Source organism: Oncorhynchus clarkii, chromosome 10, assembly GCF_045791955.1.
Source record: "Oncorhynchus clarkii lewisi isolate Uvic-CL-2024 chromosome 10, UVic_Ocla_1.0, whole genome shotgun sequence".
Classification (NCBI taxonomy): Eukaryota; Metazoa; Chordata; class Actinopteri; order Salmoniformes; family Salmonidae; genus Oncorhynchus; species Oncorhynchus clarkii.
The window spans coordinates 48,275,625-48,347,396 of record NC_092156.1 but is presented as its reverse complement, the minus strand read 5'-3'; the positions used below and the strand labels follow the sequence as shown (position 1 = coordinate 48,347,396).

Here is a 71,772-nt window from a genome sequence, read left to right as displayed (position 1 = left end):
TGTAGATGTGTCACAACTCTCAGATGGTTGAGCACATTACAATGCTTTAAACACAAGGGGCACATCAAGCATTTCATATAGCACCATCAAGCATTTCATATAGCACCATCAATCATTACATATAGCACCATCAAGCATTTCATAAAGCACCATCAAGCATTTCATATAGCACCATCAATCATTACATATAGCACCATCAATCATTACATATAGCACCATCAATCATTACATATAGCACCATCAAGCATTTCATATAGCACCATCAAGCATTTCATATAGCACCATCAAGCATTTCATATAGCACCATCAAGCATTTCATATATATGTAATGATTGATGGTGCCATCAATCATTACATATAGCACCATCAATCATTACATATAGCACCATCAAGTATTTCATATAGCACCATCAATCATTACATATAGCACCATCAAGCATTACATATAGCACCATCAATCATTTCATATAGCACCATCAATAATTTCATATAGAACCATCAAGTGTTTCATATAGCACCATCAAGCGTTTCATATAGCACCATCAAGCTTTCCATATAGCACCATCAATCAATACATATAGCACCATCAAGCATTTCATATAGCACCATAAAGCATTTCATATAGCACCATCAATCATTACACATAGCACCATCAAGCATTTCAAGTAGCACCATCAAGCATTACAATCCAGGACAATTTAAAATCTCAAACACAAACACCTATACCTAAGGACTATCTGAAATAGTGAACTACCCCCCGTTTATTATCTATGCATAGTCACTTTACCCTTACCTATATGTACAAATTATCTTGACTAACCTGTACCCACGCACATTGACTCGGTACCGGTACCCTCTATAAATAGCCTCATTATTGTTATTTTATTGTGTTACTTTTTTAAATAAAATTTTTTAAACTTTAGTTTTACTTAGTAAATATTTTCTTAGCTCTATTTTCTTAAAACTACATTGTTGGCTAAGGGCTTGTAAGTAAGCATTTCAGGGTAAGGTCTACACCTGTTGTATTAAACGCATGTGACAAATAACATTATATTTTATTAACACAATACACAGAGAATAAACAACTTCAATGTGTCCTCTTTTCTATCTCGATTGGTAGTGAACAATTCAAAGTTCTTTGACCTGGTGTGAATTCTTTGAGAACTTATCAGACGATCGACATTATTGCGCCGTCTCGTAGCAGCAGATAATGGGAAAGAAGGAGAATGTGTGTTTCGTGTGTTACCGGTAGAGGATGAAAGTGAACCACTGAGCACCGATATAAAATATTAAAGTCTCATCTTCTCGCCTCATTCCACTGAATTTCCAATAAGACACTCAGTGACATCATCCAGCTTCCTGTGATAACAGTTAGCTACCTACGTTTTTTGTCTTCTGATTGATGATGCTCCTCTCTCCAGACGCACTCCATTCAGCAAAATTGAATTTTGTCAAGAGTTCTGAAATAATTCTCAAGCGGGAAATGTCTCTCGTTTCACATTGCTCCATCAGAAGTGAGACCTTTCTTCCTGACTTGCCACTGCCACCTGTTCCCTCTTAAACTCTCAGCACCAAGCCACTCTCTCTCTCTCACTCCTCTATTTCATCTCTTCACCATTCTTTTTATTCTTTCTCTCCCCTTCTCTCATAAAAATTACATTTCATCAGCTAAAAAGACCTTTCCCCTCTCCTACCATAAAGGGATTCCTCAGAAGCCTAATGTCATTCATTTTTGCCACCAGATCTTTAATCAACACTGCCTCCCTCACTGTCCGTAAACATATGCCTCTGACTCAAACTGAACAGGGGTCATCTTTCATTGTCACACAGGCCAGAAATGCAATTCCAAACACCACTTTGGATTAGTAAAAAAAAAGGTCAAATCTCCAGTGGGAACTTACTTGCCCAGTTCCTCAAACATCTGGAATTCCTCAGTGAAGCGGGTGCAGGTAATGGTGGCCATGCTGGATCTGAGGTGGTGGGTTTCAGGTGGTCCTTGCCTTTAGTCAAATGTTTTGTGGAAGATGGTTGGAAGCCTTGATGAGAGCCAAGCGTCTCTATCACCTTCCTGATCTACCGAGTGGAAGTGAATGGGGGATGCTGGCTGACAGGTTTGCTCCAGCATTTCACCCGCCCGCTTCGCTTGGTTCCTCCAATCGCAGCTCTGCCTGCACTCCTGAATACACAGCCCCATTGTCATGGCAACTGCATCCCCATCCTCTCCAAGTGCACACTTCACAGACAGACAGGCAGGAGAGGAGGCAGCTACACATGCTGGTGTTCAAACAGCGCACACATATGTAAAAGGACATAAATGAGCACAAACGCATATAAACACATGTGCATACACACAAATACTTACCAAACTGTAATATTAACGCAGTCAACAATTCCATATACAGCCATTTCAATCCACCAACGTACCTAGTCAAGCCCCAAAGATATTAAGATATCAATAATTAACTTTATTATGGAATAATTTATCTTTCTATTGCTTCAGCTTTAATATATATCCCCCTGGTGTACAATCATGAAAACAATGGCAAAACTTGGAAGAAACACTATGACCCAACAATGAATGAGGATAAGACAGAATAGAGGAATGTTCGACAACACTTTAGTTATAGCCTACAGGTTAATGTATGACACACCATGGCCAAGTGACCAGACCATAGTCTAGTGCAAACCATGTCACATATAGAAGAAAGGGAATATAATTATCCATGAGGAAGATACCTTAAGTACTGCATTTGTCATTGATGATTCCTTCATAACCCCATTTGTCAATCACAACCCATTGAGCCACTAACGCATTAAGGCCACTGTGAACCTGCAGACCCCCATAGGGAACAGATTAAAAACAAAAAACTTGACTAGGTCATTCCTCGTTGGTGACATACACAGTCGGCCTCTGACACGGTTGGGAGATTCAATATGATTCCATCACTGCCCAGCCCCCCCCCCCCCCCCCCCCCCCCCCCCCTTCCGTCCAGTGGCTCAGATGGTAGAGCATGATGCTTGCAATGCCAGGGTTGTGGATTCAACTCCCATGGGGGACCAGTATGAAAAATGTATGCACTCTACTGTAAGGGGGGGAATACAACAACAAGGTTCCACCCTAGTCCCCTCCTCTAACTCCAGCAGATGACCCGGCCCAGGGCTTTGTGAGTGAATCACTTCTGTTACAGGTCACGCATAAACCACACAGCTTTGTTCCTGCTGCTGCCTTCTGTTGTTCTGCCTGGAGTGAAAGCATTTCTGTCAAGCATGGACAAGGTTGAGCATTCACAGTCTGCTGGGTGGGAGAACATCTCCTCAGAAAGCAGGGGATGAGAAGGAAGGAGGGGAGAGCATGATGAGAAAATGATTCCCATTATCTTCTCCCTGGATAAGAGGAGATTCAGTGAATGCAGGGATTGCAAGAATGAGTGTCACTTTGAGAGAGAGAGAGAGAGAGAGAGAGAGAGACAGAGAGAGAGAGAGAGAGAGAGAGAGAGAGAGAGAGAGAGAATAACTTGTAGGAGAAGAGAGATAGGCCTTCTTTCCAAATACATTTCCATTGGAGTAAATTAGCAGATGCTCTTATCTAGAGAGACGCCTATAAGTGCCTTCATGTGTGGGAGCTTAAACAACCGCATAATGTGAGCATCATTAGTAAAACGTTCTGTCTCAATAATTAACATGGTGGAATACAGTCTCATGCTGTACAATCTCAACTTTCAACTGTACAATCTCAACCATAATGGTTGGAGGTTGAGGTTGTACAGCTGAATTACACCATGTTAATTATTGAGACAGAACGTTTTATTGTGTATTCGTACCCCTTGACTTATTCCACATTTTGTTGTGTTACAGCCTGCATTCAAAAAGGATTATAGACATTTTTTCTCACCCAATCAACAAACACTATATCCAGTAATGACAAAGTGAAAACATGTTTTTAGAAATGTTTGCTAATTTATTGAAAATGAAGTACAGAAATATCTCATTTACATAAGTATTCACACCTCTTGAGTCAATGCATGTTAGAATCAGGTTTGGTAGCAATTACAGCTGTGAGACTTTCTGGGTAAGTCTTTAAGAGCTTTGCACAATATTTATTGTACAATTTTTGCACATTATTGAAAAATGATTTCCGCTCTGTCAAGTTGGTTGCTGAACATTGCTTAACAGCCACTTTTAAGTCTTGCCATGGATTTTCAAGCCAATTTAAGTCAAAACTGTAACTAAGCCACTCAGGAACATTCAATGTCGCTTTGTTAAGCAACTCCCGTGTAGATTTGGCCTTGTGTGTTAGGTTATTGTCCTGCTGAAAGGTGCATTTGTTTCCCAGTGTCTGGTGGATGTCACACCCTGATCTGTTTCCCCTGTCTTGTGCTTGTGTCCACCCCCCACCACGTGTCTCCTATTTTCCCTGTTATCCCCTGTGTATTTATCTGCGTATTCTGTCTGTCTGTTGCCAGTTCGTCTTGTCTCGTCAAGTCGTCCCAGCATGTTTTTCCTTGTGTTACCAGTTCTCAAGTTTTCTAGTCTTCTGGTTCCGACCTTTCTGCCTGTCTGTTCTCAGCCACACTCGCTTGTCCACGGTTTCTGCCTTGCCTCCGAAGAACCCCGGAAGTCCCCGATGTCTGCATTCCCGAGAGAATCCAAAATCACCCGAGTACCCTTAGGGATCATCTGGGACTGGTGACTCATCTCCTCCAGAGCCCATGCAACTGGGCGGGGCTAGATTGTCTCCTAGTGTACATTTACGCAGGCTGAGCTCCAACAGTTGCCTGTATTGTGGACATACAGGACATTACATAGCCACCTGTCCAGTAAAAGACCAGGCTTATCAGTAGGTACGGTTACACTGGTGGACCATACAGGGAGTCTCCAAACCCCCATTAGTCATACTCCTCTCCATGCTATCCTGCTGTGGGGTGAACGGTCAAAATCTCCCCGGGTGCTCATTGACTCTGGGGCTGATGAGAGCTTCATTGACGCTACCCTGGTATCTGATCTGGGTATCTCTACTCAACTCCTCTCCATTCCCATGGACGCAAGAGCTTTGGATGGATGCTCCATTGGCAGGGTCACTCACAGTACGGTTCCCATTAACCTGAAAGTGTCAGGTAATCACTGTGAGTCCTTACAGTTTCTACTAATTTCATCTCCTCGTACACCTTTGGTTTTGAGGTTTTCATGGCTCCAGAGGCACAACCCCCTGATCGACTGGGCTACAGATTCTGTCCTGGGTTGGAGCCCGTTCTGCCACGCACATTGCCTTAAGGGGGCGCAGCCTGCCCTGTAACGTCCTTCTGCAGGCTTGGGGAAAGCCTCTGATCTTTCCGCTGTTCCCACGGAGTACCAGGACCTCCTGGAGGTTTTCAACAAGGCTTGCGCCACATCCCTTCCTCCCCAGTGACTCTACGATCACGCTATTAACCTCTCCTCGGGCACCACACCACCTTGGGGGCAGCTTCATTCCTTGTCTATCATGGGGACCAGGACCATGGAGGTATGCATTGAGGACTCTCTAGCTGCGTCCTTCTGCCTCCTCTGCCGGCGCAGGGTTTTTCTTTGTGGAAACGAAGGACAAAACCCTGCTCCCGTGTATCGACTACCGGGGCCTCAATGACATCCCTGTAAAAATCGTTACCTGCTACCACTCATCTCCTCATCTTTCGAGCCTCTCCAGGGGACGACCATCTTTTCGAAGTTTAACCTTCGGAACGCCTACCACCTAGTTTCGATACAGGAAGGAGATGAGTGGAAGACAGCCTTCAACATGGCTAGTGGACACTACGAGGTTATACTGTTTGGTCTGACCAACACTCCCGCAGTGTTCCAGGCCCTGGTCAATGATGTGCTCCGTGACATGTTGAACCGGTTTGTGTTTGTCTATCTTGATGACATCCTTGTCTTTTCTCAGTCGGCTCAAGAGTATGTTCTCCATGTCCGACAAGTTCTCCAGCGCCTCCTGGAGAACCAGCTATTTGTTAAAGCGGAGAAACGTGAGTTCCATCGCTCTACTATCTCCTTTCTTGGATACGTTATCGCTGCAGGGAACATTCAGATGGATCCTGACAAGGTGAGAGCGGTGGACCCAACCCACATCCAGAGTGCAGCTGCAACTTTTCCTGGGATTTGCTCATTTCTACCAACGCTTTATTCGGGGCTACAGCACCCTGGCCTCCCCCTCTCTGCACCCTCCTCTCCCAAATTTCCGTTCACGTGGTCTCCAGCTGCTGAACGGGCGTTTCGGGATCTGAAGCACTGTTTCACCACAGCCCCCATCCTAATCCATCTGGACCCGTCCCGTCAGTTTGTGGTGGAGGTTGGCGCCTCGGACATTGGAGTGGGCGCCGTCCTGTCCTAGTGTTCTGTCCAGGACCAAAAGCTGCATCCCTGCGGTTTCCTCTCCCATCATCTCAAATCCGCTGAGAGGAACTATGACGTGGAAAATCGGGGAACGGTCAAGATGGCGCTTGCGGTCAAGATGGTGCTGGAGGAGTTGTTGCACTGGCTTGAAGGGGCAGAACATCCATTCTTAATGTGGACCGAACATACGAATTTAGAATATCTCCGCACCGCCGAGTGCCTCAACTCAAGGCACGCTCGTTGGGCTCTGTTATTCACTAGATTCAATTTTACCATCGCTTACCGCCCTGGGTCCAAGAATGTGAAGCCCGTATAGTTTCGCTAATACACCAGCTAACCCTGAGACCATCCTCCCTACCTCCTGTCTAGCAGCTACACTAGTCTGGGGTATTGAGAGCTGGGTTCGCGAAGGTGCAGCCGGATGTTTGTAACCGGATGTTCGTCCCAGATTCGGCCCGGTCCCCGGTCCTGGAATGGGCCCATTCCTCTGAACTCACCTATCATCCTGGCTTCCGTCGGACCCTGCGTTTCATCCGCCAATGTTTGTGGTGGCCAGCCATGGTTACGTAAGTCTCCGCATTCAACGCTGCCTGCACTGTGTGTGCACAGAACAAGACTTGGCGACAAGCTCCAGCTGGCCGCCTTCAACCACTCCCTGTTCCTCATCGCCCTTGGTCCCATATATCCCTGGACTTTGTCACTGGTCTCCCAACAACACCATCCTTACTGTAGTGGATAGGTTTTCCAAAGCTGCACATTTCATTCCCCTTCCCAAGTTACCCTCAGCCAAGGAGATGGCCCAGCTTATGGTGAGGCACATCTTCCGGATCCATGAACTTCTGGTCGACATGGTCTCTGATCGGGGTCCTCAGTTCTCATCCAGGTTTTGGAAGGCATTCTGCACCCTCATTGGGTCATCGGCCAGCCTGTCCTCTGAGGTTTCATCCCCAGTCTAACGGACAATCGGAGCGAGCCAATAAGGACCTGGATACTACTCTTCGCTGCCTCGTCTCTGCCAACCCCACCACCTGGAGCCAGCAACTTGTGTTGGGGGAGTACGCCCACAACTACCTTCCCTGCTTGACCACTGGACTCTCCCCCTTCGAGTGTTCATTGGGTTACCAGGCCCCGCTCTTCCCTGAGCAAGAGGAAGAGGTCAGCTTACTCTCTGCCCAGATGTTCATCCACCACTGTCGGTGTACCTGGAAGAGAGCCATGTCCTCTCTTCTTAAGACCACCTCCAGGTATCGGCAACAGACGGATCACCACTGTACCCCGGCTTCCAGCTATTGGCCCGGACAGAGGGTATGGCTGTCCACCCGTGAGCTGCCCCTCCAGGTGGAGTCTCGACAACTTTTCCCCCATTTTATTGGTCCATTCCCCATCTCTAAAGTCCTTGGCCCCTCTGCTGTTCATCTTCTGTTGCACCGTACCCTTATACATCCCACTTTCCATGTGTCTAGGATTAAACCTTTGTCTCACAGCCCTTTGTCTCCTTTTCCAGGATTTTGCCTGTGCTCAGCTCTATTCCGTTTGTTTTTTTATCCTGAAAAACTCCCCAGTCCTTAAGGATTACAAGCATACCCATAACATGATGCAGCCACCACTATGCTTGCAAATATGGAGAGTGCTACTCAATAATATGTTGTATTGTATTTGCCCCAAACATAACATTTTCAATATTACTTTAGTGCCTTGTTGCAAACATATTTTTATTCTGTACAGTCTTCCTTCTTTTCACTCTATCAATTAGGTTAGTATTGTGGAGTACATGCAATGTTGTTGATCCATTTTCAGTATTCTCCTATCACAGCCATTAAACTCTGTAACTGTTTTAAAGTCACCATTGGCCTCATGGGGAAATCCCTGAGCAATTTCCTTCCTCTCCGGCACCTAAGTTAGGAAGGACGCCTGTATCTTTGTAGTGACGGTGTATTGATACATCATCCAAAGTGTAATGAATAACTTCAACATGCTCAAAGGGATATTCTATGTCTGCTTTAAAAATGACCCATTTACCAGTAGGTGCCCTTCTTCGTGATGTAGGGGAAAACCTCCCTGGCATTTGTGGTTGTGGGGCTTTAGAGATGTGTATGGTAGTCATTAAAAAATCAAGGTAAACACTACTATTGTACTCAGAGTGAGTCCATGCAACTTATTATGTAACTTGTTAAGCACATTATTACTCCTGAACTTAGGCTATACAGTATATACAAAAGTCTGTGGACACCACTTCAAATTAGTGGATTTGTCTAGTTCAGCCACGCCGTTGCTGACAGGTGTATAAAATGAAGCACACAGCCATGCAATCTCCATAGACAAACATTTACAGTAGAATGGCCTTTCTGAAGAGCTTAGTGACTTTCAAAGTTGCACAGTCATAGGATGCCACCTTTCCAATAAGTCAGTTCATCAAATTTCTGACCTGCTAGAGCTTCCCCTGTCAACTGTAAGTGCTTCTATTGTGAAGTGGAAACTTCTAGGAGCAACAACGACTCAGCCGTGAAGTGGTAGGCCATGTGCTGTTGAACTACCAAATTCAAAACTGTCAGCAACGTCAGCACAAGAACTCTTCATCGGGACCTTCATGAAAAGACTTTCCATGGCTGGGCAGCTGCACACAAGCCTAAGATCAAAATGCATAATGCCAAGCGTCGGCTGGAGTGGTGTAAAGTTTGCCGCCATTGGACTCTGGAGCAATGTTCTCTGGAGTGATAAATCCTGCTTCACCATCTGGCAGTCCGATGGACGAATCTGGGTTTGGCAGATGACAGGAGAACACTACCTGCCCCAATGCATAGTGCCAACTGTAAAGTTTGGTGGGGGAGGAATAATGGTCTGAGGTTATTTTTTCCAGTGAAGGGAAATCTTAATGCTACAGCATATAATGACATTCTAGATGATCCTGTGCATCCAACTTTATGGCAGCAGTTTGGGGAAGGCCCTTTCTTTTTTCAGCATGACAATGCCCCGTGCACAAAGCGAGTCCATACAGAAATGTTTTTATGAGATTGGTGTGGAAGAACTTGACTGACCTGCACAGGGCCCTGACCTCAACCCCATCAAGCACCTTTGGGATGAATTGGAATGCTGACTGCGAGCCAGGCCTAATCGCACAATATCAGTGCCCGACCTCACTAATGCTGTTGTGGCTGAATGGGAAGCAAGTCCCTACAGCAATGTTCCAACATCTAGTAGAAAGCCTTTCCAGAAGAGTGGAGGCTGTTATAGCAGCAAATGGGGGACCAACTCCATATTAATGCCCATGATTTTGAAATGAGATGTTCGACGAGCAGGTGTTCTCATACTTTTGGTCATGTAGTGTATTTAGTTTTAAGGGGTTAAGGGGTTGAATACTTCTTCACTCCAGACATTTCAGATTGACATTTTCTATTCAATTGTAAACATTTCTAAAAATAGAATTCCACTTTTACATTATGGGGTATTGTGTGCAGGCCAGTGACAAAACATCTCTATTTAATCCATTTTTAAGCAAAATGTGGAAAAAGTCAAGGGGTGTGAATACTTCCTGAAGGCACTGTTAATGTATATGTGTTCTATAATTTCAGATGATTACTGATTTTGTATACTATTGTAGTTCAATTTAATGTCCAGAGTTCTCAACTGACATGGAAATGTATTGTACATTTTGTCTATTTATTGTCTTTAATATCAAGACTCTGGATGATTCATATTGAGTATACAGCTAGAAATATACTGTATCACCAACATTTTCCAAAACAGAGATATATTGTTCTTTGGTTGAAGGTTTAGTGTTAGGCATCAATCTCCTCTTTGATTGACACCTGCAAATGTCTTGGTTAACACAAGATGCTGTATAAACTGAGTAAGAAATTGGTAGGAAATTAGTCGCCAAGTGGCACAGTGGTCTAAGGCACTGCATCACAGTGCTAGCTGTGCCACTAGAGATTCTGTGTTTGAGTCCAGGCTCTGTTGCAGCCCACCGCAACCGGGAGACCCATGGGGCGGCGCCAATTGCCCCAGCGTCGTTAGGGGAGGGTTTGGCCGGCAGGGATATCCTTGCCCCATCGCGCACTAGCGACTCCTGTGGTGAGCACGGTCGCCAGGTGTACAGTGTTTCCTCTGACACATTAGTGCGGTTGGCTTCCGGGTGGGAAGTGAGCGTTGTGTCAAGAAGTAGTAGTGCTGCTTGGCTTGGTTGGATTGTGTTTCGGAGGACGCATGGCTCTCGACCTTTACCTCTCCCGGGTCTGTACGAGAATTTAACTACCAATTGGATACCACAAAATTGGGGAGAAAAATTTGTAAAAAAATAAATGGGTAAGAAATTAGATAGAAAACTCTAGAGCAGGGAACATCAACTAAATGTTTCTTGAGTGGATGTTTAGGGGACCCGGAACATAATTACAGAAGCCCAAACAGATATATATTATTTGACTTAAACATAATGATTTCAAACCTTGTTTACACTTGTATACGATTACATCGTATTATGCTTGGGAATACTTGGGAAGAGATTTCCAAAATTAAAATCACTTGGAGCTGATTTCCAGTTGTTTTCCAGTGTTTTTTGTCCAACAAAGAAAATGTTTTGTACAGAAAACTTGGGGCCAAAATAAAACAACCCATGGGCTAAATTCGACCAGCAGGTCACCAGTTGCAGAACTCTGCTCTTGAGAATGGAAAGGGTTTGGATCTAAAAATATGCAGGAAATTTCCTCTAAAACATTCTCTCTGCTGTCAAAGGGGTGGCACTACAATGTTTTGTTCGCAAGGTGGGGGAGCCCCCCAACAGGGCTAGGGCCAGCTCTGACCCTGAGTTGCCCATCGCTGATCTAGATTGATATAACCTATTTTAGCAGGGACATTGCCATTAGGTGCTTTCACCATTTAAAGTAGTCTACTGGGTGGGGATTCCAATGAGTTGGGAGCAATCAGCCAATGATCAGAGCATTATCTTCTTATTTAATTTGGGTTGCCTATGGTTTGTAAATTACTACTTTAAAATGGAGATAGCCTAATGGCACTGCCCATGCTGTAACAGATGCCATAATGGCAAAGATACAAAGATCTATCTATCTCTATGGATGAAGTCAGACCCAGCGTCTCATCTGTGCAGCTAGGGACAGAGCTAACCCACAGGTCAGGGTTGGTCAGGGTTGATCCTCATCTGCAAATCCCAATCTCTTGAAAGCCTTTGCCGGGGCATATGGGATTAATGTTAGGTTCAGTCCCTCGGATCAAGTCTCAAAGGCATTAGGCCTAGATTTGGAGTGTGCCAAAGACTCTTTTAAAGCTCCTCTCTTGGACAGGAGTTCTGGCATTGTGCATCTGGAAGGTTTTTATATTTCTTTCCATCCTTCACCAAATAGATTAGGTTTATATAAAGAGGCTATGGCGATTCACATGGGTTTGATAAAATAATTTCATGTTACTTGTAGTCTTCCTTAAGAAGAAATGTTTAGAGTATTTCCTCATGGCAAATGTACTCAATGAACTCAGATCCGCTGTTGGTTTCTGGCAGGCGGCCTATCGCCCCAATCAGAGCAACCTGCTCATGTTGATATTCGTTTATAACGTGCCTAGAACGCACGTCTATTCAGGCAACTCACAGAGCTGCTAATTTGCCTCATGTGGCGAGAAGAGGGGCTTTCAAGGACTCTCAAGGTGCTTTAAGTCAGGGCTTCCCAAACTCGGTCCTGGGTGCACATTTTGGTTTTACCTCCAGCACCACACAACTGATTCAAATAATCAAAGCTTGATGATGAGCTGGTTATTTGAATCAGCTGTGTAGTGCTAGGGGGGGGGGGGGGGGGGATTAGGACCGAGTTTGGAAAACCCTGCATTAAGTCACAAACATCATAATTGCCCCCCTTTCGAAGACTAATGAGGCACTAATGGAGCGGAGTATAACACAAGATCATTACTGTCCCCAAGTGTTTACAGGCGGTATGACACGCATCAATGTGTTGCATCTATAATGATTTTTTTTTTAAATGCAACATGCAACAATTTCAACTATTTTACTGAGTTACATATAAGGCAATCAGTCAATTTAAATTAATTCACTAGGCCCTGATCTATGGATTTCACATGACCAGGCACCGGCGCAGCCATTGGTGCGCCTGGGAGGGCATACACCCACCCACTGGGGAGCCAGACCCACCCACTGGGGAGCCCAGGCAATTGGAATGAGTTTTTCACCACAAAAGGGTTTTATTAAGACAGAAATACTCCTCAGTTTCACCAGCTGGACGATCCTGCAGGTATGTGAAGGTCTTGGGCTGGTGTGGATACATGTGGTCTGCGGTTGTGAGGCCGATTGGATGTACTTCCAAATTTTTCAAACGACATTGGAGGTGGCTTATGGTAGAGAAATGAAAATTAAATTATCATGCCAATTGCACGCTTCCTTAAAACTTGAGACATCTTTGGCAGTGTGACAAAACTGCACATTTTAGAGTGGCCTTTTATTGTCCCCAGCACAAGATGCACCTGTGTAATGATCATGCTGTTTAATCAGCTTCTCGATATGCCACACCTGTCAAGTGGATGGATTATCTTGGCAAAGGAGAAAGGCTCACTAACAGGGATGTAAACAAATGTGTACACAACAGTGGAGAGAAATAAGATTTTTGTGCGTACAAAACATTTCTGGGATATTTTATTTCAGCTCAAGAAACATGGGACCAACACTTTACATGTTGTGTTTATATTTTTGTTCAGTATACGTTGAATCATGGTTCACAAATACAGAGGAACTGAATCATGAATTATTGTCACATATCTGATTTGATCACAGGTTTTCCTAGGCCTTTGTCATTTAAACGGTTTCAGCTTTAGATCATAAGGTCTACACACCTAGAATTTGTTTTTACTGTCTAGAACCTAAAAGGGTTCTTAGGCTGTCACGATAGGAAAATCCTTTGTAGAAGCCTTTTTTTTGGTAGTAGGTAGAACCCTTTTGGTTCCAGGTAGAACCCTTTTGGCTTCCATGTAGAACCCTTCTACATGGAACCCAAACTACATGGAACCCAAAATTGTTCTACCTCGAACCAAAAAAGGTTCTACCTGGAACAAAAAAAGGTTTAACTATGGGGACAGCCGAAGAACCCTTTTGGAACCCTTTTTTCTAAGAGTGTATCTAGAAAACCAAATATGTGTCTTGTTGATAGTATGACATGATGATGGAAATGTATGAGCAAGGCAATCCCTGTACATTGAAATTGGCATGAACTGAAATGAGTCATGGTCCTGCACACCACTCACACAACTACAACTGTTAAATACACACAATATAATCTCGCTTGTCCTAGTTTTGCCTTGAATAATAGCAGAGGTAAGAAAAAAAGTGAGGACATAGACTGCTACGAGTGTGAGCTCACAGAGGGTGAATCATATAACCATCCTGGAAGGAACAAAGAAGGTGCATTTCTGTGCCCCATTTTTGGCCTGCCTAAAGGAGATGAGCGACTGCTCCTCTTGCCTACATAGGTGTGTGTGTTTCGGCTGCCTCCTAGCAGGTTGTGCTATTGTTGTATGCTCACAAGATTCACTCACTCAGTACCTCTACCAGAAAAATTCCAACATCACCATGGCAACGCAAAGATATGAGTCATCATCACTTGATCTCTGGAGCATAGCTGGCCCTTCTCTCTCTCTCTCTCTCTCTCTCCCCATGTCTTTCTTACTCTGTTTATGTATTCTGTCTGTCTGTCTGTCTGTCTGTCTGTCTGTCTGTCTGTCTGTCTGTGTGTGTGTGTGTGTGTGTGTGTGTCTGTTTGAAATTAAATCTAAAAGGGGATTCTATGAGATTTTTTTTCTATAGATCTACACAACCTACTCCACATTTTCAAAGGGAAAGAACATTTAAGAAATATAAATAAAAGACGTCAGGAGTGGGAAACCCGCCTCTACCCTCCGTTCTATTGGCCAATGTGCAATCCCTGAAGAATAAACTGGATGAGCTCCGTTCGAGACTATCCTACCAACGGGACATTGCCAAGTCGTGACTGAATGATGAAACGGATATTATACAGGTTTTTTTACACCTTTTTCTCCCCAGTTTTGTGATATCCAATTGGTAGTTACAGTCTTGTCCCATCGCTGAATCTCCCGTACGGACTCGAGAGAGGCGAAGGTCGAGAGCCAAAATTCCCCCAAAATATACAGTTGGCTGGGTTTTCGTGCATCGGCAGGACAGAACAGCTACTTCTGGTAAGACGAGGGGTGGTGGTGAGTATCTATCTGTCAATAACAGCTGCTGCACAAGGTCTAATATTAAGGAAGTCTTGAGGTATTGCTTGCCTTAGGTAGAGTACCTCATGATAAGCTGTAGACAACCCTATCTACCAAGAGAGTTGTCATCTATATTTTTCGTAGCCATCAATCCGATGCTGGCACTAAGAATGCACTCAATGAGCTGTATGAGGCCATAAGCAAACAAGAAAATGCTCCTCCAGAAGCGGCACTTCTAGTGGCCGGGGACTTTAATGCATACAAACTTAAATCCGTTTGACCTAATTCTACCAGCATGTCACACTCTAGACCACCTTTAACCCACACACAGAGACGCGTACAAAGCTCTCCTTCACCCTCCTTTTGGCAAATCCTGATTCCTGATTACAACCAAAAACTAAAGCAGGAAGTACAAGTGACTCGCTCAATATGGAGGTGGTCAGATGACGAGGATGCTACGCTACAGGATTGTTTTGCTAGCACAGACAGGAATATGTTCCGGGATTCATCCAATGGCATTGAGGATGATACCACCTCAGTCACTGGTTTCATCAGTAAGTGGATCGACGACGTCGTCCCCACAGTGACTGTACGTACATATCCCAACCAGAAGCCATAGATTACAGGCAACATCCGCACTAAAGGCTAGAGCTGCCGCTTTCAAGGAGCAGGACACTCATTCGGACGCTTATAAGAAATCTCGCTATGCCCTCAGACGAACGATCAAATAGGTAAAGTGTCAATACAAGACTAAGATTGAATCCTTCTACACTGGCTCTGGCTCTGGCTCTGGCTCTCGTCGGATGTGGCAGGGCTTGCGAACAATTACGGACTATAAAGGGAAACACAACCGCGAGCTGCCCAGAAACACAAGCCTTACGAACGGGCTAAATGCCTTTTATGTTAACTTTGAGGCATGCCACACTGAAGCATGCGTGACTGCACTAGCTGTTCCGCACAACTGTATGACCACTCTCTCTGTAGCCGATGTGAGCAAGACCTTTAAACAGGTCAACATACACAAGACCACAGGGCCAGACGGATTACCAGGATGTGTTCTCAGAGCATGCATAGACCAACTGGCAAGTGTCTTCACTAACATTTTCAACCTCTCCCTGACCGAGTCTGTAATACCTAATAAGTTTCAAGCAGACCACCATAGTCCCTGTGCCCAAGAAAGCAAAGGTAACCTGCCTAAATGACTACCACCCAGTAGCACTCACGTTGGTAGCAATGAAGTGGTTTGAAAGCCTGGTCATGGCTCACATCAACACCATCATCCCGGAAACCGTAGACCTACTCCAATTTGCATACCACCTCAACAGATCCACAGATGACACAATCTCAATTGCACTCCACACTGCCCTTTCCCACCTGGACAAAAGGAACACCTATGTAAGAATGCTGTTCCGGTACTACAGCTTAGCGTTCAACACCATAGTGCCCACAAAGCTCATCACTAAGCTAAGGACCCTGGGACTAAACACTTCCCTCTGCAACTCTATCCTAGACTTCCTGACCGGCCGCCCCCAGGTGGTAAGTGTAGACAACCACACATCTGCCATGGTGATCCTGGGGCCCCTCAGTGGTGTGTGCTTAGTCCCCTCCTGTACTCCCTGTTCACCCACGACTGCATGGCCAAGCACGACTCCAACACCATCATTAAGTTAGCGAACGATGGTAGGCCTGATCACCACAACGACAGCCTATAGGGAGGAGGTCAGAGACCTGGCAGTGTGGTGCCAAGTCAACAACCTCTCCCTCAATGTGATCAAGACAAAGGAGCTGATCATGGACTACAGGAAAAGGAGGTCCGAACATACCCCCATTCACATCGACGGGGCTGTCGTGGAGCAGGTCGAGAGTTTCAAGTTCCTTCAACATCAGCAACAAACTGTAATGGTCGAAAACACACCAAGACAGTCGTGAAGTGGGCACAACAATGCATTTTCCCCGTAAGGAGACTGAAAAGATTAGACATGGGTCCCACGATCCTCAAAAAGTTTTACAGCTACACCATCGAGAGCATTCTGACCAGTTGCATCACTGCCTGGTATAGCAACTGCTCGGCCTTCGACCGCAAGGCACTACAGAGGGTAGTGCGTACGGCCCAGTACATCACCGGGGCCAAGCATCCTGCCATCTAGGACCTATATACTAGGTGGTGTCAGAGGAAGGCCCAAAAAATTGTCAACGACTCCAGTCACCCAAATCATAGACTGTTGTCTCTGCTACCGCACGGCAAGCAGTGCCTGGCCACACAGTCATGACTGAACAGGCAGTACAGGAGGGGACTGATCTCGCACCCCTGAGGGGCCCCAGTGTTGAGGATCAGCGTGGCAGATGTGTTGTTACCTACCCTTACCCCCTGGGGGCGGCCCGACAGGAAGTCCAGGATCCAGTTGCAGAGGGAGGTGTTTAGTCCCAGGGTCCTTAGCTTAGTGATGAGCTTTGAGGGCACTATGCTGCTGAATGCTGAGCTGAATAGCATTCTCACATAGGTGTTCCCTTTTGTCCAGGTGGGAAAGGGCAGTGTGGAGTGCAATAGAGAATCTGTGGATCTGTTGGTGCGGTACGCACATTGGAGTGGGTCTAGGGTTTCTGGGATAATGGTGTTGATGTGAGCCATGACCAGACTTTCAAAACATTTCATGGCTACAGACGTGAGTGCTACAGGTCGGTAGTCTTTTAGGCAGGTTACCTTAGTTTTCCTGTGCACAGGGACTGTTTGATGGTTTCTTTGGAGGGCATAGCAGGATTTCTTATAAGCTTCCGGGTTAGAGTCCCGTTCCTTGAAAGCGGCAGCTCTACGCTTTAGCTCAATGCGAATGTTGCCTGTAATCCATGGCTTCTGGTTGGGGTATATACGTACAGTCACTGTGGGGACGACGTCCTCAATGCACTTATTGATAAAGCCAGTGACTTATGTGGTGTACTCCTCAATGCCATGAGAAGAATCGCGGAACATATTCCAGTCTGTGCTAGCAAAAAAAGTCCTGTAGTTTAGCATCTGCTTCACCTGACCACTTTTTAATAGACCGAGTCACTGGTGCTTCCTGCTTTAATTTTTTGCTTGTAAGCAGGAATCAGGAGGATAGAATTATGGTCAGATATGCCAAATGGAGGGCGAGGGAGAGCTTTGTACGTGGGGTAAAGGTGGTCTAGAATTTTTTTCCCTCTAGTTGCACATTTAACATGCTGTTCGAAATGAGGTAAAACTGATTTAAGTTTCCCTGCATTAAAGTCTAGGAGCGCCACCTCTGGATGAACGTTTTCCTGTTAGCTTATGGCGGTATACAGCTCATTGAGTGTGGTTTTAGTGCCAGTATCGGTCTGTGGTGGTATGTAGACAGCTACGAAAAATACAGATGAAAACAGCTGAGCTCTACAGCTCATCATGAGATACTCTACCTCAGGCGAGCAAAACCTCGAGACTTCCTTAGATATCATGCACCAGCTGTTGTTTACATAAATGCATAGGCCCCCGCCCCGTGTCTTACCAGAGGCTGCTGTTCTGTCCTGCCGATAGAGTGTATAACCCGCCAGCTGTACGTTCTTAATGTCGTTGTTCAGCCACAACTCGGTGAAACATAAAATATTACAGTTTTTAATGTCCCGTTGTTAGGATAAACGTGCTTTCAGTTCGTCCCATTTATTTTCCAGAGATTGAACGTTAGCTGTCAGGACGGAAGGCATGGGCAGAATAGCCACTAGTCTGATCCTCACTAGGCACTCTGATCTCTTTCCGCGAAATCTGCGTTTCCTTCCCCAGCGAATAATGGGGATCTGGACCTTGTCGAGTGTCTTTATTATATCCGGCGCCGACAGAGATGGCCGCCTCGCTTCGCGTTCCTAGGAAACTATGCAGTTTTTTGTTTTTTTACGTGTTATTTCTTACATTAGTACCCCAGGTCATCTTAGGTTTCATTACATACAGTCGAGAAGAACTACTGAATATAAGATCAGCGTCAACTCACCATCAGTACGACCAAGAATATGTTTTTCGCGACGCGGACCCTGTGTTCTGCCTTACAAACAGGACAACGGAGTGGATCCTATGCAGCGACCCAAAAAAACGACTCCGAAAGAGAGGGAAACGAGGCGGTCTTCTGGTCAGACTCCGGAGACGGGCACAGCGCGCACCACTCCCTAGCATTCTTCTTGCCAATGTCCAGTCTCTTGACAAAAAGGTTGATGAAATCCGAGCAAGGGTAGCATTCCAGAGGGACATCAGAGACTGTAACGTCCTTTGCTTCACTGAAACATGGCTCACTGGAGAGACTCTATCCGAAGCGGTGCAGCCAACGGGTTTCTCCATTCATCGCGCTGACAGAAACAAACATCTTTCTGGTAAGAAGAGGGGCGGGGGCGTATGCCTCATGGCCAACGTGACATGGTGTGATGAAAGAAACATACAGGAACTCAAATCCTTCTGTTCACCTGATTTAGAATTCCTCACAATCAAATGTAGACCGCATTATCTACCAAGAGAATTCTCTTCGATTATAATCACAGCCGTATATATCCCCCCCCCCAAGCAGACACATCGATGGCTCTGAACGAACTTTATTTAACTCTCTGCAAACTGGAAACGATTTATCCGGAGGCTGCATTCATTGTAGCTGGGGATTTTAACAAGGCTAATCTGAAAACAAGACTCCCCAAATATATCATATAATCATATTGATTGCGCAACCAGGGGAGGAAAGACCTTGGATCATTGTTACTCTAACTTCCGCGACGCATATAAGGCCCTGCCCCGCCCCCCTTTCGGAAAAGCTGACCACGACTCCATTTTGTTGATCCCTGCCTACAGACAGAAACTAAAACAAGAGGCTCCCACGCTGAGGTCTGTCCAACGCTGGTCCGACCAAGCTGACTCCACACTCCAAGACTGCTTCCATCACGTGGACTGGGAGATGTTTCGTATTGCGTCAGATAACAACATTGACGAATATGCTGATTCGGTGTGCGAGTTCATTAGAACGTGCGTTGAAGATGTCGTTCCCATAGCAACGATTAAAACATTCCCTAACCAGAAACCGTGGATTGATGGCAGCATTCGTGTGAAACTGAAAGCGCGAAACACTGCTTTTAATCAGGGCAAGGTGTCTGGTAACATGACCGAATACAAACAGTGCAGCTATTCCCTCCGCAAGGCTATCAAACAAGCTAAGCGCCAGTACAGAGACAAAGTAGAATCTCAATTCAATGGCTCAGACACAAGAGGCATGTGGCAGGGTCTACAGTCAATCACGGACTACAGGAAGAAATCCAGCCCAGTCACGGACCAGGATGTCTTGCTCCCAGGCAGACTAAATAACTTTTTTGCCCGCTTTGAGGACAATACAGTGCCACTGACACGGCCTGCAACGAAAACATGCGGTCTCTCCTTCACTGCAGCCGAGGTGAGTAAGACATTTAAACGTGTTAACCCTCGCAAGGCTGCAGGCCCAGACGGCATCCCCAGCCGCGCCCTCAGAGCATGCGCAGACCAGCTGGCCGGTGTGTTTACGGACATATTCAATCAATCCCTATACCAGTCTGCTGTTCCCACATGCTTCAAGAGGGCCACCATTGTTCCTGTTCCCAAGAAAGCTAAGGTAACTGAGCTAAACGACTACCGCCCCGTAGCACTCACATCCGTCATCATGAAGTGCTTTGAGAGACTAGTCAAGGACCATATCACCTCCACCCTACCTGACACCCTAGACCCACTCCAATTTGCTTACCGCCCAAATAGGTCCACAGACGATGCAATCTCAACCACACTGCACACTGCCCTAACCCATCTGGACAAGAGGAATACCTATGTGAGAATGCTGTTCATCGACTACAGCTCGGCATTCAACACCATAGTACCCTCCAAGCTCGTCATCAAGCTCGAGACCCTGGGTCTCGACCCCACCCTGTGCAACTGGGTACTGGACTTCCTGACGGGCCGCCCCCAGGTGGTGAGGGTAGGCTGATCCTCAACACTGGGGCCCCACAAGGGTGCGTTCTGAGCCCTCTCCTGTACTCCCTGTTCACCCACGACTGCGTGGCCACGCACGCCTCCAACTCAATCATCAAGTTTGCGGACGACACAACAGTGGTAGGCTTGATTACCAACAACGACGAGACGGCCTACAGGGAGGAGGTGAGGGCCCTCGGAGTGTGGTGTCAGGAAAATAACCTCACACTCAACGTCAACAAAACTAAGGAGATGATTGTGGACTTCAGGAAACAGCAGAGGGAACACCCCCCTATCCACATCGATGGAACAGTAGTGGAGAGGGTAGCAAGTTTTAAGTTCCTCGGCATACACATCACAGACAAACTGAATTGGTCCACTCACACAGACAGCATCGTGAAGAAGGCGCAGCAGCGCCTCTTCAACCTCAGGAGGCTGAAGAAATTCGGCTTGTCACCAAAAGCACTCACAAACTTCTACAGATGCACAATCGAGAGCATCCTGGCGGGCTGTATCACCTGGTTGCCTGGTATGGCAACTGCACCGCCCTCAACCGTAAGGCTCTCCAGAGGGTAGTGAGGTCTGCACAACGCATCACCGGGGGCAAACTACCTGCCCTCCAGGACACCTACACCACCCGATGTCACAGGAAGGCCATAAAGATCATCAAGGACATCAACCACCCGAGCCACTGCCTGTTCACCCCGCTATCATCCAGAAGGCGAGGTCAGTACAGGTGCATCAAAGCTGGGACCGAGAGACTGAAAAACAGCTTCTATCTCAAGGCCATCAGACTGTTAAACAGCCACCACTAACACTGAGTGGCTGCTGCCAACACACTGACACTGACTCAACTCCAGCCACTTTAATAATGGGAATTGATGGGAAATGATGTAAATATATCACTAGCCACTTTAAACAATGCTACCTTATATAATGTTACTTACCCTACATTATTCATCTCATATGCATACGTATATACTGTACTCTATATCATCGACTGTATCCTTATGTAATACATGTATCACTAGCCACTTTAAACTATGCCACTTTGTTTACATACTCATCTCATTTGTACATACTGTACTCGATACCATCTACTGTATCTTGCCTATGCTGCTCTGTACCATCACTCATTCATATATCCTTATGTACATATTCTTTATCCCCTTACACTGTGTACAAGACAGTAGTTTTGGAATTGTTAGTTAGATTACTTGTTATTACTGCATTGTCGGAACTAGAAGCACAAGCATTTCGCTACACTCGCATTAACATCTGCTAACCATGTGTATGTGACAAATAAAATTTGATTTGATTTGATTTGATTTGATTTATCCCTCCAGTCCGACTCATTCAAGAAGAACTCTTCATCCAGTTTGAGGTGAGCAATCGCAGTTCTGATGTTCAGAAGCTCTTTTCGATCATGAGATACTGTAGGAGAAACATTATGTACAAAACAAGTTACAAACAACGAGAAAAAAAAAATAGCATGGTTGGCTAAGAGCCGATAAGACGGCTGCCCTCCCCCTCCAAGCCATCACAACACTTCTTTCTGATGTATCTTTGGCATTAACATTTATGTAATTGTCCGGTTGAAAAATAAAACTCAGATGGGTTTTCCTCTAACTTTTACCTGGGATTTGCTCATTTAATATTTAATATAAGCATACTCATAACATGATGCTGCCACCAACATTCCTGAAAATCCAGAGGAATTCAGAGGATAAATCCAGAGGATGTACTCTATGTCCGGTCAGTTGTGTAGATCGGTAGGAAAGAAAACAATTTTAATACCTTTTAGAATGAGTTTTAAGACAGCAAAATTTGAAGACTGTGCAAGGGGTGTGTAGACATTCACTAGAGACTGTAACTTGACACAAGTGAATATACAGACAACTGCAGTCTCTGCTTTAACAGCCTTCCAGTTCCACCGCATCAAGAGCAAAACCCCACAACAAGTTCTTAATAACTTCCTCCGCCCTTTAATCTAATGACATTCAGTGGCTTATCTAATCACCCCGTTTTAGAACTGAATGCCATGCGTTCCCCAGGGAGTCCCGAGGCTCCTTCCTGCAGTTCTGCTCCTGTGGAGCTTGGCTACCTGACAGACAGAATCAGCATCAATGGTACCTCTGCCAGGGGTACGATGCTAGGCTCAAGGTCTCCAAGAGAGCTTCCCACTGACATTTATTCCTGATCGGGGCCTCCTGTGGAGACTTAGAATAAAAAGTATGAAGATTTAATTTCATATAGTAGAAATACACTGAGTATACAAAATGACAGAGACTGACCAGGTGAACCCAGGTGAAATCTATGATCCCTAATTGATGTCACTTAAATCAGTGTAGATGAAGGGAAGGAGACAGATTAAAGAAGGATTTTTAAGACTTGAAACAATTGAGACATGGATTGTGTATGTTTGCCATTCAGAGACTGGGCAAGACAAAATATTTAAGTGCATTTGAATGGGGTATGGTAGTTGGTGCCAGGCACACCGGTTTGTGTCAAGAACTGCACAGCTGCTGGGTTTTTCACACTCAATTGTTACCCGTGTGTCTCAAGAATGGTCCACAGGACATCCAGCCAACTTCACACTACTGTGGGAAGCATTGGAGTCAAAATGGGCCAGCATCCCTGTGGAACGCTTTCGACCACGTTGTAGAGTCCAAGCCCCGACGAATTGAAGCTGGTCTGAGGGAAAAAAGGGGGGGGGGGGTGCAACTCAATATATGGAAGGTGTTTTTCTACCTTAATTTAACTAGGCAAGTCAGTTTAGAACACATTCTTATTTACAATTACAGCCTAGGAACAGTGGGTTAACTGCCTTGTTCAAGAGCAGAACGACAGATTTTCACCTTGTTAGCGTGGGGATTCGACTTAGCATCTTTTCGGTTACTTGGCCAACACTAACCACTAGGCTACCTGCCGCCCCTAATGTTTGGTATACTAAGTGTATGTGGCTATTTACTAGATTTACTATACTATTATTGGTGAGGAACGCTCTGTAGACAGAAGTCAAACTCAGGTCTAACAAGTCTGAGCAGATCTTTCCACCCCAATCTGACTATGATTGAAAGGCTGTGCATTGTGTAGAGGAGAACGCAGAGGTGCGTGAGAGCGAGTCGAGGCAAAGGTCAAGTCTGACTATCCCCCAGGCTCCAGGATGCTAATGATGCTGGAGAGTGTAAATCACATGAACATCAACAATGTTGACAGCCTCAGTTACTGTATGTACTGTATGTTTCTACAGTACAGTGGACCATAACCTTGTTCCCCCACTACTGCATGTTGCCACTCGCATGAGAGACTGCTGGTGTGCAGGATGCGCACTCCAATCCAGAAGCTAGGTGCCTGTAGGATCTGCTCGTCGACATTATTAGATTACCTCTGGGTGAGATCATTAGCTATGACCACTGACAGGGAGCCTACTGACAACTGAACCGATGACGTAGCCAGCAGGCCAATATAATGTTAACGTGTAGGCAGTCTGTGTGTGTGTGTGTGTGTGTGTGTGCGTGCGTGCGTGCGAACGAGCGAGGGAGCGAGAGGGAGAGGGATGTCAGAAGCCAGTGGTGCACAGGTAGCAAGACGGGTTGATGTGACTGTGTAACTAACTTTAATAGTCCAAACCAGGTCTCCAAGACCACCAGTGAGCAGAGAACATTCTTTGGCAGTCGTAGTCAATAACGCATGGTAATCTGAGATGAGACTGAGGCATGACAGTACAGCAGAGTGCTGGATCAGATTAGGAGACTTTGAGGTTGATTTTGTCTGCAGGGCCTGCGAGTGCAGCCAGGGATACAGCATACCATAGAATCAAGCTCTGAAAGAGAACTGGCAGGCAATGAGCTAGCAGTGTAAAACCTGTTCTTGACTGCAATGTCCTGATAGAAATCTGACCCAGTCATAAGGAGCGAACCACAATGATGAGAACCTGGAAGTGATTGTCCTAAACAAAGAACATGGAGAGTGAAAGAGGCATGAGTCAGTCGGCACAGTCCTCTCCACTGGGCACACACTGGTTGAATCAACATTGTTTCCACGTCATTTCAATGGAATTACGTTGAACCAACATGGAATAGACCTTGAATTGACTGACGCCTCTGCTGAGAACTGCACTGAGCTAAGAACTTCGACAAGCTTATTTTCTGAGTGCTCACTGATAGAAATGTTCCACCATTCTGGAAAAAAAATCATAAATCATCCTCTACCACATCCATCCCTTTCCCTTTAGACGTGTCTAATATTCCTAGCAGGGAATTGACAATAACAATGAACCATTTTCCTTGAAGATATTCTAGAGGGCTGTACGGATTATTTATCATCAGGGCTGGTGTTTAAAGAACCACTGAACACGTCAATTGGCACCTGTGTTTATGTGTTGCTAATTTGAAGAAAAAAAAATACTTCAGTCTTGGAGGTGTGTTTCCTGAGCGATTCTGCGTTTGGTTAACGATGTTTGTCCCTTATGAGACAATGTAGACGCAGAAGCCTATTTCACTTCCTCAAAACCCCCGGAAGGAATCGAAATAACTGTAAATAAAGAAATATGTCATTCGTTTTGATGTTTTTCCCGAGGATGTTTAAGTTTTGCAATTTTACATCTAACCAAGGTGTTTGGTGCAGTATTTCTCAAGTTAAAAAAAATGTGTAAACGAAGTTGGAGCTGCTGGGCAGGTCTGTCTCACTGTCTATGCTATTGTATAGAGAGCAATCACCGCATGTTAGTGGGCAAATGGACATCGTCAAATCGAAACCCAACCTTCATTTACCCGTTGTGACGCATGGGGGTTCCAAACTCTGTTTTAGACGAGACTGACTTCGTGACCAAAATGATCCTATTTACACTTTGTAGTACATTTTGACACGAGAATAACTGTTTTTGACCTATATCGGCACCACATACTGTAGGCCGTTTTCAAAGGGATTTGTTGCTTTTTTAAAGTCAGCCGCTCTTTAATGCCACTGGATGGGGGGCAGCCATTACTGTCTCATTATGGCGATGACTTCTCTGAGGGGGTTATAATAGCAGGTGGTGAGATGTACAAATATACCCGTCTAACACATCCCTAATCGGAAGTGGAACAGAAGAGATAGTGTCTGAAATACATGTGAATCATGCCAATTTGAAATATTATGTGAATCATGCCAATTTGAAATATTATGTGAATCATGCCAATTTGAAATATTATGTGGATCATGCCTATTTGAAATATTATGTGAATCATGCCAATTTTAAATATGATGTGGATCATGCCAATTTGAAATATGATGTGGATCATGCCAATTTTACACCGTCCATGCTCCTTTTCCTTTTGTGCTGCTGCAGAATGAATTGTGAGCAAGGCCTCAAAAAAGCTTTATATACCAAAGCTGAGGAAAAGTTATATATACTATTGAAACAATGTTGCAATTGTTTGTGAGAAGGCCAACAGGTGTGGTTCCCGTGAGGGAATTTTTTTATTGGGGAAAGGTTCCCGTAGGGGTTGCCATGGAAGCCAAGAAGGGGAGTGAGGTGTGTGTGTGTGTGTGTGTGTATGCTCAAACACACATGCATGTGGGGGTCTGGGAGAGGAAGTGTGTCCATCTGATGAATGGGCATGTGCCTGAACTAAATTTTATACACTAATTGTAGTCTCACCCATTCATTGCAAATGACGGGTCATTTTTGACCGGGAACACCACAGGTGTACAAAAGTTAAATAAAACACCCAAAATGTAATGAAAATCATCCAAATGTATTTTGTGTGTTCAGATGCCCTGAGTGGACAAAGTCATGGAACCTTATGACATTCAGATTAAATTAACTACATTTTTCAGAGATAACTTGTAAATGGGTCCAATTCGACCGGAACACAGCAGGAGGGTTAAGATGGATTTTGAATTTCAGGACCCCTTTATGTATAAACAAATAGCATACATGAATGGCAACAAAAAAAGACAGTAAAGATTTTAATCATAAGAAACTAGGTTTTGAAGTGTTTGTCCTATATCTAGGAGATATAAGAAAGCTCAGGAAATATTTTTTTTTTACACATATTTAACCCCTTTTTTTGGAGTTTCTGTTTGTTTGTTTGTGTGTGTTTGTGTGTGTTAGATAGATCCCTGGGAAGGAAGTGATGAGGGGGATGTCATTAAAAATCCTTAACCAGATGCCTGCTTGGCCCCCTGCCAGGAAACTGAAACCATAACAGTATTTATTGTAAATGAATGCCCTAGCGGTTCTACCCTCCCTAGGCTACTTGTACTCTAGAAGAGCTGAATAAATTAAAACGGTAATTCTCCTTTTCACACCTTGTTGTAGACTACTGTCCACGTTCTGACCATAGTTCTGTTATTTTATCTTTGTTTTAGTATGGTCAGGGCGTGAGTTGGGTGGGCAGTCTATGTTTGTTTTTCTATGTTGGTTTTTGAGTTCGGCCTAGTATGGTTCTCAATCAGAGGCAGCTGTCAATTGTTGTCCCTGATTGAGAATGATACTTAGGTCGCCTGGGTTTCAGTTTTGGGTTGTGGGTGTTCGTCTTCCGTGTCAGTGTTTGTCGCCACATGGGACTGTTTCGTTCATTTCACGTTTATTGTTTTGTATTTTCGTAGTGTTCAGTTTATGTTTGAAAATAAACATTATGAACACTTACCACGCTGCGTTTTGGTCCTCCGATCCTTCTCGCTTCTCCTCCTCAGAAGAGGAGGACGAGATCTGTTACAACTACAATCGTCTGTTCCATTACATCTTGTCTAGTTGGCCAGTAAAAAAGGAATTAACCCAATGTTGTAGATGTTGTACACGTGAAATTGTGTACAATGGACGTGGTGGATTGAGATGCATCCATTGCAACAAAAAACAACATTGCTCCATGCCACCTTCTCCAAAGCGCAAACAAACACTTCTTCAACTCACTGTCAACTGGAGAGGTCTCCAATGGCAGATTTCTCTATTTTCAGTCACAAAAAAACGTTGATATATTAACTGTCCTTTCTGTTACAAGTTACGTCTTTGTGACGTGCTCTAAATTAGCATGCATTTTCCCAAATGTTTTGATTTGTGAGAGAAATAATAACCCTTTTAGCCAAAGTGAGGGAGAGGGGAAGACTTTTAAGAAACAACAATCTAGAGAAACATTTTAATGTGATTAATCTGTTCCAAAACATAATGTATATATTTTCTGGGCATGAGCCCAATGATATTCAATGGATAAATCAATTTCTGATAGAAAATATATATATATATATATATATATATATATATATATATTTCTTAAGTTGCCAGATTCAACCAAGCATGTTGTCAGCTATCTCATTCCATTAAACTATCAATTTACATCTAGTTTACTGAACAGTTGCAGATAAGAGATAATTGCCCGAGTATCTTTCCTGGACATTTTGTTTTTCTTGGACGCCTCCGATTAGGTCAGGAGATACCGGTAATTACGTTTGGATGAGTCTTTCTGTTTTCACTCCTCTAACGATCTTCAGTCTTTTTGAAAGCCACAGTAAATACTTTGACTTTCTACTACAGTTAAGTTGTTTTCTTGGTTAGCTTCCTGAAAGCTTGTGTCATGCTGTTCTCGGGGAAATGGGAAGACGGGAGAGCAGAGTCAGTCTAAAACTGTAGTGTTTTGGTGAAAACATTATTTATAGTGTGTAGAAGAAGTATTCCCCAAGTGTGTTTAACTATTTACTGCAGTGGGCAAAATCAGGGTCTTAAACAAATCTACTTTGAAACAAAAGTATACACCTCACACACATGGTTATGGGCTTAGAAAAAAGAAGACACCTGTACCATGTAAGATATAGAGTTGAAATATATTCAATTTTGAGTTTGCTTCCCAATACTACACTTTATATACATTACAGAAGACTGAAATATAACAAAACTGTTTGACATAGAAACACCAGATTTTCTGTGTTTATTTAAAAAAAAATTGATTAATTATGAAATTATGAAAAAATATGAATAACATTCCACCCATGAGGCCACTAGGTAATTTGACTGCAGGAAAAGGCTACAAGGGCCAGACAGACCTTTGTGTTTAAATTCACTGCTAAGAGCTCCGCTTACAGTACTTTCTTGGTAGACTTCTGAATAAATCATTAAAGACGCACTATGCAGAAATCACTCTGCCATTTCCTGGTTGCTAAAATTATAATATGTGACAAAACAAGCAAGTGTAGTGTAGAGAATCTTTGTACCATCTAAACCGCTGTGAAATATATTTTACATAAACAAATATATAGTATTTTCAGCTGTTTGAAGCTGGTGTACAAAACCAAAGTAAAAGAGGCAAAAACAAAACTTAAGAACGGGAAGCATAGAAATAGCGCACATAGAACATATCTACCGCTTCTTAGACTTGCTTTCAATTAGACAACATTTCTATTTTAATTTGGTTTTGTCTCCCAAAAAGTTACATATTGCAGCTTTGAAGTGGTAGATCTGTTCAACCAGGAAATGGCTGAGATATTTCTGCATGGTGCATCTTTAACTACAGAGTTTAATGGTTTCCGTTGGAGACAAGACACTATCAACACATCCCCTTAACAACTTTTTCCAGACGGTTGTGACATTAAGAGAGCAATCAGACAATAATAACTACGGACTAAGCATTTCACCAACACTTTTCTTATCAGTTTTCCTTTGACTTAAGTATCCATCTGTCTTATTTAACCACGCCAAACGTAACATATCATACTAATTTCAGTGTCCCGGATTGACATTTAATATGTTACGTCTAGTCTATGAGACCAGTTTGGCCTATCAGCTGGTGTAGGATGACATACCGTACATTCAAGGAAGTGCGTTGTATAAGAAGCGACCAATGGTCTGTGTCTGTTGTCACGGTGAGGAGGTCTGTGGGTTTCACAAAGAAGTGAAGAGGAATATGACATTAGTGTGAAAACTAGAACAACACAAGATCATGATTTTGTGGATATTCACAAAAGGTTATCCAGAGAAGAGTCCTTTGGAGGAAGGATTGTTGACATCTATTTGACATTTGTATCTTAAAGCATAATTGGGAAATAATTCATTCAAGTTGGAATGTTTGTGATATTTTGGCCTGACCTAAATGTCTGTTAAGTCCGTTAAGACTCCACAACGTTTCCTCTGTGGGTGCTACAAAGCAGACAATGGTCTCATATGAAGCTTCACCACTTGCTATGTAATATGAGTAGTATTTTCTTACAAACATTTAAACATATTGAAAAAATAATTGTAAAATGTATCTGGCTAATACTTCAATATATTGTTGACCATAATACACTCTACATGCATATCAACGTTCAGGAGTGGATCTCTGCTACTTATAGACAAATGATACAATTTGCGACAGCCTGTATGCCTTCCCACCTATTTGTTTCATGTCTCCGGTAGCACACACAAGTCAGCATGGACAGAATGCAAGAGTAGACTAATATGGGCCGTATTCTAATACTTCTCATGTGTCAAATCAAATGAGCCTATTGCCATGGTCCTTGCCAAGGTGAGACTTGCACTCCTGTATATCTGAAATAATTGGATGTTGTAACTTGCATCCAGCCAACCAGGAAAGCAAGGCGAAGAATTGTGGCATTCTTGAAAGTCAAGACGATCCTTGTCCTGCAAAGAATTTTTTTTTTTTTTATATAGTTGAAAAATAGATTTAGCAAGCAGTAGGCATTTACATATGTGGAGTTGAGCTTTATGCAGTGCCTTCAGAAAGTATTCCTACCCCTTGACTTATTCCACATTTTGTTGTATTATACACCCTGAAATCAACATGGATTAAATCACACATCTACACACAATACCACTTAAAGAAAAAGTTTCAACGTGTTTTTTGAAATATTTGCACATTTCTTGAAAATGAAATACAGAAATATCTCATTTACATAAGTATTCACACCCCTGACTCAATTCGTATTAGAATCACCTTTGGCAGCGATTACAGCGGGGAGTCTTTCTGGGTTAGTGTCTAAGAGCTTTGCACACTTGGAAAGTTCAATATTTGCCAATTATCCTTTTCAAAATTCTTTAAGCTCTGTCAAATTGGTTGTTGATCATTGCTAAACAGCCATTTTCAAGTCTTGCCATAGATTTTCAAACCAATTTAAGGCAAAACTGCAACCAGACCACTCAGGAACATTCACTGTCTTCTTGTTAAGCAACTCCAGTGTAGATTTGGCCTTGAGTTTTAGGTTATTGTCCTGCTGAAAGGTGAATTCATCTCCCAGTGTCGAGTGGAAGCAGACCAAGCCAGGTTTTACTCTAGGATTTTGCCTGTGCTTAGCTCTATTACATTTATTCTGTATCCTGAAAAAACTCCCCACTTAACAATTACAAGCATACCCATAACATGATGCAACCACCACTATGCTTGAAAATATGGAGAGTGGTACTCAGTAAGTGTTGCATTGGATTTGCCCCAAACATAACACCTGTATTCAAGACCATTTTTTTTTGCAGTATTACTTTAGTGCCTTGTTGCAAACAGAATGCATGTTTTGGAATATTTTAATTCTGTGCAGGTTTCTTTCTTTTCACTCTTTCAATTAGGTTAGTATTGTGGAGTAACTACAATGTTGTTGAAGCATCTAACTTCTCTCCTATAACAGTTAAACTCTGTAACTGTTTTAAAGTCACCATTGGCCTCATGGTGAAATCCCTGAGCGGTTTCCTTCCTCTCTGGCAATTGAGTTAGGAAGGATGCCTGTGTCTTTGTATTGACTGGGTGTATTGATACAGCAATATGAAGTGTGATTAATAACATTACCATGGTCAAACAGATATATATATTTATTTTTACCCATGTAACAAAACAGTAGGTGCCCTTTTTTGCTAGACGCTGGAAAACCTCAGTGGTCGTTGTGGTTGAATCTATGTTTGAAATTCACTGCTCGACTGAGGGACCTTACCTTGTTTGTGTGGGTTACAGAGATGAGCTAGTCATAAAAAAAACCTGTTAAACACTATTATTGCACACAGAGGGAGTACATGCAACTTATGTGAATTTTTACTCCTGAACATATTTAGGTTTGCCATAACAAAGGGGTAGGATTACGTATTGACTCAAGACATTTCGGGATTTTATTTTTCCTTTATTTGTAAACATCTAGAAAAACACAATTCCACTTTGACATTATGGGGTATTGTGTGCCAGTGACAAAACAAATCTACATTTGATCCATTTTAAATTCAGGCTGTAACAATTTGTATTTATTTTTTAAAGTCAAGGGATGTGATGAATCATTCCTGAAGGCACTGTAGTTATTGTGATGACATCACCATGCCGTACCATGCCGTACCTTCGAAATTATTCGGCCATCATCATGTATTCGAAAAAACACGGGTTACATCATTTGTCGCAATAAACAAAGAAAAACAAAATAAAAAAAACCCACCCCTGTCAAATGGATAAACATTTTGTTGATCTTTAGAACATTTATTCTATTGCTGCAGTTTCCATTACACATGTTGCAGTGTTATTTGCGACATAGCTTTTGCTTTGTAGTATAAACTTCAATGGAAACCTGCCTAACATGCACATATTTCTCTTTAAAATGGACCATTACTTTAAAACTAGCAAAGATCCTACTCTGGAACTTAGATATGCCCATTGAATATATTATGTTGAACAATAGAAACATTTCCCAAATCAAAAATGTTACATTTTACATGTCTATATTTTAAAAATGCATTAATTAATGTAAGACAATTATTATTTAACTCCAAATACTACTCATATTACAGAGAAAGCTGTAAAACACTATCGCGTCTTAAAGCTGCAATCGGTAACGGTGAAACTGCAATGTCCATTTGCAATATTACAATAGCAAAGAAGTTTTTAAACAGGGAACACTGTTTTTTCCCTCAGACATCAGCACATCATTGCACACGCGATAGAAAAGTATAGAATGTACTACTTATATCCTTCCTGTTTGGCCCTGTCTGGGGGTATCATCGGATGGGGCCACAGTATCTCCTGACCCCTCCTGTCTCAGCCTCCAGTATTTATGCTGCAGTAGTTTATGTGTCGGGGGGCTAGGGTCAGTTTCTTATATCTGGAGTACTTCTCCTGTCTTATCCGGTGTCCTGTGTGAATTTAAGTATGCTTCCTCTAATTCTCTCTTTCTTTCTCTCTCTCTCGGAGGACCTGAGCCGTAGGACCATGCCTCAGGACTACCTGGCATGATGACTCCTTGCTGTCCCCAGTCCACCTGGCCGTGCTGCTGCTCCAGTTTCAACTGTTCTGCCTGCGGCTGACATGTTCACCGGACGTGCTACCTTTTCCTGACCTATTATTTGACCATGCTGGTCATTTATGAACATTTGAACATCTTGGCCATGTTCTGTTATAATCTCCACCCGGCACAGCCAGAAGAGGACTGGCAACCCCTCATAGCCTGGTTCCTCTCTAGGTTTCTTCTGAGGTTTTGGCCTTTCTAGGGAGTTTTTCCTAGCCAACGTGCTTCAACACCTGCATCCTGGGTTTCTGTACAGCACTTTGAGATATCAGCTGATGGACAAAGGGCTATATAAATACATTTGATTTGATTTACAAATGTTTTTTTACAAAACAAATGCGCTTGGTGCGGCCAATGGCTCTGTTTTGCCTATCAGCTTTAAAAGGAGGCCCAGGTAAGGCCAAAAAAGATACAAATGTCAAATACATGTCAACAATCCTTCCTCCAAAGGACTCTCCTATCGATTAAATGATATGAAAGTCCCCAAAATCATGGGCTTGTTTTGTTCACGAGGAATCACCCATTAGCTTCTGTTGAATTAACTTAGATATTTTCAAAAATATAGAAAAGAAAAACAGGTCAGTTCATGTCACTACTGCTGAAATAACCCCAAGTGAGTAGGTCAACATAAACATGTTGAATTCACTTAGCTACGCACTACAAGTGGATCAAATAGAACATTTTATAAACACAATAGAACCCAATAGTCCTACATCCAAAAAACATATGACAGCACACTCAAAGAGATGCAGTATAGTAAACATCATTTTCCATTGTCACACACACACAACGTGTTTGCTGGCTCAGATTACTCTTGCAGTGTAAAATGTATAGGCTACTTGTGACTGAGTGTCATTGACTTTCCGACCTCATATTCTATTGGACATTATCCTTGTATTCAGTTTCTTGAAAAAGGATCTCAGTTTGCACAGCTTGCATTTCTTCTTCTTTTTATTCCTCCCTTTCTTATAAACCCCGTTCCATTTCGGCTCGTCCTCGTCCCCCCCGACCCAGGGTACCCAGGCCCCCCCGTTGCGGTCTGGATTGGCCCGGGGATCGTCGGTGGGGAACCTAACAGGGACGGCAGTGCAGTTGTAGTAGGCCAGACGTTCTAGCAGCTTCTTGACCACATCAGGCCTCTGCACAGCCATGTCACTGCGTTCATAGGGGTCTCCTGTGATGTTGAAGAGCCACACAGACTTCCCTGTTCCTTCAGTGTTCCGCTCCAGGTTCCACCAGCTGCCTGGGAAGTTGGCCAGTACCTGTGGTGGGACCCAGTCTCCATGGCCCGGGTCCCCTGTTAGCAGCTTCCAGTCCCCCACCCGGATGGCAGCTTGGACCGAGGTGTCCCACACATGCTGGGCCTCCTGTCCAGACCCAGACGCCAGGCCAGAGCGCCGGTGGAGTGGGTCAATGTTATGGAGGATCTCCAGGCGTGGGGACTCCCTGCCCTCACTGATAGTTGGCCATACATTGTAGCCGTCAAGACCCTCAGTCTGTGACACGTTACCCCCAGCCAGACCAACCAGGGTTGGGTACCAGTCAGTGATGTGCAAGAGGGCCTTGGAAACCCTCCGCTTGTGACGCAGCAGGGGGCTGTGTACGAAGCCCACCCCACGGATGCCTCCCTCCCAGTAGGTCCCCTTACGCCCTCGCAGGGGCCAGTTACTCCCCCCAGTGAACGGCTGGGCACCGTTGTCAGTGGAGAAGATGAGCACACTGTTGCGGTAGTAGCCGTACTTGCGCAGAGCGTAGGTGACATTGCGTACAGCCTCATCGACGATGGACACCATGGCTGCGTACTTCCTTCTGGCTACGTTCCCCATCCCGCGGTAGGGGTAGATGTAGGCCTTGGGTGACTGAAGGGGCGTGTGGACAGCCTGGAGGGAGAGGAACATGAACAGGGGCTGGCGGGACGGATCGTGAGTGGATAGGATCTTGCGTACCCTCTGCGTGTAGAGGTGGGTGGAGAACTTGCCTCCACGGCCCCAGGCCACGGTTTCCCCCTCGTGGAGGTCGTAGCCACACAGGCCTGGTCCGTCACAGGAGCCATACGTGTAGTAGTCCACGCTGCCCGTCAGAGAGCCAAAGTAGCTGTGGAAGCCTCGGCGCGTGGGCAGACACTCCTTCCTGTAGAAGCCAAGGTGCCATTTGCCCACCATGTGAGTAGCGTACCCCGCTTCCTGCAGCCGCTGTGGGAGCGTGGTCATGTCCAGGGGGAGGCAGTTGGGCTGGCGAGGCCGGATGATAGAGTGCTGGAGGCCTGTGTGGATCTGGTATCTGTGTAGGGAGAAATAATGTCCAACAGCTAATCTTATTCATCTTCATTCATTGTGTAAAATAAACCCATTCAACGCTGGAGCTGATAAATAGAGTCATGATGCTGAGAACACTCTTATTGAAGATACACTTTCCACACAGATAAGTAGGCTGTGATCTACCAACCATTAAATTACTAGGTGGTTGGCAAAGCTTGTTTTACAGCCTGACTGCAGCTTGCAAGACATAAAAGGCAATTCATTAAGTCAATTAGTCTTGAAGGAAACTCTTCTAAACATTAGCATCTGTTTTCAGCCAGAAGTGTACAACAGCTTGTCACCCACCAGGGAAGGAGAAGGGTACTGTTGGGATACTTTGCAAGGATATGGGTGAGAGAGCAAAGGAATGTTGCAGGAATCAAAAGAACAAGTATATCCCCCTATTGAACTATAGTAAACACCACAATGGCTGATGTTGAAAAGGTACTGCGGCCACTAACAGAAATACCAAAACATTCCAGTTAATAGAAGAGATTTTGAAGTTTTCATCCGTCCTGAACATGTACCTATTTTTATTACTGTGTAGTACTACAGTTACACTGTACCACTTGAAAACACTTGCACCTTTCCATATATAACGTTTGTCTGGCCACCCACCCAGGTTCTTAGCGTGGTCTGATATTTGGGTGGTCTACACTGCAGTAAGCAGACGCACTCCACTTCCTTCAGACCAAGTCCCTTCCTCCCACGACCCACACCAAAGTCCAAATGAGCATGTGGTGAGAGAGAGTCCACTGAGAGTTCATGTAATGGGTGACGCAGTGCAGATATGCACACACCTATACAGAAACAGTCCATGGCTCTATTCTCCCTCTCTCTCCCTTCCTCACAGCTTTAATAACAGCCAATAGGATGGTGTCTATTAGGCCTTGGCCTTCCGTCCACATCTCTTTCAGGCACATAGGGAGTGTGTCATGTCCTCACTCCTCAGCCCAAAAAAACAACTGTCTTGCTCCTGTTCCCCCCCCCCCCCCCTGTGGGTTGTTCATTAGCTGAGAGTTGCTGGAGAGAAAACAGCTCATTCAAATCTTCTTAGAAACACTGGGGTGAACTGTGTCTTTCTGCGAGAGATCCTCTAGTGACAGGCTACCAACCAACCCCATTACATGCACGCACGCACGCACGCACGCACACACACACACACACACACACACACACACACACACACACACACACACACACACACACACACACACACACACACACACACACACACACACACACACACACACACACACACACACACACACACAAATCAAATCAAATCAATATCAAATGTATTTATATAGCCCTTCGTATATCGGCTGATATCTCAAAGTGCTGTACAGAAACCCAGCCTAAAACCCCAAACAGCAAGCAATGCAGGTGTAGAAGCACGTTGGCTAGGAAAAACTCCCTAAAAAGGCCAAAACCTAGGAAGAAACCTAGAGAGGAACCACACACCCACACACACACACATACACACACACACACACACACACACACTGACGGCCCCACAGTTATTGTTCAGGAAGCAGAGCAGCAGCTGTGTGGTATGTCGGTCAAGCAAACCCTGCAATGAAAAAAATTACACAGAGCTCCTAGCAATCCACTTTCACAAAATGTTTCCACAAACGTACATTGTCCTGATAAGACCTCCCCCAAGCTGTGAACTTTAAGAGATGTTAGGACATATCAACAAGTGCAACCTACTCTGAGTACTAATGATAGAGGGAATATAGCCCGTGTGTGTTTCAGACAAATTAACTTTGAGGAGGCAAGGACTCCATCTAAGCATTCCCTTTCAATTATTTTCCTACCCGGGCGCTCATATGGTTGTGTTTATCCAGTCTTTAGCAGCCCTCATCCATTGTTTCACAATACTGGCCTCATCCTGCAGCTCTCCACGTTGCTCTCAACAGCAGATGTTTCTGCTCATGTACCCTGGGTAGAAACAGAGGTATCTACTACAGCATTGATCTTCCCCAACAGTTTACAGCTCTTTCCTGGTAAGTTATAGTAGAATAAGTGACTATTTGGCAAATGACAGTATCCCTGACCTCTATTGTAGATGTATTCAATCTCTGTTCAATGTCTGTGGGAAAACAAACCAATGTTGTTTAGCTTTCCCAACTCGCCTTCATTCGCTGAGAATTCCTAACCTTATGAATGATCATCTAACTCATCTGTTATGACATACTGTCGATGCCAGCAGTAGTATTTCCAGTAAATGTTGAGGTTGCTCTGGATGAGTCAGCTCAAGGGATAGAGCATCAGTGCAAACATTTAACAGTTGTTTTCAGTGCTGGATGAGACATTTCAAAGTACTGTACATATGTTAGGGCACTGCACTGTTCAGTCTTTTTTTTAATACCTTTATTTAACTAGGCAAGTCAGTTAAGAACAAATTCTTATTTACAGTGACAGCCTAGGAACAGTGGGTTAACTGCCTTGTTCAGGGGCAGAACGACAGATTTTTTAGGGACTCTGAGTCGTAGGGACTCTAAGGCCCTAAGGGGAACACAAGTTGGCTAACAAAGGAATGCCTTGTACCATGCATGCACATATTTATCACCAAACATAACCAGCATCTTGATCAGGAGATGATGCATTATAACGTTTTGTGGTTTCTCTATACTTGTAATTACTCACCTGGCTGTACACTGTCATTGCCGATAATGTTGCCTACATAAAACAATACGTGTTATGTTTAATCTGTGATCAAGAGAACCAATTACAAGCATATGTTCAAGGATTTCCGTGTCAAAACGCTTGATGCTGATGGTGAGGCTTTTATGCTTACCTGCCCGTGATCAACTGACTGCGTGACGGAGTGCAGATAGGTTGAACATAGTAATTCTCCAGCTTCACCCCCTCCGCGGCCAGTTTGTCAAGAGTTGGAGTCCGAATGTCCGGGTTGTGATAACCTATGTCATTGAAGCCTTGGTCATCCGTCAGTATGAATATAATGTGTGGTGGTTGCTTTGGCGCAAACGTAATAGAGGCATCGTTTTGAGTGTGCTCCTCCACCTGATTCGGCTTGATCCAGTCCATGGATAGGTAGCCAAAACTTAGCAAACTGACCATTGAGAGGCTGGTAACTGCGTGCATTTTTACTAATTTTAGAGTGCACTTGGACAGAGTCGTTAGGGTACTCGCACTCTAGTCTCTGGTTTATCTTTTTGCATTACACACATTCTTGAAATAATACGTATACACACGCGCGTAATTGATGATCCTAGGATGCAGAGTGGAAACATTGTTTCTGCCGCAGATTCTCATTCGTCATCATGACGGTCTTCTGCGTTTACAACGTCCAAGCTTCTCTTCTGTAAACTTGATCTCTAAACTTTGAAAGCTACTACTGCACATTATAAAGTTGCATCGTTTCCAGGCGCGCTGATAACCATTCCCTAGTCCCCACTAAACACTGGCCGGCCAAGTATGGTTTGATATTCACAGTAGCCTACATTAGCCTATCTTTTCCACTATTTCTCCTCTCAGTGGTTGTTGTTAACTCCGCCCGCGTCTCATCACCAAACATGAAACAAGACCCCTTCATGGACCCACCCTCTGGCCCTGGTACAAGAAAAGCCCGGTGCGGCTCATCTCAAGGAAAGTTGTCTAGACCCTGCATTGGAAAAAAAATCATTTTTCTTATGCTACAAGTTTTTTTTTAAACGAACATAAATCAAAAATCTCGGATTACGGGTAGAATCGCTCTATTATTACAGTTAGAATGGGAGTAGGCTACAGTGAACATACCACAATTAGGCCTTTCTTGTGCTCAAGCATGCCCGTGTTATTTAAGGAGCTGCATTTCAAAAGTTCTACCACATACTTTATATTTTCATGACATGATAGTAACTCTATTATTTAATGTCAGAATGGGAGTAGGTAGGCTTCAGTCCACCTACATGTAGGTTTATGCTGTGGCTACTGCTGTATTCCAGAGGTTGTGTGAGGGACCATGCCCTTTAGAGGAGAGAATCATGAAACAGGACACCTACCTCCTAATCAGTCTATGTGTGCAGTAATCTAGCACTGCATTACATATCCCTTTATAGACTCCATGCCCTCGGCTAGGATGTGGATACAAAGAGAAGGTACAGTTGAAGTCGGAAGTTTACATGCACTTAGGTTGGAGTCATTAAAACTTGTTTTTCAACCACTCCACAAATTTCTTGTTAACAAACTATAGTTTTGGCAAGTCGGTTAGGACATCTACTTTGTGCATGACACAAGTCATTTTTCCAATAATTATTTACAGTGGGTCAGAAGTTGACATACACTAAGCTGACTGTGGCTTTAAACAGCTTGGAAAATTCCAGAAAATTATGTCATGGCTTTAGAAGCTTCTGATGGGCTAGGTGACATCATTTGAGTCAATTGGAGGTGTACCTGTGGATGTATTTCAAGGCCTACCTTCACACTTTGCTTGACATCATGGGAAATCCAAATAAATCAGCCAAGACCTCCACAAGTCTCTACAAAAAATGGTAGACCTCCAAAAGTCTGGTTCATCCTTGGGAGCAATTTCCAAATGCCTGAAGGTACCACGTTCATCTGTACAAATAATAGTACGCAAGTATAAACACCATGGGACCACGCAGACGTCATACTGCTCAGGAAGGAGACGTTTTCTGTCTCCTACAGATGAACGTACTTTGGTGCAAAAGGTGCAAATCAATCTCAAAACAACAGCAAAGGACCCTGTGAAGATGCTGGAGGAAACAGGTACAAAAGTATCTATTTCCACAGTCAAACGAGTCCTATATCGACATAACCTGAAAGGCCGCTCAGCAAGGAAGAAGCCACTGCTCCAAAACCACCACAAAAAAGCCAAACTACGGTTTGCAACTGCACATGGGGACAAAATCATACTTTTTGGAGAAATGTCCTCTGGTCTGATGAAACAAAATAGAACTGTTTGGCCATAATGACCATCACTATGTTTGGAGGAATAAAGGGGAGGCTTACAAGCCGAAGAACACCATCCCAACCGTGAAGCACGGGGGTGGCAGCATCATGTTCTGTGGGTGCGTTGCTTCAGTTCTGGGGGTTCGTTGCGGACTGGTGCACTTCACAAAATAGATGGCATCATGAGGAAGGGAAATTATATGGATATATTGAAGCAACATCTCAAGACATCAGTCAGGAAGATAAAGCTTGGTCGCAAATGGGTCTACCAAATGGACAATGACCCCAAGCATACTTCCAAAGTTGTGTCAAAATGGCTTAAGGACAACAAAGTCAAGGTATTGGAGTGGCCATCACAAAGCCCGGACCTCAATCCTATAGACAATTTGTGGGCAGAACTGAAACAGCGTGTAGGCAAGGCGTATAGGCAAGGAGGCCTATAAACCTGACTCAGTTACACCAGATCTGTCAGGAGGAATGGGCCAAAATTCACCCAACTTATTGTGGGAAGCTTGTGGAAGGCTACCCGAAACGTTTGACCCAAGTTAAACAATTTAAAGGCAATGCTACCAATACTAATTGAGTGTATGTAAACTTCTGACCCACATATGATGAATGAAATAAAAGATGAAATAAATTATTCTCTCTACTATTATTCTGACATGTCACATTCTTAAAATAAAGTGGTGATCCTAACTGACCTAAGACAGGGACTTTTTACTAGGGTTAAATGTCAGGAATTGTGAAAAACAAGAGTTTAAATGTATTTGGCTAAGGTATATGTAAACCTCCAACTTCAACTGTATATGTAAGGTTGATGGAGAATCAGATTTACCTGTCACCATTAGAGGCCCCTGCAATATACTTCACATGGTACGCTTCATGCTGTCAAATAAATCACCCACACTAACAACAGGGATGTAAAGTACTTAAGTAAAATACTTTAAAGTTCTACTTAAGTCGTTTTTGGGGGTATCTGTACTTTACTTGACTATTTATATTTTTGACAACTTTTACTTTTACCCCACTACATTCCTATCGAAGATAATGTACTTTTTACCCCATATATTTTCCTTGACACCCAAAAGTTAAATTTTTTGAATGCTTAACGGGACAGGAAAATGGTCCAATTCACACCCTTATAAAGAGAACATCCCTGGTCATCACTACTGTCTCTGATCTGGCGGAAAATGGAGGTGTTAGGCAACAGGGAAATGTGTCATGTTCCAAATACTTCATTTGTAAATTATGTCTGAGTGTTGGAGTGTGCATCTGGCTATCAATAAATGTAAAAAAAAATTAAAAAAATGGTGCTATCTGGATTTATTAATATAGGGAATTTGGAATGATTTATACTTTTACTTTTGATACTTATGTATTAGTTTAGCAATTACATTTACTTTTGATACTTAAGTATATTTAAAACCAAATACTTTTAGACTTACTCAAGTTGCATTTTACTGGGTGACTTTCACTTGAGTCATTTTCTATTAAGGTATATCTACTTTTACTCAAATATGACAATTGGGTACTTTTTTCACCACTGCCTAACAAGTACATCCCTCTTCCCTCTATACCCCTAGGCACAATATTACCTTTACAGTGCAACGAAAATGTGCCAGAAGTTCATCCGATTTCACACAAAGCAAGGATGTTGCTGCTTCCCTGCGACGCCACCACCAAAAAGTTATCATAGCACAATGTCAAGTGTCAAGAATCCACCAACGTTGCCTGACTAACATCTATGCCTGCAAATGTTTTCTTCATCAACTGTTTTCTTTTTTTGAATAGGAAGTATGCCTGTGTACCTAGAATAACCTTGTTGACCAGCCCCAGGGCAGAGGAGGGTCTCTGCTGCCATGGGGGTTAGCTTTAGCTCCAGTGTTAGTGTTTAACTTGGCTGCAACTGGATATTTATGGTCCACCTGGGCATTAGGAAACAGACAGTGGGTTTTTTACCGCTCTGTGGCATTCCACCATTGAAACGTTGATTTTCTCTCTCCGTTTTCCACTGGAGAGGGAAGTGCCTCCGATTATTAACCTTAGTTCACAAGAGCTTTCTTCCATAGTTTCGTTACTGAGGTTTTTGAAACGTTCTGTTTGCCTTTTGTCCTTGAAAGTCCTTTCCTCCCACACTGAAAAAGGAAATATGTATTTGTAAGGAGACACAGCATTAACAACTTTGAAACTGTACAGCTTTGTGAAAGGGAATGTTCCAACAAATCAGAGAGCATGAAAGTGAACTCTATTGATTTTCTAGCGAATTGATGGATTAATCGTCCTCGGTGGTTGAAGTGTGTGTGGAGTCGCAGGATACAGTGCAAACACCCTAAATGCAAAGACCTGCTTTGAGAGGGGGTGTAGTTGTAACACTCACAGCAAGCAGGGCGTTAGACTTTATTAGACCGCAATAATACCAAAACATTCACCGGATTTGTTCTGGCATTAGTCAGGATTACATGAAACTTTACTTGGCTGTATGTTTATTGACAGAGATTTAATGCCATTAGCAATTCTTCTGTCAACCCATGTAAGATTTTATTTGTGAGGGAAAAATATTTTCTTTCCTTCCCTTCCCTCCCATCCCTTGGCACAAAGTAACAGCCAATAGGGGAGTTGTCAATGGGCATTCATTCATTGAACAGGTTACTGATTATGCATGGTTATGCATTTACTAGAGTAAGCCTACTTCTCTTTCACACGTGTATTTCAGTGGTATAGTTGCTGTAGTTGTCTGTACTGTAGTAATGTGATTGAAATAACGATAAGAATACAAAAATAAATCACAGTACAGATTGGTATTTGAGATCCAATATAATTTTTTACTGAATGGCAGACAATGATCTGCCAATGATCATTCATGTTAGAAGATGTTCCTATATTTAAAGTGGTTGGACCAGAGGAATGAGCAGTTGGCATTGGTGGAAGGAAAAATAAGAGGAGGAAACAGGCAAACGTGTCATGTTCCAACATGGAAAGCACAAGACTATGCCCATGCGGTTAGCATTCATATTTACTCTACTCACTGAAACTCACACATCGGCTCCAGCATTTATCTGACGGTTTCGTCATGATATACACACAGAGAGTAAATGAGACAATGTGTTATTAATGGTTCATTGACCATCATAGCGATATGGTTTAGCATGAGAAGAGATTTCTAGTCACATGAACCAAAGTTTGAACAGGAAGAGTCTGTTTTTTAGTTGGGCTGATTTAGGCCATATCTATTATTTAACAGAGCCAGAAGCCAGGTATGACATCAGATTAGAAAATGTGTTCTGTGATTAGTTGTTCTTTGTTTAGTTTTATTTTGTAATACATGGCAGCTAAAATCTGAATTGCGTATCCCAAAGCACATAACAAAACAATAACATTGTAACACAGTAGGGAAGCTAGGGACTGGAAGAATGAATGACGAATTGAAGCAGTTACGATGGCATTATAGGTGGAGGAATTTCAGGCATGGATAGTCACGGAGGAGGGAGCCGGTCAGAGTCAGTGACACAGTCAGGTCCGCAGCCTCAGCAGCTCACCTCACTATCCTGTCTCCAATGTCCTTGCTCCAGGCTAAGTAGCTTGATGGTTAGCTAACTAGCTATCTACTCCTCTCCGATAACTCTGTGTATAACCCACTTGGGTGATGCTAACATTACTGCTGCCACAGGGTGCTGAAAGCTCCACCACACATAATTCAAATCCAGTGCAGGCAAAAAGTCCAAGCAAAATTCTTGCTTGAGAAATTACTCTTTGCTAAGAAGCTACTTGTCTCTTTTTAACCATTTTATTTTAAAACAATCACAGTAAGGTACTTAATTTAAACCAGAAATGATTTGATAAGAGAAAAACAAAACAGCTGCATTAGAACTTTAAAGGTAAAAAGAGTATATTCACTAGTACAAGCCATCTTCGTATACAGTTCTCTACTTTTCATGAGCGTGGCTATCTAGAGAACATTATCAGTGTAGTACTGATATTATCTAGCATGTTGCGAGTTTTATTTTCTGTTCTTTAAGCTATGAACACTGCCACAGAACTTTCTGTGGAAGGAAAGGGATTAAAATATTTCAGTCACATTCTTGTGAAAACAATGAACTCCTCTCCCATTTGTCATTTCTGATCGTTTATTGATAATGATGAACATGGTTCTTTTAATCTGGTTTCTTTACTTAAAAGATAATTACTGAAGTGTTTATCTATAGCATGAATATAAAACTACATTGTTGCCAGACACTTGTGTATGAACCTTGCACTGCAATGCGGATAGCCTTGTCGCATTGTCTCGGACAGACCATTGGGTATAGAACAAGCTTCTTTAACCTTCTGAGTTTGACAGTATTGGGTGCACATCAACTCATTTACTTATCAACAGCAGCACTCCTACAAGCTTCACATTCCTATGAATGGAATGAAATTCACATGAACACACAAACAATGAACACATCAACGCAGCAGCTTGTCACAAGTTAGTACTCAGATTTATTAAAACAGCAATAGAGATGTGATACACATGTAATTTACAAATCACTGTCTTCGGGGCAGCTGGATTGGTCATGCTTTTGATTTCACAACTGTCTCCAGCGCTTTAGCCACTTGGTCAGCATTCATATTGTCAAGGGCCACACTGCTCTCTTTCCCAAAAGCTGCAAAACAGGTACATTTGAAAGAACCAAATGAATACATGGCCATAAACATTGCAGTTGAATTGGCATACAGTGAAACATGTTAATCACCTAGCTACTGAAACAATGCTCTCACCATATCTTGCCCAAAGCTTAGGCTGAACACCTGAGCACTCCCTGATGAGGATGGGGAATGTGGGGTTTGCCTTCTTCAGTTCCACATAGTGCTGCTCCACAAAATCCCTGAAGAACATGGAGAACAGTGAAATAGTTATTTCACCATTTCATAATACTAGTTACTATTCCATAGTAGTGAAATAACCATATATTAAACAAGGGAGACAATTGTCTCACTGGTAACGGGAAAGCGCAATGCAGCTGACTGATAAAGCGGCCTCATAAATAAATCTTATAAAGGATGTTGTAGAGCTGTAACTAGCTAGATAGGTGAGTGGTCTGAAAATGATTTCAGTTGAGCTGATTGCAATTGTTTGCTAACCTACTATGTTCACATGTAACGTTAACACCTGTCTGGCAGTGCAGTAGCTTGTGCTAGTTATGAGTAACGCGGTGACCGCTAGCGAAGTACCTAACATAGCTATGGTGATTATTCTAATATTGGATTCGATTCCGTGAACATATAACTGCCGTCACGTTTGAGAAATTACCTTGCTCCTTGACTCGCAGGCGATGTCTGGCACAAATGTAGACGAATCTCTCGAAGGTTTTTAGCAAGGTTAGAGCCAATGCCTCGTACTACGGCAGCGGCCATGATGTTTTTTTCTGCTTTGGGTAAATAATCCTGAACACGCCCATCTCTCAACAACAAATCATTTAAAAGAAGTGTTGTAATTTGAACCAATCACTTTCCACGTTCAAGATGAACGTAAAATTCGGGCCGAGAAGAACACCAATCGATGAAGAGTGCCACAAATCGAGCAGTCATTTATATCAAAAATTAATCTAGCCGCCATTATACATTTAACTTCACGCTAACTCTTATGTAACTGTTGATCACAAACTCGATATGTTACTTGAGATTGTGATTAATTTATTTCAAAATGCCCAAACGAGAACGAGAGAGAAGCTAAATTACATTTATTTTGGATTTGTTTGAGCTAACGTTATACCAAATATGTTCCCATTGTTCTATCTGGGGTTATACATTAGCTAGTTTTGGCGTTTGCTTATAGCTAGTTAATTAACTAACGTTACAGTGGTGGAAAAAGTACAGACACAGTAATAGAAAATGATTCAAGTAAAGGAGTAGGTCACCCACATATTTAATTTAAAATATACTTAAGTATCAAAAGTACATGTAATTTCTCAAATATACTTATGTATTAAAAGTATAAATAATTTCAAATGACTTATATTAAGCAAACCATTGAAAAACGATATTTGCTAGGCATTCAAAATTGAATGAGTACTTTTGGGTGTCAAGGAAAATGTATGGAGTAAAAAGTACATACTTTTCTTTAGGAATGTAGTAAAGTAAAAGTTTTCAAAAATACAAATAGTAAAGTACAGATATCCCCCAAAATTACTTAAGTAATATATATTTTTTTTGTTGTTGAATTTTACCCCTTTTTCTCCCCAATTTCGTAGTATCCAATTGTTGTAGTAGCTACTATCTTGTCTCATCGCTACAACTCCCGTACGGGCTCGGGAGAGACGAAGGTTGAAAGTCATGCGTCCTCCGATACACAACCAACCAAGCCGCTGCTTCTTTAACACAGCGCACATCCAACCCGGAAGCCAGCCGCACCAATGCGCCGGAGGAAACACCGTGCATCTGGCCACCTTGGCTAGCGTACACTGCGCCCAGCCCGCAACAGGAGTCGCTGGTGCGCGATGAGACAAGGACAACCCTACCGACCAAGCCCTCCCTAACCCGGGCGACGCTAGGCCAATTGTGCGTCGCCCCACGGACCTCCCGGTCGCGGCCGGTTACGACAGAGCCTGGGCGCGAACCCAGGACTCTGATGGCACAGCTGGCGCTGCAGTACAGCGCCCTTAACCACTGCGAGGCCCCACTTAAGTAATATTTTTACCAAATTTTACACTGGTTAGCTAACTATCTGACCTACTACTAGCATTATTAGCTAATGTTCCTGAATCACGTTGTGTATAAGCGTTGAATTACTCATTCAATGTTCACTGCCTATATTTGGATTCACATTTCCTGGCTCAAAACAGTTGCTTTGAATGCTGAAAATCATAGTTTAAGAACACTTTTAAAGCCTCAAAGGATAAGATGATCCAACTTTCAAACAAGTTATTTTTGGCCAGCCACTGCAGTCAACATGTGTAAACAATTAACAAGCTAATTAACTACAACATGCTCTTGTCACATGGAAATATGGCCATGTGGGAATCCCCTAACCTTATAAACATTCTAGTAATTTATCCTTCTGATTTTAGAAAATAATTTATTGCTAATGTGAAAGATAAGGTACTTGTGTTTACAAAACTACCGCAAGCGTTGCGTGTTAATGTTCAGACCGAGCCTCTGGGCTCTTAACAAAACTCCCCCAGACAGAAGATAGTTATCTAGGGTCTATGAATAGGCTACAGCATGGTATGATCTGGCCCCCAGAGCAGCCTCACTACCTCAGCAGCCCTGCCAATGTGTAATTATTGTTACAGACTCACAGGGGTAATTTTGGCTCCAGCGGATAGTATTTGAGGCAAAGCCAAACCTGAAACTGCATTCGCCTCTCTGTGAGAATGTCTTTATATAACAATCTATCCACAATAGTTTTATTACTGGTACTATGGTAAAACACTTTCTCTAACCTGTAGTGGACTTTGTGATATGTTTGTGTTTCTTCTGACCAGAGGGAGCAGGCAACCTGTATTTCTTGCTTTGGTCATAGGAAAAGGTTACCATTGAAAGCAGGGATTTCTGGGGTAGCGTTAAGTACGGAGGTGGAGCAATGGAAGTTGAAAATTCCTGGGGTTTTTGACGCCCACCATTTGATGCGAAGCAGACCAGGTGGGGAGTGTGGTGAAACAGAGGAGTCATTGTCAGTCCTTTTGAGTCAGCGTCTGTACCAGACAAAAGCATGTTAGGATAGATCAGTTATTTTGATAGAGCAACGTTTATGGTCATGTTGCAGCAGGAGGCAGACTCTAAGATGTGGGAAGTGTGCATGGGACAGAGAATTGTGTGTGTGTCAACTGTAGGGGTGCTCATGTTGCTGGGGATCGGAAGTGTCCAGTGCGAGAGTGGCCAGTTGAAGTGGCCAGAGTCAGACCACTGTAGAAAGAGGGTGTCCTATACTGAGTCAGTGAAGAATGTGGAGGAGGATGGGTCAAGGGTGAGTGATCCTGTGAGGATCCCAGTGAGTAGTAGATTTGTGCCAGCACAGAGGGATAGGGCAACGAATTATTTATGCTTCTGTAAGGTTGGCTTCTTAGCGTTCATAGCAATGGTTATCAACTGTACTGCAGAAATGGAAGGCAAATCACAGAGAGTGGTGGCAGCTGCAGAGACATATTTGTGTATACAAGATTTGACTTCAGAAGAGTTATAGTGTGTATTGAGGCGTTGTGTCCCGTCTTCCAAGGCCGTTGGCATGGTGCAGGAACAGATAGGGTCAAAGTAGTGGAATGGGGTAGTGTGTTTTAATGAGTGTAGGTGGCAGCTGCAGAGAAGTACCTGGGTGTATGAGATTTTGCTGAAGAAGAGTTAATAGGGTGGTGATTTTTATTTTTATGAAATAGTGGTATATAAACTCAGCAAAAAATAAATGTCCTCTCACTGTCAACTGCATTTATTTTCAGAAAACTTAACATGTGTAAATATTTGTATGAATGTGACTAACAGAAATGGAATAATGTGTCCATGAACAAAGGGGTGGGTCAAAATTAACAGTCAGTATCTGGTGTGGTCACCAGCTGCATTAAGTACTGCAGTGCATCTCCTCCTCATGGACTGCACCAGATTTGCCAGTTCTTGCTGTGAGATGTTACCCCACTCTTCCAGCAAGGCATCTGCAAGTTCCCAGACATTTCTGGAGGGAATGGCCCTAGCCCTCACCCTCCGATCCAACAGGTCCCAGAACAAGCAGTATGGCTGGTGGCATTGACATGCTGGAGGGTCATGTCAGGATGAGCCTGCAGGAAGGGTACCACATGAGGGAGGAGGATGTCTTCCCTGTTACACACAGCGTTGAGATTGCCTGCAATGTCAACAAGCTCAGTCCGTTGACGCTGTGACACACTGCCCCAGACCATGACGGACCTCCCACCTCCAAATCGATCCCGCTCCAGAGTACATGCCTCGGTGTAACGCTCATTCCTTCGACGATAAACGCAAATCCGACCATCACCCCTGGTGAGACAAAACCACAACTTATCAGTGAAGAGTACTTTTTGGCAGTCCTGTCTGGTCCAGCGACGGTGGGTTTGTGCCCATAGGCGACGTTGTTGCCTGTGATGTCTGGTGAGGACCTGCCTTACAACAGGCCTACAAGCCCTCGGTCCAGCCTCTCTCAGCCTATTGCGGACAGTCTGAGCACTGATGGAGGGGTTGTGCGTTCCTGGTGTAACTCAGGCAGTTGTTGTTGCCATCCTGTACCTGTCCCGCAGGTGTGATGTTCGGATGTACCGATCCTGTGCAGGTGTTGTTACACGTGGTCTGCCACTGCAAGGACCATCAGCTGTCCGTCCTGTCTCCCTGTAGCGCAGTCTTAGGCATCTCACAGTACGGACATTGCAATGTATTGCCCTGGCCACATCTGCAGTCCTCATGCTTCCTTGCAGCATGCCTAAGGCACGTTCACGCAGATGAGCAGGGACCCTGGGCATCTTTCTTTTTGTGTTTTTCAGAGTCAGTAAGAAAGGATTCTTTAGTGTCCTAAGTTTTCATAACTGTGACCTTAATTGCCTACCATCTGTAAGCTGTTAGTGTCTTAACATCCATTCCACAGGTGCATGTTTATTAATTATGTATGGTTCATTGAACAAGCATGAGAAACAGTGTTTAAACCCTTTACAATGAAGATCTGTGAAGTTATTTGGATTTTTTTAAAGACATGGTCCTGAAAAAGGGACATTCTTTTTTTTCTGAGTTTAGGTGTAGGGTTGGTTAGTGGTGCAAGTTTTTCCTTTTAGGAACAGGACTAATGAAGATAATTTAATGTAGGTAGGCCGTGACTGGCCTCACACCTTAGTACAGTGGGTGGCGGTGTATGCACCTTTAAGTTGGATGCGATCTGCCAACCCAATCCCAAAGATGAAGAAGGTGACAATGCCTGCCAGTTCTTTGGCAAGTCCAACAGCTATGCTGAGTGCTACCCAGCCACCTGAGACCTCTAATTAATCCTTGTCACCCACAGTACATGTCATATTCTACAGTAGTCATTTTGACGTAGTTGGTGTACCTGTTTGATTAGAGTGTTCTCTCTCTTGCTCTCTGTGCTGCATCCCTGATTAAAGGAAGTGGGTTCTTTCTAGTTGTAGTAAAGAGAAACCTGACAATATAAAGCATTAACATCACGAAGAAGTTTATTTCCAACATGACAGCGGATACAACATAGCCGGTTCCAAGCTGAGTCCATCTGCAGCCATTCAAAGGAAGCACACTAAAATACCTTGGCCAACAACCAATGAGGCCTGCCAATTTTTTTAAAGGTACACATAGCCTACATATCAATGCACACACTCAAACTATCTAGGTCAAATAGGGGAGAGGTATTGTGCTGTGAGGTGTTGCTTTATCTGTTTTTTCAAACCAGGTTTGCTGTTTATTTGAGCAATATGAGATGGAAGGAAGTTCCATGCAATAAGGGCTCTAAATAATACTGTACTCTTTCTTGAATTTATTCTGGATTTGGGGACTGTGAAAAGACCCCTGGTGGCATGTTTGGTGGGATAATTGTGTGTCTCAGAGCTGTGTGTAAGTTGACTATACAAACAATTTGGGATTTTCAACACATTAATGTTTCTTATAAAAAGAAGTGATACAGTCAGTCTCTCCTCAACTCTTAGCCAAGAGAGACTGGTGTAACAGTATAGCTTCCGTCCCTCTCCTCGCCTCTACCTGGGCTAGAACCAGGGACCCTCTGCACACATCAACAACTGCTTCCCACAAAGCATCGTTAACCAAAACTGCAAAACTTGCTTTTTGGAGTGTGGTGTCAAAAAAGTATAGCATCTCTTTATTACGGCCAGATGTCTCCCTATCTTTACAACCATTGAATCCATAGGTTTTGACCATGACAGTTTACAATCTAAGTTAACCAAGTAATTTAGTCTCCTCAACTTGTTCAATAGCCACACCATTCATTACCAGATTCAGCTGAGGTCTAGAATTTAAGGAATGATTTGTACCAAATACAATGCTCTTAGTTTTAGAGATGTTCAGGACCAGTTTATTACTGGCCACCCATTCAAAACAGACTGCAACTCTTTGTTAATGGTTTCAGTGACTTCATTAGCTGTGGTTGCTGATTGCTTTATGGTTGAATCATCAACATACACATGCTTTATTTAATGCCAGTGGCAGGTCGTTGGTAAAAATATAAAAGAGTAGAGGACCTAGAGAGCTGCCCTGCTGTACACGACACTTTACATGTTTGACATTAGAGAAGCTTCCATTAAAGGAAGCGGGTTATTTTTAGTTATTGTAAATAGAAACTCAACAGTTTAAAGCAGTAACATCACAAAGAGGTTTATTTCCAACAACATAGCAGGCTCCAAGCTGAGTCCATCTGCACCCGCTCAAAGGAAGCACACTTGAATACCTTGGCCAACAACTAATGAGGCCAATCAGATACATATTTCCAATATCACACACTGAACACGTGCACACCATTTTAAACAGGTGTGCATAATAACATGCTGCTTATCTCTCAAACACTGTCTGCTCAGTATGGACGACCTGGCTGTGGACAGTGACAAGGGGGTGGACTACAGTTAGATGGACCAGGTGGGTGCTTTGGATCTGTAGTCCCCTCTTAGCTAGCTAGACCTTTGGGTTCATTGTCTGCCGCTATGTAGTATGTTAATGTGATAGCTGGTTGTGTGCTATTTTGTGATGGATATGCTTTTTGACCTCAGTTTTGCCGTCTGTCTTTCTCTATAGGGTAACAAGAAGGGTCCTCTGGGTTGCTGGGATTTGACACTCAGGATTAATACAGTGAATACATGAACAACAAGGAGGCTCTTCCAAAGTATGTTATCTTAGTGCTTTGTTCCAACAATAAACCTGGAATCCCTCGTTCCAGGTCTTTGTTTCTTCACAGCATACATAATAGAATCAACATATTTGGATTCCTTGGCATTTCTATGAAATGCTTTTAACCTTTTTGGGATAGGGGGCAGAATTTTCACTTTTGGATGAATAGCGTGCCCAGAGTGAACTGCCTCCTACTCTGTCCCAGATGCTAATATATGCATATCATTACTAGTATTGGATAGAAAACACACTGAAGTTTCTAAAACTGTTTGAATGATGTCTGTGAGTATAACAGAACTCATATGGCAGGCGGAAACCTGAGAAAAATCCAACCAGGAAGTGGGACATCTGAGGTTTGCAGTTTTTCAAAGCTTGGCCTACCGAATACACATTGAGATATGGATGAGGTTGCACTTCCTAGGGCTTCCACTAGATGTCAACCATCTTTAGAAACTGGTTTGAGGATTCTATAAAGGAGGGGCTCATGAGACCTCTTTGAGTAAGTGCTCTGGCATAGAGCCTTGGTCTCATGACGCGCGCTCCCGACAGAGTTACTTCTCGTTCCAGTGCTTTTCTGAAGACAAAGGAATTCTCTGGTTGGAACATGATTGATGTTTTATGTTAAAAACATCCTAACGATTGATTCCATACATCGTTTGACATGTTTCTAAAGGACTGTAACGGAACTTTTCAAGTTTTTGTCTGGACGAAATGCTCGCGCCTCATGAAGATGGATTACTGGGCTGAACACGCTAACAACAAGTGGCTATTTGGACATAAATGATGGAACATTTTGGAACAAATCAGTCATTTATTGTCAAACTGGGATTCCTGTGAGTGCCTTCTGATGAAGATCATCAAAGGTAAGTGAATATTTATGGTGTTGTTTCTAACTTTGTTGATTCCAAAATGGCGGATATTCCTCTGGCTGTTTTGGGTTCTGAGCGCCGTTCTCAGACTGCTTTTTCCGTTTAAAAAAATTGAAATCTGACACAGCGAGATTTTTGGATATAAATATGCACATTATCAAACAAAACATACATGTATTGTGTAACATGATGTCCTATGAGTGTCATCTGATGAAGATCATCAAAGGTTAGTGATTAATTTTATCTATATTTCTGCTTTTTGTGACTCCTATCTTTGGCTGGAAAAATGGCTGTGTGTTTTTTCGACTTGGCTTTGAACTAACACAATCATATGTTGTGCTTTAGCTGTAAAGCATTTTTTTCAGTGCTGGGATTGGATCGTTTAATTGCTCCATTAACAGGGTTGACAGTGTTGTCAGGTAGGGTATAATGAGGTTGTGACTTATTAATCATGTGCTTTGTCCCTCACAGATAATCGAGAAGAGGATCTACTGCAGCCCTCATCCTCCACATGCAACAGCTGTTCTGCCAGTCACATTCTGTTAAAGTTCCCCAAAGCACACACATCCCTGGGTCACTCGTCTTTTCAGTTTGCTGCAGCTAGTGACTGGAATGAGCTGCAACAAACACTCAAACTGGACAGTTTTATCTCAAATCATGGTCACTCTTACTGACAGTTGTGGCTGCTTTGCGTGATGTCTTGTTGTCTCTACCTTCTTGCCCTTTGTGCTGTTGTCTGTGCTCAATAATGTTTGTACCATGTTCTGTGCTGCTACCATGTTGTGTTGCTGCCATGTTGTGTTGTCACGTTGTGTTGCTATCATGCTGTCATGTGTTGCTGCCTTGCTATGTTGTTGTCTTAGGTCTCTCTTTATGTAGTGTTGTGTTGTCTCTCTTGTCATGATGTGTGTTTTGTCATATATTTTTTATTATTTTTTAAATGATACAAAAAAAATCTCAGCCCGTCCCCACAGGATGCCTTTTGGTAGGCTGTCATTGTTCTTAACTGACTTGCCTAAAATAAAGGTTAAATAAAAAATAAGAGGAAGAAGGCTGAGGCAGATGGGTGAGTATTTCCTTCAGTCTGTTTTTCATCCTACAGTTAGTGTACGTGACTGAGAGCAGACAGAAAGACCGTACGATGATGCGAAGATGGCAGTGTTAGCTGAGAGACTGTCAGAGCTGCTCAATGTGCTGTACAGTGGTGACCTACTTTCTGCTCACACTCAGAAAGTAGGAGAAAAATCTGTAGCGTGACACTTGTACCAAGCAGTAATGCTGTACTGCAAACCACTCTGGATAGTACCAAGCAGTGATGGTCAACATGTACTCCCAGATATTTATAGGTCTAACTGCTGGATGTGTTCACTGTGAATGACGACCTGGCTCCTGTGACATTCAGGACCAGAGAGTTTGTGTCACACCACTGCACAAGGCTGTTTACATTGCCTAGGTACAGTGGGAGGTTGCTGTTGTCATCCATTTGGACCAGCAGGACGGTGTCGTCAGAGAAATTAATGATGTGATGCTTTGTGTTTTGATTTGTGCAATCGTTGGTGTACAGAATGAAGAAGACGGCTGAGCTCACACAACCTTGCAGGGACCCGATGAATTTATGAAATTGCTTCTTCCAATTATTGATAAACATGCACCTGTTAAGAACCTGACTGTTTCAACTGTTAAGGCTCCATGTATTGATGAGGAATTGAAAAACTGCATGGTTGAAAGACATGTGGCAAAAGGAGTGGCTAATAAGTCTAGCTGCATATCTGACTGGCTTACTGCAAATTGAGAAATTATGTGAAAAGAAGAAACTGCATTATGAAGCTAAAACCAATGATATAAAGAATGATGGGGAAAAAACTATGGAGTACTTCAAATGAAATTGTGGGCAGAAAGACAAATTCAACTGCATCTTTCATTGAATCAGATGGCTTATTCATCACAAAACCATTTGAGGTTGCCACATATTTTAATGATTATTTCATTGGCAAAGCGAACAAACTTAGGCAGGAAATGTCAACAACGAACAGTGAACAATTGTATTCATGCATAAAAAACGAATAATGAAAGCAAGTTAGAATTTTGTAAAGTTAGTGTGGGAGAGGTGGAAAAATTATTGTTATCAATCAATAATGACAAACCTCCTGGCATTGACAACTTATATGGAAAGCTACTGAGGATGGTAGCTGACTCTATAGCCACTCCTATCTGTCATATCTTTAATCTGAGCCTAGAGAAAAGTCTTTGTCCTCAGGCTTGGAGGGAAGCCAAAGTCATTCCGCTACCCAAGAGTGGTAAAGCTGCCTTTACTGGTTCTAACAGCAGACCTATAAGCTTGCTGCCAGCTCTTAGCAAACTGTTGGAAAACAGTGTTTGACTAAATACAATGCTATTTCTCTGTAAACAAATTAACAACAGACTTTCAGCAAGCTTAATAATAATAAGATTGTGGGAGCTGCACTGTTAGAATTCAGTGCAGACTTGATATTATTGACCATAATTGACCATGAAAAAACGTATGTGTTATGGCTTTTCAACCTCAGCTCTGAATCCACGATATGGCAATCTAATAGAACTCAAAGGTTTTTTTTAATGGAAGCTTCTCTAATGTCAAACATGTCAAGTGTGGTGTACAGCAGGGCAGCTCTCTAGGCCCTCTACTCTTTTCTATTTTTACCAACGACCTGCCACTGGCATTAAATATAGTATGTGTATCCATGTATGTTGATAATTCAACCATAAAGCAATCAGCAACCACAGCTAATGAAGTCACTGAAACCCTTAACAAAGAGTTGCAGTCTGTTTTGGAATGGGTGGCCAGTAATGAATTGGTCCTGAACATCTCCAAATCTAAGAGCGTTGTATTTGGTACAAATCATTCCTTAAGTTCTAGACCTCAGCTGAATCTGGTAATGAAGGGTGTGGCTGTCGAACAAGTTGAGGAGACTAAATTACTTGGCGTTACCTTAGATTGTAAACTGTTATGGTCAAAACCTATAGATTCAATGGTTGTAAAGATGGGGAGAGGTCTGGCTGTAATAAAGAGATGCTATGCTTTTTTGACACCACACTCCAAAAAGCAAGTTCTGCAGGATCTAGTTTTGTCTAATCTTGATTATTGTCTAGTCGTGTGGTCCAGTGCTGCAAGGAAAGACCTAGTTAAGCTGCAGATGGCCCAGAATAGAGCAGCATGTTTTGCTCTTCATTGTAATCAGAGGGCTGAAATAAATACTATGCGTGCCAGTCTCTCTTGGCTAAGAGTTGAGGAGAGACTGACTGCATTACTTCTTTTTATAAGAAACAATGTGTTGAAAATCCCAAATTGTTTGCATAGTCAACTTACACACAGCTCTGACAGACAAACTTATCCCACCAGACATGCCACCAGGGGTCTTTTCACAGTACCTAAAACCAGAACAAATTCAAGAAAGCGTACAGTATTATATAGAGCCCTTATTGCATGGAACTTCCTTCCATCTCATATTGCTCAAATAAACAGCAAACCTGGTTTCAAAAACCAGATAAAGCAACACCTCGTGGCACAACGCCTCTCCCTTATTTGATCTAGATAGTCTGTCTATGCATTGATATGTAGGCTGTGTGCCTTTAAAAAAAATGTATGCAGTTCTGTCCTTGAGCTGTTCTTATATAATGATGTTCTGTATTATGTTTCATGTTTTGTGTGGACCCCAGGAAGAGTAGCTGCTGCTTTTTCAACAGCTAATGGGGATCCTAATAAAATACCAGTACCAGAGATGTTCGATTGGGTTCACGTCCGGGCTCTAGCTGGGCCCGGGTTGTCTTGATCTGTCTGCTTAGGGTTGTTGTCCTGTCTCCCAGTCCCTGCCGCTGAAAAACATCCCCACAGCATGATGCTGCCACCATCATGCTTCAGCGTAAGGATGGTGCCAGGTTTCCTCCAGACGTGATGCTTGGCATTCAGGCCAAAGAGTTCAATCTTGGTTTCATCAGACCAGAAAATTGTATTTCTCATGGCCTGAGAGTCTTTAGGTGCCTTTTGGCAAACTCCAAGTTGGCTGTCATGTGCCTTTTCCTGAGAAGTGGCTTCCGTCTGGCCAATCTACAATAAAGGCCTGATTGTAGCACTCCACCAGAGTTGGTTGTCCTTCTGGAAGGTTCTCCCATCTCCACAGAGGAACTCTGGAGCTCTGTCAGAATAAACATTGGGTTCTTGGTCACCTCCCTGACCAAGGCCCTTCTCCCTCGATTACTCAGTTTGGCCGGGCGGTGGTTCATAACTTCTTCCATTTAAGAATGATGGAGGCCACTGTGTTCTTGGGGATCTTTAATGCTGCGTGATTTTTTGGTACCCTTCCCCAGGTCTGTGCCTCGACACAATCCTGTCTCGGAGCTCTACGGACAATTCCTTCGACCTCATGGCTTAGTTTTTGCTCTGACATGCACTGTCAACTGTTGGACCTTATATAGACAGGTGTGTGCCTTTCCAAATCATGTCCAATCAATTCAATATACCACAGGTGGACTCCAATCTAGTTGTAGATACAACTTATTTTTAATAAATGCAAAATGTCGAAAACCTTGTTTCGCTTTGTCATTATGGGGTAGTGTGTGTAGATTGCAAAGTTTTATTTTGGTTTTTATTTAATCCATTTTAGAATAAGGCTGTTACTAAACAAAATGTGGAAAAATTCAAGGGGTCTGAATACTTTCCGAAGGCACTGTATATACACCATTGATGCCAATGATTTGTTTAGCATAGCATTGCAAATAGTGTAGAATGAATAGAATTAACAAACAGGTCAGAACCTCAGAATTATAACTGGCTTTTGCCTGAACTATATCATCTGGTGAAAAGATTAAATAAAATGAATTTACTCATTAAAATAACTTGTTTTAATGAAAACATGTAAATAATCTGTTTTTAATGTGTTTGGCAAAGTATTTATAAAATCAATAAGGCCCTCAAACCCAGGAATTTTCATGAATAACACCCTCCTAAAGCTCTGTTTTCCTGGCCCTTGGCTTCGTGTCGGGCCTAAGAACAGCCCTTTGTCGGGAGTTATTCACACAATAATTCCCGGATTCTCATTCCTTATTGTTTAAACATAAAAGGCACATTGTCAATTATGTTGATAAATGCATGTTAAATTCACACGATCCTATATTCATTTTACTTATTTTTATTTCAGGCAGAAACCGAAGAGGCCTAAGTATTAATGTTCTCCCCTCTTGCATATTTTGGAACATTTTGAAAATCTGAACATCTTGCAGTATATTGTTTGCTAGAAATCCTGTTAGCATTTTGTGGAATACTAGATTGTTTCTAGTTTTGATTACTTGTTATCTTTATTTTTGTTAATGTGACCATCAATGAGAATTGGAGCACAATGTTTTACACAAATGTCTCTGTTAACTAAGCAGGGTCGGTCCTGGTCTGCTGGACCAGATACTGCTGGAAGTGGTGTTGGAGGGCCAGTAGAAGACACTATTTCCTCTGGTCTAAAATACAATATCCCAATGCCCCAGGACAGTAATTGGGGACATTGCCCTGTGTAGGGTGACGTCTTTCAAATGGGACGCTAAACATGTTCTTGACCCTCTATGGTCACCAAAGATCACATGGTGCTTATTGTAAGAGTATGGTTGTTAACCCCGGGGTCCTGGCTAACTTCCCAATCTGGCCCTCATACCGTCATGGCCACCTAACCATCCCCAGTTTCCAATTGGCTCATTCATCCCCCCTCCTCTTCCCTGTAACCATACTGCAGGTCGTTGCTGTAAATGAGAATGTGCTCTCAAGTCAACTTATCGGTAAAATAAGGGTAAGAAAATATAATAATAAAAAAAGGTAACATCCAATAAATTAGAAGGAAAAAAACATTTTTCTTGGTTTATGTCATACATTTTATTTCTAAGAGATTTGTCATAATACTGTTTCGAACAGTTTGATAACATACAATTTTGTTATTATTTTACAGTCACCTAAATGACAATAAACCCCCATGTTGAATATGTTTGAACCTGTCCATGACCTAAATGTACAGTTCAAAGAAGTTTTGAAAATGACTATTGATAAAATGTTCTTGTTAGCCCCACAATTAGCAGAAGTTGAAAGGGCACCCTGTAACCAAATATATTTCCAATATAAGCTTTCCTTGACAGCCAAAGGCCGAATTAGGCTATCTTCTGTATACCACCCCTACCTTGTCACAACACAACTGATTTGGCTCAAACGCATTAAGGAAAGAAATTCCACAAATGCATTTTTAACAAGGCACACATTGAAAAGCTTTCCAGGTGACTCCCTTGTGAAGCTGTTTGAGAGAATGCCAAGAGTGTGCAAAGCTGTCGTCAAGGCAGAGAGTGGCTACTTTGAAGAATCTCAAATATAAAATATATTTTGATATGTTTAACACTTTTTTGGTTACTACATGATTCCATATGTACAGTGCCTTGCGAAAGTATTCGGCCCCCTTGAACTTTGCGACCTTTTGCCACATTTCAGGCTTCAAACATAAAGATATAAAACTGTATTTTTTTGTGAAGAATCAACAACAAGTGGGACACAATCATGAAGTGGAACGACATTTATTGGATATTTCAAACTTTTTTAACAAATCAAAAACTGAAAAATTGGGCGTGCAAAATTATTCAGCCCCTTTACTTTCAGTGCAGCAAACTCTCTCCAGAAGTTCAGTGAGGATCTCTGAATGATCCAATGTTGACCTAAATGACTAATGATGATAAATACAATCCACCTGTGTGTAATCAAGTCTCCGTATAAATGCACCTGCACTGTGATAGTCTCAGAGGTCCGTTAAAAGCGCAGAGAGCATCATGAAGAACAAGGAACACACCAGGCAGGTCCGAGATACTGTTGTGAAGAAGTTTAAAGCCGGATTTGGATACAAAAATATTTCCCAAGCTTTAAACATCCCAAGGAGCACTGTGCAAGCGATAATATTGAAATGGAAGGAGTATCAGACCACTGCAAATCTACCAAGACCTGGCCGTCCCTCTAAACTTTCAGCTCATACAAGGAGAAGACTGATCAGAGATGCAGCCAAGAGGCCCATGATCACTCTGGATGAACTGCAGAGATCTACAGCTGAGGTGGGAGACTCTGTCCATAGGACAACAATCAGTCGTATATTGCACAAATCTGGCCTTTATGGAAGAGTGGCAAGAAGAAAGCCATTTCTTAAAGATACCCATAAAAAGTGTTGTTTAAATTTTGTCACAAGCCACCTGGGAGACACACCAAACATGTGGAAGAAGGTGCTCTGGTCAGATGAAACCAAAATTTAACTTTTTGGCAACAATGCAAAACGTTATGTTTGGCGTAAAAGCAACACAGCTCATCACCCTGAACACACCATCCCCACTGTCAAACATGGTTTGGGCCTGCTTTTCTTCAGCAGGGACAGGGAAGATGGTTAAAATTGATGGGAAGATGGATGGAGCCAAATACAGGACCATTCTGGAAGAAAACCTGATGGAGTCTGCAAAAGACCTGAGACTGGGACGGAGATTTGTCTTCCAACAAGACAATGATCCAAAACATAAAGCAAAATCTACAATGGAATGGTTCAAAAATAAACATATCCAGGTGTTAGAATGGCCAAGTCAAAGTCCAGACCTGAATCCAATCGAGAATCTGTGGAAAGAACTGAAAACTGCTGTTCACAAATGCTCTCCATCCAACCTCACTGAGCTCGAGCTGTTTTGCAAGGAGGAATGGGAAAAAATGTCAGTCTCTCGATGTGCAAAACTGATAGAGACATACCCCAAGCGACTTACAGCTGTAATCGCAGCAAAAGGTGGCGCTACAAAGTAACTTAAGGGGGCTGAATAATTTTGCACGCCCAATTTTTCAGTTTTTGATTTGTTAAAAAAGTTTGAAATATCCAATAAATGTCGTTCCACTTCATGATTGTGTCCCACTTGTTGTTGATTCTTCACAAAAAAAAATACAGTTTTATATCTTTATGTTTGAAGCCTGAAATGTGGCAAAAGGTCGCAAAGTTCAAGGGGGCCGAATACTTTCGCAAGGCACTGTAGTACCAAAAAAAAGAAAAACCCTTGAATGAGTAGGTGTGTCCAAACATTTGACTGGTACTGTATATTTTTTTTCAAAACTTAGTTATTAGTTCTTCACTCTCCATGTCAGACTCCTCTTCTTTACCCTGTAGATTGCAAGACATGGTAGGTATAAATGTCTAGTCTAGTTCACTGTCAGTCTTTCACTGCTTTATGACCCAATAGAAGAGGTGGAGTTCAAAGTGTCTTACCAGGAAGAGGAGTGTGTAGTGGATAATGAGCTCTCTGGTGAGCTGCACCATGTCAGTGTTCATGGCCAGCTCCTGGAATAGTGTGGGGACAAACACCAGTGCCAGGTTCTGAGCTGTCATACGGTTCTCTGCACTATACTGCTGAACTCTAGAAGGAGGGGTTGACAACGGTGAACCATTAGTCATGCAGGTTAATTTCGTTGCCCTTTTAAATTTAACAATCGTTGGACGTGTGTGGTTCTTACATGTAGAAGTGTCCGCAGAGGGCGTTGAGTGTGATTCTATTGTCAGGGGGCAGCTTCTTCAGTAGTCCGCGGTATGTAGTCAGTCTAAAGGTCTCTTCTGTGTGAGCTAAGGTGACAAAGACGATGTAATGAGAACCCCATTATTTAAATCACAGCTTGTATTAAACAATGTCCATCTGCATTGGGGTTTGTTTGTTATTCTAGATACTGGTAAAATATGTCCATGGTGACTCTAAACTGTGGGGAGAGGATCTTGAGTAATTGGTCAGATGCTCGATAAAGTTCTGGGTCCATAAGTGTTAAGAGAAGTGATAGAACAATGATCGGAACCGGGAACACAGAGCTCCACCCTCTCTCTTTGCAAGTTACAGGCAAGTCTATCGTCCAAATATCCCCTCCCCTTCCAATATTCGAAAGATGCTAACAACTGCGGAATTGTGATTTGTCCAAAAGCACCGGAACTAATGCTGCTCGTTATCTACCCCGTCTCATTCTATTGGGACAGATTTACAGTACCATTTATGTTTACATAGTCTGTCCACGAGAGATGAAGATGAGAAGGAGAGTACCTGCGGCCTCCACCCACAGTTTCCTGTGTGTTTTGGGGATGAGCACCACCTGCTGGCGGACATACTGCTTCAGGGCCCCCGCAGCGTCCAGGAGACCCTCTTCGTCTGTCTCCAGAGGTGTAGTTGTAGGTGAACTGCTGAGGGCCTCCACCAGACAACTGATCTTTGTGGCCAAGCCACAGCGCCGGTACAGCCCATCCACCTTTAAACCTGGGGGAGAGAGAGAGAGAGGAGTGGAGCTGATGTAGAATCGTGAGAATAATTTTTCCTTGTTATCCAGATCACTACAATACTTGTTCCAGTATCAAATGGAACACACCATATTGTGTGATGTGTGAGATACACCTCTCGATGGCAGGGGGCACATTGCCAATCGCGTTGGGGGGCAGCTGGTACAGTTTCCTCTCTGTGGTCACTGCCCGTTTCAGTAAGCTGTGCCAGGACTGACAGCTGTGGTCTCGTTCAAACTGCATGGACATTGTTCTAGCAGGAAGAAGAGAGCAAGCAATAGATACATTGGACACATTCCTTCCTTTGAATGATGCTGAAAAACGTTTGGGAACTGCTGCTATGATATAAGTGAATGCGAATGTGACTTGTTATTACAAAGTGCTCCTGTAGTGCTGACCTCTCTCCAGTGACCAGCTCTATGGTGTTCTCAGAGGAATCTATCTCTGTGGGCAGAAAATAACACTGTCAGTGTTGGGTGAGATACACAGTCATATTACCTCATCATGAAACATCTGCTCACGTGCACAAGGCATGTACATCACGCTGTGTAAACATGCAGTCCGAACAATGAGGCGCGATGGGACTTACTGTATTGCGTCTCGAGGTTGAGTGTTAGCCTTTCTCTGTGGCGCTGCTGGTCAGTAGGATAGATGAGGACCTGACCTCCACGGAGCACTGCCCAGACCTCGTTGTGCTGCAGGCCTCCTCCCTCCCTCAGAGACACCCGGGACATAGCAAACCCCCTGTCCAGCTCCTCCTCTATGGGCCCGGGCAACACCACCTGTCAGGGGGGGAAAGAACATGTGAGTTTTAACCACATGACTTTATTGGTTCCGTCTGTTTATCTGTAACCTTTACAGGATAGAGTACAGTTGGCACAACGGTTGCCATCTTCACAACTGTTTATTGGTGCTACCTTGAGAATATGGAGAAGGTGTATGAGTAAACCATCTTCTGTATCAGAACTGCACAGCAACTGGTCCGTCAGGGTCACCATCTCAAATGCATGAGTTGGTCTGTGGGGGAGGACGAAAATCAACAGTCACCCTTATGTCTTATCAACACATATCAAATCATAGAAATGTGTGTTTTCTCACGAGGTTGCAGTACCCGTTGGAGCAGTCGAAGATGGAGATGACCTCCCTCAGGTCCAGAACATCACAGGTAGCAGAGTCGTTCTCCTGGGAGAACAGGAAGCGGTCCTCCTCCAACTTCCCATGGAGCTCCTCTCCTGCCGCACACACATTTACAATTTCACACCCACTACGAAGTCCCCATTTAGGCAATTGTGATGCACTCATAGTATACGTGTACCTGCAGCAGACAAGGGGACAGAGGTAGCAGGGTCTCTGCTGGGCTTCTGATGAGCATAGGCAGGGGGCTCTGTACAGGAGAATAACAAACAGATAGGAGAAACCATGATGAACAAGATCGACATTTGATGTACTGACTTCATGAAAGTGACAAGTTGAGACTACGCAAAAACACAAAACAACAGCAGTACTGTGGATCTTAGAGCCTGGACCCCTGATGTCAATACCTGTGTACTCGTTGTGTCTGAGGAGCTCAGTCTGCATGGCCTGTCCAGCCCGCTCTGCCAGTGAGATGGGTGAGGAGCAATGAGGGTCCCCTGAGTGGCACAGGACCCGCGCCCCCGAGCACAGCAGGGACATGGTCTCTGGGACGTTAGGGCCACACACTATCTCACACAGCCTCTGGAGGATATAGGATGAGGGGATGATGTTGCCATAACAACCAATAACACTTCTCATTTAGCACAGTTTTTCCTGTACAGACTCTGGGAGGTTTAGGTGTATGTTGCCATCTTTTAAGATTGAAAGGAATCCGAAACGGACGCTTACAAATGTGTAATAACACAAGTTTGGAAGCGATCTAAACGAAAACCTGAATAAGTACACTGTCCTCTGCTGGTTGATAGCAGCAGTGTAGGCTGAGGCTGGCTGACCTTGTTGAGCAGGTTCTGGCTGGAGGCTAACGGATGGGTCCGTCTGTATCGACCTTTGGTGTACTTGGCCCTAATGAACTCCCCCCTCTGATCCACAGAGGAGTCCGGCAGGATCTGCTCTGCACCCGGCACGTTGTGAGCCCACACATCATTGGCTGCTTTGTTCCCATAATGGACAAAGAGCTATGGAAGAAAGAGAGAACATCATTTGTATATGTAAACTCAGCAAAAAATAAAACGTCCCTTTTTAGGGACCCTGTCTTTCAAAGATAATTCGTAAAAATCCAAATAACTTCACAGATCTTCATTGTAAATGAATGTTTCCCATGCTTGTTCAATGAACCATAAACAATTAATGAATAAGCACCTGTGGAACGGTCGTTAAGACACTAACAGCTTAGGTAGGCAATTAAGATCACAGTTATGAAAACTTAGGACACTAAATAGGCATTTCTACTGACTCTGAAAACACCAAAAGAAAAATGCCCAGGGTCCCTGCTTATCTGCGTGAATGTGCCTTAGGCATGCTGCAAGGACGCATGAGGACTGCAGATGTGGCCAGGGCAATAAATTGCAATGTCCGTACTGTACTGTGAGACGCCTAAGACAGCACTACAGGGAGACAGGACGGACAGCTGATCGTCCTCGCAGTGGCAGACCACGTGTAAAAACACCTGCACAGGATCGGTACAGCCGAACATCACACCTGCGAGACAGGTACAGGATGGCAAAAACAACTGCCCGAGTTACACCAGGAACGCACAATCCCTCCATCAGTGCTCAGACTGTCCGTAATAGGCTGAGAGAGGCTTGACTGAGGGCTTGTAGGCCTGTTGTAAGGCAGGTCCTCACCAGACATCACAGGCAACAACATCGCCTATAGGCACAAACCCAACGTTGCTGGACCAGACAGGACTGGCAAAAAGTGCTCTTCACTGACGAGTCGCAGTTGTCTCACCAGGGGTGATGGTCGGATTCGCGTTTATCGTCGAAGGAATGAGCGTTACACTGAGGCCTGTACTCTGGAGCAGGATCGATTTGGAGGTGGAGGGTCTGGGGCAGTGTGTTGCAGGCAATCAAGTCTGTGAGTTACAGGAAAGACATCCTCCTCCCTCATGTGGTACCCTTCCTACAGGCTCATCCCGACATGACCCTCCAGCATGACAATGTCACCAGCCATACTGCTTGTTCTGTGCGTGATTTCCTGCAAGACAGGAATGTCAGTGTTCTGCCATGGTCAGCGAAGAGCCCGGATCTCAATCCTATTGAGCATGTCTGGGACCTGTTGGATCAGAGGGTGAGGGCTAGGGCCATTGCCTCCAGAAATGTCCGGGAACTTGCAGCTTGTCTTTGTGGAAGAGTGGGGTAACATCTCATAGCAAGAACTGGCAAATCTGGTGCAGTCCATGAGGAAGAGATGTACTGCAGTACTTAATGCAGCTGGTGGCCACACCAGATACTGACGGTTACTTTTGATTTTGAACCCCCCTTTGTTCAGGGACACATTATTCAATTTATGTTAGTCACATGTCTGTGGAACTTGTTCAGTTTATGTCTCAGTTGTTGAATCTTGTTATGTTCATACAAATATTTACACATGTTAAGTTCACTGAAAATAAATGCAGTTGACAGTGAGAGGACGTTTCTTTTTTTGCTGAGTTTATATAGTAGTGCCTATTTTCACATTGTTATTTTAGACTGAGTATTTGGCAAGACATACACTGTAGCACTATTACAGGAAAAGTAATCTCACCAGAATCAGAGGTTCGGTCCACACTTTAATGTCCAACTTCAGGCTTCTCACTTTGGACACATGCATGCCCAAAGACCGATGCTGGCCTTAGAGAAACAATAAGGAAACTATTAGCAAAGGTCATGTCGAGCAAATTTCGCAATCCATACACATTCTGTGCCTACTTATTTAGGCTCACCGCAGTACCAGCTCACCTGCACAAGCCTCACAGATGACCACTAGCAGGTTGACTGAGGCCCACTCAGGGTTGGCACAGCCACAGTCGGCACACACTTTGTTCCATGGGCTGGCCCAGAGTCGCTCGGCCACCTCGCTGCATGACAGGGCACTGCGGATCACCTGGGTCAGGCTCTCCAGCCACACGCCCAGCTCCCTCAATGAGTCTGTGGAGAAACTAGAGTACACAAAGACTGTGCGTTTCAGTAGCCAGTAAAGCAAGGTGCTCAAATGCACCTGGCCAGATAATGGGATAATCTGCAAGAAGAGCAATTGTCTTGAGTCAGCTCAGACTGAGAGACAGTGAGAGAGAGAGAGAAGGAGCTGGACACTCACTTGAAGGTTTTGTACGGTGTGATGAGGCTGAAGCTATGACGGCCAGTCTGCTTCACTGACGCCACGTTCATGGACACAAAGGTCATCCCAACCCCCAACTGGAAGTCCTGCACGGCACAATGACAGTAACTGAGTGAAACAAAACACACTGAAGATGTCTTCCGGAATCATCAAACAATCATAAACTGATGGAGCATAGCTGAGCCCTGTTCCCTATCCTCACCTCTTTATTGTTGTAGATCCATAGGTTGTGTCCACAGATGGCAGCGTACACTCTGTTGTTGCGAGGGCCCTTCATGGTCAGGGCTCCATGCTGCTCCGGAGGGACTGGGGGTTCCCGCCCACGAGAAGCCAGAAGGGAAGTCACCCAGCCCTCCTGCACCTCTGGGACCAGGGAGAGAGGTGGGGAGAGTCAGGGCACAGCACAAAACCCACTCGGAACCAAAGGGAGAGTCTACATCCATCAGCAGTCTCACCTTTGTTGTGTGCCATGAACTCAAAGTGTTTCTTGCTGAAGTAAACGGAGAAGCGTCCTTTCTCCTGCTTACGGACGTCGGTGATGCTTGACACTTGGAACACTATGTCTGTGAACTTGTCCTGCAGCACAGAAGATGGGGGAATAGTGCAAGGCATATCCCGGGAGATACAATAATGTCATAACAAACGTTATGCCAAAACTCAAAGGAAGGGTCCATTGAACAATGGTGTGGTGGTGGTGGTTCACTCACTGTGCGTTTCTTCCATAGTGATACCAACTGTCCATCCAGGGTGGCCCACAGAACATTGTGCCTTCAGGGACACAAAGTATCTCAACATTTCCAAAAACATAGAAATGAATCTGAAACGTCATATCAAAGAGTGTGACTTCGGCAAGATGTTGCTGAAATGTTAACAGTGCATATCTCCCGTCCCACAGTGTTCCACATTACCTGCGTCCCTTCCATACATCCAGCCAGCTGGATCTGGACACAACACTCTCCCTACGAGAGGACTCTGCTATCTGGGCACCACCACCGCTCGCTGCTGCCTGCTTTCTCCTGCTGACGCGGATGGTGGCAGCACTGTGAACAAATAGAGGAGTTATCTAACAGAAACATACACGTGGACAACTGTTTCATTAGCTGTCAGCTATCTTGAACAAATACGCTACACATTTAGGTATAGGTATGCGGAATACAGTGATCTGAATACATCAACAAAGGTGCTTGCGGAGTTCAGAGATGAGTTAGGTAAACAAGGATGTCACGCTCAACGTCAAATAGCTGCTGTTCCATGTCTGATCTGGCTACACCCCAATGATAATTTCAATGTGTTTTCAATTATATCATACCATTACAACCATGAAATACGTCGATATTGGTCAGGTACTATCTTAACATTTCTGTTGATTAGGTGGTCATTTTTATTCTATTGAGCTCCCCGTGAAAGCTGTCTGTTAACTGTCTGTCTGCTGTGATGGGGGTGTTGTGACGTACCGTGGGGTCTTTTGTTTGATTGGTCTGGTCTGCATAGACGCCTGTTCCACAGGAGGCTGAGGGGTTTCTCCATTGGGGACAACACCAACCTGCCTTGACACCACACTGGAACCCGAGGCATAGAAGAACGAGACAAAGCCATTTCAACGTTTCTACCACCATTTCATGTTCTGTGACCTGTAGCTTGTTACATAAATCGATATACATATTCTGCCCTGTCTTTGGACATGGCCTGTACTGTTTTGTTACCTATGCCTTTAAACCTGCTTGCTAAAACTCACTTCACTCACCTGATAGCTAAAACTCACTTGTTCATCTGAGATGGGTTCTTTATTTCTCCAGTAACGGCATCATCATCGGAAGATTCCGATCCAAGGTCTTTTGCCCAGTCAGCTACTACAGTAATATAGGGGTCATAATCTGCAGCAGAACGGTATGGAGGGTTGGATGACCAGGCAGATCTGTCGTGGAGCCCATCTGGATCCTTACTACCCAATAATGGGCAAGACAGAGTCACTCCAGAATCAGATCTGGAGAGAGGGAAGTTATGCTGGCTTTGATTCTCATTAGCCGGGCTGGGGATGGCAGGGCTGAACGGAGGTTTATTTAGGATAATGGCATGGTTGTCTTCACTTTCTACCAGCAAATCATTTGTGGGTGGACCACCTGTGAACCCAAGATAAAATGGCATACAGTAAAATATGGTGCGTTGTCTGGTGAGAAATTAAAGCAGTGAATCATACAGAAGTCTGTCACCGATTCACAAGTATTTGTGACTAGAACAAAACCAGTTTTTCTTGTGTTGCTATTATGACAGTGCACTGGAGCTATCTTTAGCTTCAGGAATGTTTTACTGGAGATTGCGTATTAAACTCAGCATCACATTTAAAAGGATGCAGACGTTATTGATTGACAAGTGGGGGAGGAGTCTCTTTTATGACTTGCACGGAACAAATCTTGTTTAGCACGATAGCAGATCGCTCACTGGTGAATTGTTGAAAGGTGAGCTGTTAAGCTGACGCACTGTGTCCGAGTCAATTGAACGTGACCTGTTATTACAGGACAGTTCTAACGAAACTCATCTTGTTACAAAGGAAATGTACATGTTGTCCAAACCTTTATCATTGATCAAACAATGTCATTGTCATCACGATAAGCACCAGGATTTACCTTTGCTAGGATTTCCTGTACTTGCCGCTGAATCAGGTGTATCACATAGAAAATCTCTTGAAAACAAATGTAAAAACATATCATTCAAAAATAATCACCAAGAACATATCAGGTGTTTGGTATAACAAGTAAACATCATGAGGATAAGTCACCTCTCAGAAGAGAGCTGGCTCTGTAAGCTCCCGCCAGCCCGCTTGTACCGTGCCCGTGGTTTAGGTACTGGCACAGGCATGTCTGGACCGAGGGGGACAGACATCGAATTCACAGTAGGAGACACGTAGGGCACAAACACGTCTGAAATGACACATTTCATCTTAATAAGGCCTTTTAATATGAAAAATTGTTAATTGAACTAACAAAAGACCAAACACATTCTAACATAATAATTCAAATGCACTATGACAATAGGCTTATGTCTTAAATGTTATAGCAACTACTATCATTTTATTTGACACTTAGGCTGAGACACATTCTGGAGATAATCTCATTGTCTTTTTTCTCCTCACAGTTTATAGGTAGGCTACTATTGTTGCTCTTTCTTTTCAAAATGTCTGAAGGCCTCCAAAACGTTAGCGTTTCCGTATGAAAATACATGAAAATATTGTCATGGTTATTTAATGGGGGGAAAACAAACAAACATTATTAAAGTGATGGGCCAGAACTTTTTTAAATTATTTCAGCCATTCGTTTTGAGAGTGGTGCTCACGAGTCAAAACGGTTCCCCATTTGTTGTGTACTACGTCTACTACGTCATCCATTTCAAATTATATGTTGTTATTTTATTTGTATGAATCCAATTCAAACAATATGTTACGAATATGTTGTTGGAATGCATCTTTAATAGTATATGTTGGAAATGTTGCTCTCAGCTACAGTCGTCGGCTTATCCCCCATTATAAGCCCCTAATCACAACTGAGTTCATGCTGTCCTGTGTTCAAAGGTAACAAACACCTGCCCCTGTTCCGAGCATGTGAAATAACTACGAATGAACATTATGGCTAGCTTTCTGCATAACAAAGTGTTAAGAAAAAGAGAGAAAAAAAACATACTGAAATCCAAAATGAAATATTCTATATTATAATATTATTCAAATTTTACCTTGTCGCTGCTCTCCTGTTCTGCTCAATTGCGATGTTCAAACAAGCGTGATAACAGGCCAGGGTAGGCTCCTTTACCCTCCTAACACTGAAGGGGTTTTCGGTTGTTCTGCTTTCTGACAACAGTGACGGTGTGTGGGCTACGCGCAACAAATCTGTGCAGCATAGTCTCACCTGTATTACCTGTTCGGCAGCTGAGCTAGCAAGGGCGGCAGATGGGCAGGTAAATGAGTTTTATCACATGAATAACATTAACAGCTCAATCAATGTACCTATTATGTATTGCCATCGGCGTTTTTCGCAGAGCATCATGGGGGTTTGCATGTGTTGACTGATCACGTTCTAGATAAATGGTTGACCCAAACTCCTGTCTTTCCATCTCGTCCTTGTTGAACTGTTATAAAGATGTGGTTATGAAACCCACGAGACATAACAAAATATTCCTGTAGGTTCAGACGAGTAAGTCAAAAACCTACAGGAACTATTCTGTCCAGAAGAAATTGGGTTTTACAAAGTGAAAACTGTTACTTTCAGTGGTACAGTCTAGATAATGTTAGCACAAGTGTTTTGCTAGCAGAGGCAAGTGCATAGTCGAGCTAGCTAAGAGAGAGAGGGTTAGCATCGTCATGGACCGCTTAAAAGTATTTGAGACGGACGTCGGAGTGGGAAAACAATGTGATTAAAAAGGAGTAGTGGCAACCAGTCATTCGGGGCAGGTGGATGTTTATGTGTATGTACAGTAAGAATGTACAGTAAAAATTCACATTTTGTCAGAATGATTTTATTCCCAGAACCCGATTACCCCAGGGTTTTCATTTCCGGAAGCACCTCTGGCAACAGGTAACCAACCAACTTATCCCTTGAATGACTTAAATGACAATAACAATGTCCTGATGACAGTGTGCCAACTTTCACATATCACACCAAAAGAACACGTCTGGCGACTTAGATCCTCTTATGATATTTAGTGATATTGAATTGTGATTGATTGTCAACACAAACAAATATCAACATTTGAAGGAGATGTATCTAGGGCTTGGATAGTTCCATCTGTGCCATTGACTTAGTCTGGCTTTAATTCCAGTTTGTCTACAAATTAATAAACAATATGTTGTATTCAAATCTCCAACGCAACCAAAAATCTAAGTCAAAGAATGGAATGAAGCCAGTGGCTCAGATGGAACTATCCAAGCACTAGATGCATCTCCTTTAAATGTTGATATTTGGTTGCGTTGTCAATTCAACACAATACAACATTACAAACTCATTTAACATTCAACCTTAAAATGAGAACCAACATCCATGGCCACATTGAGGTTACTTAACTATAGATGTATTCTTATGTAATTGTATAAAGCGTGCACGTTCAAGATGGCATGCAAAGGTCGCAGGTCCGTGGAGATCTTAACAATTGCTGTAGTAATCTACGCAGAATCTCTAACAGCATTGATTACTTGCACTGTGTACTTTTAATGTAATCGCAACTGCAATACAGGTCATTTGGTTGTACTGTTAGATGAAGCACAGTGATGACACAATCGATTGTATAAATAAACAACATTTCTGACATTGTATTTCAACTTTAGTGTGCTTTTTAAATGGTTGAAAGCACAGTGATAGACATTTGGGTGACAGCTAAACCAAAAATCAGACATTGTTTTTCCACTGGAATTTGGTTGTGCTTTTAGATGGTTGAAATCATAGTTATAACACATTGGAAATTCTACTAACTTTTGTCGTCTTTTTGAGTGGGTGAATGTAGGTTGTAATCTCATTGATCAACAT

The 71,772-nt window shown here is 43.3% G+C and overlaps 4 protein-coding genes across 6 annotated transcripts in view; all 4 read right to left on the bottom strand.

The window, feature by feature from the left end:
* Positions 1-2,063, bottom strand: part of LOC139418692 (calcium/calmodulin-dependent protein kinase type II subunit alpha) — a 74,775-nt gene extending 72,712 nt beyond the window's left edge. For all 3 annotated transcript variants that reach the window (XM_071168337.1, XM_071168336.1, XM_071168338.1), the window contains exon 1: positions 1,902-2,063. In XM_071168337.1, coding sequence (XP_071024438.1) covers positions 1,902-1,963 — 62 coding nt within the window. In that variant the 5' untranslated portion in view covers positions 1,964-2,063. The remainder of the gene's footprint in view (positions 1-1,901) is intronic.
* Positions 2,064-31,591: 29,528 nt separating this feature from the next.
* Positions 31,592-38,528, bottom strand: LOC139418691 (arylsulfatase I-like). Its single transcript, XM_071168335.1, has 2 exons — positions 37,859-38,528; positions 31,592-35,038 (listed from the first exon to the last, which is right to left on the bottom strand). Exons 1-2 carry the CDS (start codon positions 38,164-38,166, stop codon positions 33,628-33,630), a joined length of 1,719 nt encoding a protein of 572 aa, XP_071024436.1. The 5' UTR covers positions 38,167-38,528; the 3' UTR covers positions 31,592-33,627.
* A 5,903-nt stretch (positions 38,529-44,431) lies between these two features.
* Positions 44,432-45,410, bottom strand: LOC139419613 (NADH dehydrogenase [ubiquinone] 1 alpha subcomplex subunit 2-like). The gene is made up of 3 exons (XM_071169592.1): positions 45,266-45,410; positions 44,734-44,840; positions 44,432-44,618 (listed from the first exon to the last, which is right to left on the bottom strand). The coding sequence occupies exons 1-3, from the start codon at positions 45,367-45,369 to the stop codon at positions 44,527-44,529; spliced, it is 303 nt and encodes a 100-aa protein (XP_071025693.1). The 5' UTR covers positions 45,370-45,410; the 3' UTR covers positions 44,432-44,526.
* A 13,107-nt stretch (positions 45,411-58,517) lies between these two features.
* LOC139419612 (arf-GAP with Rho-GAP domain, ANK repeat and PH domain-containing protein 1-like) lies at positions 58,518-70,104 on the bottom strand. Its single transcript, XM_071169591.1, has 24 exons — positions 69,989-70,104; positions 69,042-69,183; positions 68,890-68,945; positions 68,028-68,385; positions 67,720-67,824; positions 67,174-67,305; positions 66,973-67,033; positions 66,721-66,841; positions 66,468-66,628; positions 66,245-66,351; positions 65,887-66,086; positions 65,693-65,778; positions 63,940-64,122; positions 63,514-63,688; positions 63,288-63,356; positions 63,084-63,204; positions 62,890-62,989; positions 62,562-62,754; positions 62,371-62,416; positions 62,062-62,225; positions 61,743-61,952; positions 61,174-61,279; positions 60,929-61,076; positions 58,518-60,823 (listed from the first exon to the last, which is right to left on the bottom strand). Exons 2-24 carry the CDS (start codon positions 69,143-69,145, stop codon positions 60,770-60,772), a joined length of 3,060 nt encoding a protein of 1,019 aa, XP_071025692.1. The 5' UTR covers positions 69,146-69,183; positions 69,989-70,104; the 3' UTR covers positions 58,518-60,769.
* Positions 70,105-71,772: the final 1,668 nt, after the last annotated feature.

Excerpts from the sequence above, each read along its gene's own strand:
- LOC139419613 (XM_071169592.1), bottom strand. The coding sequence starts at position 45,369 with ATGGCCGCTGCCGTAGTACGAGGCATTGGCTCTAACCTTGCTAAAAAC. Across the intron at positions 44,841-45,265 it reads CCTGCGAGTCAAGGAGCAAG|GGATTTTGTGGAGCAGCACT; the intron begins GTAATTTCTCAA and ends CATGTTCTTCAG. Across the intron at positions 44,619-44,733 it reads TAAGCTTTGGGCAAGATATG|CTTTTGGGAAAGAGAGCAGT; the intron begins GTGAGAGCATTG and ends CCTGTTTTGCAG.
- LOC139418691 (XM_071168335.1), bottom strand. The coding sequence starts at position 38,166 with ATGCACGCAGTTACCAGCCTCTCAATGGTCAGTTTGCTAAGTTTTGGC. Across the intron at positions 35,039-37,858 it reads AGTCAGTTGATCACGGGCAG|ATACCAGATCCACACAGGCC; the intron begins GTAAGCATAAAA and ends CTCCCTACACAG.
- LOC139419612 (XM_071169591.1), bottom strand. The coding sequence starts at position 69,145 with ATGTCTGTCCCCCTCGGTCCAGACATGCCTGTGCCAGTACCTAAACCA. Across the intron at positions 62,417-62,561 it reads CAACCTCGAGACGCAATACA|AGATAGATTCCTCTGAGAAC; the intron begins GTAAGTCCCATC and ends TTCTGCCCACAG. Across the intron at positions 61,280-61,742 it reads ACTGTGGGTGGAGGCCGCAG|CTCACACAGAAGAGACCTTT; the intron begins GTACTCTCCTTC and ends TTGTCACCTTAG.